At 36.6% G+C, this 72,089-nt stretch overlaps 1 protein-coding gene across 1 annotated transcript; it reads right to left on the bottom strand.

The window, feature by feature from the left end:
* Positions 1-29,841: 29,841 nt before the first annotated feature.
* Positions 29,842-43,198, bottom strand: LOC149200700 (uncharacterized). The gene is made up of 7 exons (XM_089401037.1): positions 41,367-43,198; positions 41,161-41,225; positions 31,734-31,872; positions 30,719-31,159; positions 30,489-30,590; positions 29,952-30,155; positions 29,842-29,850 (listed from the first exon to the last, which is right to left on the bottom strand). The coding sequence occupies exons 1-7, from the start codon at positions 43,059-43,061 to the stop codon at positions 29,842-29,844; spliced, it is 2,655 nt and encodes an 884-aa protein (XP_089257163.1). The 5' UTR covers positions 43,062-43,198.
* Positions 43,199-72,089: the final 28,891 nt, after the last annotated feature.

Here is a 72,089-nt window from a genome sequence, read left to right on the forward strand (position 1 = left end):
ATAACCACACTTTAAATTTTTTATGGCTTCCTCCAATGATCTAGGCTCATCAATATCAACCTTGTCCTTGAATGTTATCGACAACCCAATGATGAATCTCTGAATCTTAAGTTTCTTCTCCTTAAGACAAGGTATATGTTACTGGGAAAAGTGTCTATACAGAACTGCTAGTCCCACTAAGGCTGGTGGCTTCCATAGAAACAAACAAACTAAAACCACTCTAATTTTCCTTTATAAGAAATAGATGAGAGAAGAATGAAGGAGACCAACCTCTGTCTTGCGCTTGGTTCCTTGTTTGGTCCCTCTCTCTTCTGATAGTCCTCTACTACTAGCTTTCTTGTGTACCCAGCTTCAAATAGCACCTGGAAAGTCACAGTAGCATAACACTATACGAGAACATAGATCTATTATCATAAACAATCTAGGATCAGATGTAAATTGACCATACAAATGCACAAAACATGAATAATACAAGAGTATGGAGGAAAACTTGAATAGCTTTATTGATAGTCAAGAAAAATCCAAGAGAATTACAACCAATTGTTCCGACCCAGCATCATCCTCTCAGCAAGAAGCCCTTCTTTACCTCATGAAAAGCTTAGATCACCCAACACTATGATATTGCACCAAGAAACCAATAGCACTTCCTTACAAGATACAAAATTCCAGCCTCTGGATCTTTGGGATGAGGGATCCATATATAGATGTTTGCAAGGGGGGTAAGTTAGCTTTTGAGATTTGACTAGTGTCTTCCCTCTGATAGTTCTTGATTCCACTTGGAGAAGGATGATCTCTTACTCATCCCTAGTTGAATTCAGAGAGGCAAGTGTCATAGGAGAAGTTTCTGGAAGATTTCATGCTCCTCTGCCTTGCGGATTGACCCTACCATTTGTCCCTTATTGCCCATTGCACCCCATAGAAGGGATTTTTGACATGAATCGCACCTACTATGTGTATTTAGGTGGGATGCAGTGCACTTAGCCTATGGAGCAGGTGAAATGGTCCAGTTTTGACCAGTTCTGAGTAGATTTTCATGGAGAGCTTCTAGGAGAAGATGTAATCAGTTGACCTTGTTCTTTTAGGGGTCGGAACAACACTTTTAGGGACTTAAGAGCCCTTGGTTTATTGACATTTATGATTGGGGTTGCAGTGCCCAAAAATGTTTATAACAGTTGCCCCCTAAAGCATGAGGTCGTTAATTTGTGGATGTCGGGTGAAATGCTTTATCATGAGGATCTGAAGTTCTTTCAAGCTGGAAGGAGACCTGTAATAAGATACAATACAATACATTATCTTCATAATATTTTCATAACCTAGTTGAGGCGGGCATTCCCATGCTCAGCTTTATAAATTCTTTTTCATGTACATAGGACAGACAATCATCTGAGTGTAGACTGATGATTCTGGAAGAGCCATCATCCCTTAGATTGGATGATTAACTGTGCAACAACGATGTACATTTGATGTCTTTATTTTCCTGAACATATATTGCAGCATGGATGGATGAAACTAGATCCGGGGTCTTCAATCTCGTTCGATCTTCACTCAAAGTACAAGTCAATCCATGTGAGAGATGTTCTGGAGTCGAACATGGAAAGACATCGCCTAATTACTAGCTAATGATGTAGGCTGTTAACAGGCGCGAGAGGAATCACCGATAATGATGATGACCCTCAAGGTACTACAGTACAATTTACGTGGTGTGAATAAAGGACTGGGCGTCGAACACCATGCAAAATCTTTCGGCCGAAGTCCATTAATATAAACCTGTCGCCGGAAGTGAGAAAATTGCCATTGAGGCATGCAAGCTTCAAAGTACTGAAAGGGTTGTTCCTAGATCAACTTCTTGGATAATGAGCTGATGTCGACAAGAAGCGACCCGTCATAGGAGGGCCTTAATGAATCCCACATCAATGACACAGAAGGGAGCAAATGATTTTAATGGAGGTGAAAACGATCTGGTGATATAAGGTTCAGGGTGGCGGTCATGAAAGAATGGAGCGTAAATGTATTGCAGTGGGCGAGACATAGGTGAATTCTCTGAGTGACTTCTCTTGAACATATCGGCGACACTGACATGATGGATTGGTAGCATTAACCCCAAATGTGGATGGCGTGATGGAACCATGGTGATGTGACCAGTGAATGGAACAACTCAACCCGACTTGGATGCGGAGTGAAAGTGTCATGTTCAAGAGCGACTTGCTACCAACAAAGTTTCTTCAAGTTTTCTTCCCAATTTTCCCCAGTCATTGCTGACCAGTACCTCTTTATTTTTGTCAAGCTTGAGGTGGATAACATATGCTTGTTCTATAATTTTCCCTTCGAGCAAACCCATCGCTATGTTTTAACGATCCTAGCGATAGTGAAACTCGTTCTTGTCTGTTACGGACAAGTTTGTCGCTATTGGATTTTAACGAGTTTAACGACAAAGATAACTCGGTCCTTTTTAATTTTTAGAGAGTCTGAAAAGGGACGTAAAAGACAACTCCAAAAATCCATTTTTCGTCATCTAATCCCTTAAGTCCGAAAAAGTATAAAATAATATAGAAGGGATGAATTTTCGGTACTTTTAACGAGCCGAACAAAACAAGCGCTCGATCTTTTTGTGTAATAATCCCTCAGGTCCAAAAATATTAAAATCTAAAGGAGGGATAACACTTTCGGTCACTTTTGTAGGTTTTAACCCTTTACAGAAATTACCTGCATATGAATTCTTAAACAAAGAAAATTAACAATGCGAGAACATAACACATAAAACACATATACACAGAGATTTTCCCCTGGATCCCAAAACCAAGACTACCAGCTTGATTTTTCATTATGTTCCTTTCAGCGTTACGATACATATTTATACATGTCGAAGCATCCAATACCATGGACCGAAAACCATCGCGTCCAAAAAATCATGTGCGAAAATCATGCACAGAACCATAGGTGGGTTCGCCCAACCTAACATAGGGTCCAAAACCAAAATTTTCCAGGGCACTGCCCCGGACCCCATAAAGTGGGGTTACGGGTGCCCTTCAAACCCCCTATTAACTATGTGGAAAGAATATAACACAACCCAACAATCTCCCACTTGTTGTTTTCTTTCCACAGGGGGCCGCAGGAGAGCTTAGTCATTTTTCCAGCCCTGAGATGCCCATTGCTTCTCTACACCAAGAGAACTTCTCAAAGCTCACAGATTTTGTTAATGCATCTGCAGTATTCTTCAAAGTGTCCACCTTTACCAGCAACACCTTTCTGTATTCTATCATATCCCTCAAAAAGTGATACTGAACATCAATGTGCTTTGTCTTTGAATGATAAGCAGGGTTCTTTGCCAAGAAAATTGCGCTTTGGCTGTCACAGTCTATTCTTATAGCTACCTGTACTAACCCCATACTTGAACACAATCTCTGCAACCAAACTGCTTCCTTTCTTGCATGAGTGGCTGCCATGTATTCTGCCTCTGCAGTTGATAGTGCCACTACAGATTGTTTCTTACTCATCCAACTGACTGCACCTCCAAATAGGTTAAACACATACCCACTTGTAGATCTTCTCTGATCCAGATCTCCAGCCCAGTCTGCATCAACAAAGCCATGAATATCCAACACTCTTTCCAATCCTGGTCTTCCTTGGTAGCACAAACCATAATCACTAGAGCCACACAAATACCTGAAAACCTGCTTCGCTACTGTCTAGTGCTCCTTCCCTGGTTTTGACATAAACCTGCTCAATACTCCCATTGCATGTGCAATGTCTGGTCTAGTACAAACCATTGCATACATCAGGCTACCCACTGCACTTGCATATGGAACACGAGACATGTCCTCTACCTCTTCTTGTGTCTTGGGACATTGTTCAGCAGATAACCTCACACCTACAGGAATAAGAACCTTCACCGGTTTACTATCCTGCATATTAAACCTCTGCAGTATTGTCTCGACATACTTCCTCTGGTTTAACCAAAGCTTCCTCTTTGCCCGATCTCTTTTAATTTCCATGCCCAAAATATAGTTTGCAGCACCAAGATCTTTCATGTCGAATTTGGAGGACAATTGGGTCTTCAAATCCTGGATAATTTCTTTGTCATTTCCAACCAGCAACATATCATCCACATACAAGACCAGATAAATAACACAGTCACCAATTAATTTAAAATACACACAATGATCTGCTTTGCTTCTGGTGAAGCCAAGTTCCCGTATAAATGTATCAAATTTCTGACACCACATCCTTGGTGACTGTTTTAACCCATACAAAGACTTCTTTAACTTGCATACCAATTCTTGCTTACCCTTCACCGCAAAGCCTTCAGGTTGCTTCATGTAGATTTCCTCTTCCAAATCCCGGTGAAGAAATGTTGTCTTCACATCCATCTGTTCTACCTCAAAATCAAAAGCAGCAGCAACAGATAAAAGTAATATAATAGAAGTTACCTTGGCAACAGGAGAAAAAATATCACCAAAATCAATTCCTGGCACCTGGGAATAACCTTTTGCTACTAACCGAGCTTTATATTTCTCCACCTTTCCTTCTGCATTTGCCTTCTTCTTGAACACCCATTTGCTGCCAATGGGTTTCCTTCCAGCCGGCAACTCCACCAGATCCCAAGCCTCATTTTTGTGCAAAGATGCCATTTCATCAACCATGGCCTCTTTCCAGAGATTTCCATCCTCTGAATCCACAGCTTCCTTCACAGTTCTGGGATCATCATCAGTAACAGACAAAGCAAAATTTGAACAGAAAGCAGATGGACTATACCTTTCTGGCTACCTTCTTTCTCGAACTGATCTTCTCATATCAGGAGTTTGTTGCTCTTCATCTTCTGATTCCTCCTCTGCTACAGAGTCTAATTCTTCCTCCTTTAGTTCAAACTCTATCTTTACAGGTTCCTTTGTTTGGACTTCATGTTTAATAACATATTTCACCTCTCTGAACACCACATCTCGACTGTACACAACCTTCCGTGTGACTGGGTTCCAAAGCTTATAACCCTTTAAACCATCTTTATACCCAATAAAGATGCACTTTTCAGATTTACTATCCAACTTGGTTCATTTCTCCTTTGGAACATGTACATATGCATCACATCCAAAGACCCTCAGATGTGAAAGAGAGGGTTTCTTACTAGTCCATACTTCTTGTGGAGTCTTATCCTCCAACACTGATGAAGGTGACCTGTTGACCAGGTAACATGCAGTATCCACCGCCTCTGCCCAAAATTCCTGTCCTAACTCGGCACCACTGAGCATGCTTCTTGCCCTTTCCATCAATGTCTTGTTCATTCTTTCTGCGACTCCATTTTGCTGAGGTGTATATGGAGTAATCTTCTGTCGTGCTATACCACACTTCTTACAGAAATCTTCAAATTCCTTTCTACAAAACTCTCCACCATTATCTATCCTAAGCACCTTTATCTTCTTCTCTGTCAGATTTTCCACCAAAGCCTTAAATTCTTTAAGCCTGTCAAAGACTTCAGATTTCTTCTTAAGGAAATATATCCATGTATTCCTTGAGAAGTCATATATAAATGATACATAGTACACAGACTTACCCAGTGATGGAACCTTCACATGTCCAAACACATCACTGTGCACAAGCTCTAATATATGTTTCGTACTCTTACTACCAGAGGGGAAACTCACCCGATTCTGCTTCCCATATACACAATTTTCACAGAAATCAAAATCCAAAGAGCTATTATTCATACCTTCTACCATACCTTTACCATGAAGTATTTGAAGGCCCTTCTCTCCAATATGTCCAAGCCTTTGATGCCACAACATGGTCTTCTCTCCAGAGACCACTAGATTTTCTACTCCATTTTCAGGAACCATAGAACTATTGCACCCATCAACAACAGTGCTACCTTACAGCTTGTACAGAGTTCCAATCTGAACTCCCTGCATCAATATTAATGCTCCTCGAACCATCTTGCAGGTATCTTTCTCGAACACTGTCTTTACACCTGCATCATCCAACTTGCTTACAGAAATCAGATTTCTGGCCAATGCAGGAATATGCAGAACACCCGGAAGTGTTCTAACCCTTCCACCTTGCAACTTCAACTTTACTTTTCCGCAACCAATGATTCTAGCCTTCCTATCATCTCCTAAGAAGACATCACCACCATCGTATTTCTCATACTTGCAAAACCACTCTCTATGGGGAGTGAAGTGAAAGGATGCACCTTTGTCAATCAACCATGCCTCATGATCTACATGTGTACTTGAAGAAGCCAAGTACACATCCCCACCTTCATCTAAGGTGGTTTTCGCCTCTGCAGAAGGAGCATCATCAGATCCATTTCCTTTATCAGGAGCTTTAGATTTACAGTCCCTTCTTAAGTGCCCTTCCTTTCTGCATTTCCAACACACCACCTTTGTAGGTTTTCCTGGAGATTTAGATCTCCCTCTAGATTTAGATCTCCCACTCGATGACTTATTTTTGTTTCTGTTCAGGGACCATCCTCGTATAGAAAAGGCATCACCATTATGGCTCTCCATATTTTTTTGTCTCATCTCCTCCGTCAGCAAGGCTGACACTATTTCATCAAACTGCAAAGCAGTTGCATTGCTACCTATTGCAATAACTAGACTATCCCACGAATCTGGTAGAGAACACAAAAAACTAATGCACTTATCTTCTTCTGAAATTTTAATCTCAACAGATGATAACTGACTTACCACAGTATTAAACGCATTCATATGCTCTGTCACCAAGTCTCCATCTTTCATCCTCGGGTTATACAACTTTTTCTGCAGGAACAGTTTATTCACCAGAGACTTAGATTGGTACAAAGTCCCTAACTTGTCCCACAAAGCCTTCGCCATAGCTTCCCCTGATACATTCAAAAATACTGAATCTGAGACACACAATCGTATTGTGCTCTTTGCCTTCCGATCCAACTTCTTCCATTCTTCATCGGTCACTCCCATTGGTTTAGTACTCAGATCTACCGCGATCCACTGATCTTTATCCACCAACAGATCGTCCATCTTGAGTTTCCACAACTCAAAACTCTGACCATTGAACTTCTCAATCTCTATCTTTCCACTGCTCGCCATCTTCTTTCACCACCAGAATCGATCTCGCAGATCTCCCACTGAACAGGGTCTACCACAGGCCCGAGCAAAAAAAAACCCCTCAGCAACAAAGGCATCTCCTTGAAGCCAAAACAGCTCTGATACCAAATGTAGGTTTTAACCCTGTACAGAAATTACCTGCATACGAATTCTTAAACAAAGAAAATTAACAATGCGAGAACATAACACATAAAACACATATGCACAGATATTTTCCCCTAGATCCCAAAACCAGGACTACCAGCTTGATTTTTCATTATGTTCCTTTCAATGGTACAATACATATTTATACATGCCGAAGAATCCAATACCATGGACCGAAAACCATCGCGTCCAAAAAATCATGTGCGAAAATCATGCACAGAACCATAGGTGGGTCCGCCCAACCTAACATAGGGTCCAAAACCAAACTTTTCTGGGGCGCTGCCCCAGACCCCATAAAGTGGGGTTATGGGTGCCCTTCAAACCCCCTATTAACTATGTGGAAAGAATATAACACAACCCAACAACTTTATCGAGCTGGAGAGGCCAATGGCTCGGTAATCTTTTCATATTTTACGAGTCAGCTAAAAAGAGCTTAAAGGAGACTCGTCTTTGAGGAACGAGTGATAAATACAGGTAGCAGCTGATTCCAGGTAAGGTTTGGAATTTTCTAATCACGGCAGTGTTACAAGGATGGCTAACAGGATCACTCTTCGCAGCTGTTCCTCAAAAGGGGTAAACAATCAAATGGAGGTGAATGATTGGCCAATACAGAGTGGAGGTGATGATGAGAACACGACCAAGGCTTTAAAGGCTGAAGTACTACATTCATGATGGTTATTTACCTGTTCATTTTTTAATGAGCTTAAATGCAGGGAAAAACATTTTCTCATGACTTATGTTTATTTTTTAACGAGCTTGAACTATGTGCTAAAACTGCTCGAGGCGGGTTTATTTTTTAACGAGCTTGAACCCTGTGCTAACATTGCTCGTGATAAGTTTGCATGCCCCAGCATAGTAATGCAAATCGAGGTGCATGCCCCCCAAGCTTCATTGCATTCAACATGGTGGTTGGAATGAAGGTTTACCTTCGAGATTTTTGAAAATCTCGATTTGGAATTTACGAGACCATAACCAAAGACTCGATTTGGAAAGGGAGTTGTTTCATTTTTTAATGAGGTTGATTCAGTAAAAGAACTATCCTCGTGACTCGTTGTTTCATTTTTTTAACGAGGTCGACACGAGATAAGAATTGTCCTCGGAATTCACCGTCTTTACAGTATTTGATAGAAAATCAAAAAACTGAAGGATGGTTAAGGTCGCTGGAATAATCTTCATGGTAATTCGGAAGATGGGAACGATGGTAGTGATCTTCCCGAATGCTGTGTTCAGTGCATTGCGATTGATAGGGCGTCTAACACGGCTTCCTATGTATAAAGGATAAAGCCTATTGTGGTCTCCCAATATATACTCGACGATACATGGGAGTACAGGTCCGTATTGGCACTTGTCATCTCAAAGTGGAGGAATCACCCAACCAACAATGAAAGCAATAGTTACCACGTTTTACAACGCCAGAACATGTCTCTAGCCTAGACTTCTAGATGTTGTGCGTTAGGTTCCAAAGCGTTGTTAGATTCATTAAATTTATTTTATAGTTGATCTTGCTTAAGAAATTTTCCTTTCAGGTTCACCGTGTAATGTAGATGTACAATTCCTAAAATTCAATCTAAGATGATAAACAGTCGTTTAATCTTCTTTTGGCAAATGAAAATCCTAGCTACTAAGGAAAGAAAAATGGCATTCTTTCGACAAAGAGCAAAGAGCACACACTATATGCACTGTCCTAAATCAAACCAATCAAACAGTCTAAATGCAAATGCACATGCATGTATTTATTTTCAGCTTTCTTAATATGTAAATGATAAAAAGAAAGCTATTGCGCAAAACCTGAATTATTTTTCAAAGCGACAATTACTAACAAGCTTCTTTTCAAGGAAAAATGAGGATAATGACAACACTTTGCGATTTGGAATTGAAAACTTGCTTTCGACACTAGGAAAAACTACTAATTCAGATCGAATACAAGAGTAACAATGTAATCGACTATCAAGAACAATCAGATTCTCTTCTATGATTGAAAACGACACTTGCGACACTTTCAAATAAAGAAACGATAGTACAATTACGCTACTTTTTTGTAAAGGAGAACTGATAATGACTCAAAAAATGCATAAAAACATTTACAGTTCTTTACACAATGGAGGCATAATAACAGCAAGGAAGGGGGTTTCAAACAGAGGTGTACTAATTACAGGCAGCAAAACTCCTGAATAGATCTGAAAAGAGTGAACACAGAAACTAAAATTCAGGGACAAGGCCTAGTCTGATCAGCACACCTGTAACAAAGTGAAACTGAGATGCAGCGCACCTGCTACACTCGGGAAGTGTGCTGCATTTGAAGTTGACAGAACAGACAGTGCGCTGGACCAGGGACGAGACTTTGAACGGGTTCCGGGTCACAGTTTGCAATTCAGTTCAGGGATTTAGTCTGAGCAAGTGGTAATCAGTAAATCAATCATAGGGGTAGATCTAAAGAGGTTACTAGAGCCACCACAAGGGCAATTAGAGAGCTTGTAGATCAAATGTTTAATTCATAAACAAAACCCAGAGATTGACTGAAGCAACATTGATCTACTTTGCATTCGTAAAACAAATGCAGTTCGAAGGCTAGCTAGCTTGGCTTCAGGCTTCATCTGTAAGCTTATAAAGTAAACAAATGCAGGTAAACAAACAATATATTTTCTCCCCAGCAGAGTCGCCATTTTGTTACCGGGAAAAGTGTCTATACAGAACTGCTAATCCCACTAAGGCTGGTGGCTGCCTTAGAAACAAACAAACTAAAACCACTCTAATTTTCCTTTATGAGAAATAGATGAGAGAAGAATGAAGGAGACCAACCTCTCTCTTGTGCTTGGTTCCTTGTTTGGTCCCTCTCTCTTCTGATAATCCTATACTACTAGCTTTCTTGTGTACCCAGCTTCAAATAGCACTTGGAAAGTCACAACAGCATAACACTATATGAGAACATAGATCTATTATCATAAAAAATCTAGGATCAGATGTAAATTGTCCATACAAATGCATAAAACATGAATAATACAAGAGTATGGAGGAAAACTTGAATAGCTTTATTGATAATCAAGAAAGAGCCAAGAGAATTACAACCAATTGTTCCGACCCAGCATCATCCTCTCAGCAAGAAGCCCTTCTTCACCTCATGAAAAGCTTAGATCACCCAACACTATGATATTGCACCAAGAAACCAACAACACTTCCTTACAAGATACAAAATTCCAGCCTCTGGATCTCTGGGATGAGGGATCCATATATAGATGTTTGCAAGGGGGGTGAGTCAGCTTTTGAGATTTGACTAGTGTCTTCCCTCTGATAGTTCTTGATTCCACTTGGAGAGTGATGATCTCTTACTCATCCCTGGTCGAATTCAGAGAGGTAAGTGTCATAGGAGAAGTTTCTGGAAGATTCCATGCTCCTCCACCTTGTGGATTGACCCTGCCATTTGTCCCTTCTCGCCCATCGCACCCCATATAAAGGATTTTTGACATGCATCGCACCTACTATGTGTATTTAGGTAGGATGCAGCGCACTTTTCCTATGGAGCAGGTGAAATGGTCTAGTTTTGACTAGTTCTTAGTAGATTTTCATGGAGAGCTTTTGGGAGAAGATGTAATCAGTTGACCTTGTTCTTTTAGGGGTTGAAACAAAACTTTTAGGGACTTAAGAGCCCTTGGTTTATTGACATTTATGATTGGGGTTGCAGTGCCCAAAAATGTGTATAACAGTATATACCTCAATAAATCAAAGAACCTGCTAGTATACTCCTCATTATTCATAGATCTTGTAACAAATCTGGTGAAAATTGAATGTAATAAAAGTAAATAAAGGAAAAATAATAACCACAGATGATGGGACACTTATTCCAAGTTGAATGTTGGGAAAAATCCTAGTGATGGGGATCACTTGTGATTGTTATGGCTAAGGAAATTGACAAAGGAAATGGCGAAGGCTTTGGAAAGGAAAAATGGCATTTTTGGCACATTTAATTATGAAAATAATGGAAATTGGGAGAAAGGGAGGAAAAAGGTCACAAGTTGCATGTGAGGATAAGATTGAAGGAAAATAATGGAAAATGAAGAAAATAGAGGCCTCATTAATAAAAAGGCTTCTAAGGATTAGTTGGCGACCTTTTGTCAGTTCAGTTTTGGAACTCTCTCATTATTCTCTCTCTCATACTATTGGAGACTTGGAGTTTTCTTGGAGCACTCTTGGTGAGTGTGGTATACTTGGATTCTTGGATCAAGAAGGTAAAGGAAGAGTGGGAAATGCAAGAGGGCATTAGGATCAATAGTTACATCATATTTTATTGCAGGTAGTGAGTTTCTATATTTCCTTCACTAGTTATGGCATGCATTGTATATAAATGTGGATTTTTTGTTGTGATTTTTCATTGGCATGGAGGATGGCTAGGATTGATAGTGGACTCCCTAACATTTCCATTTTGTGGATAGCCATGGTCATTGTGGGTTTACTTTCATTGTTTGTTTTTGGTTGGTTCTCATGTTTCCTTAGCTTGGGTTGAGTTACTAGTCCTGGAAACCTTAGTTGGACAAATGCTCTAGAATCCCTAGGTGGGTTGAGTTACTAGTCTTGGAAGCCTTGGTTGGAAAAATGCTCTGGAAGGATTTGATGGAGACCAATTTGATTATGGTTTTGTGATGTCTGACATTGAGGTGGAATCATTATTTGATGGGTTGAGGTGGATGGACATTGGAAGAACTGTATGGTTTTGATTGATGTGTTCTCAGAGATCCCACATTCATGCTTGGAATATGTCACAGTAGTGAATGAATGAAGAGAGATTTTGCTTAGCCATTCTAGGACTGGGTGGAACATGGAACTCACATCCCAAGTTTGGATTTTGTATCATTAATGAAAGGTTATTTCTCCTTTTATTTATATGAGTATTATGATGGATTATATGTGGTATCTATGACTATGATTTCATTGATATTTATGTCCCTATTATGTTAGTTATGTATGTGTTTTATGACATGAGCCTTGTGTGGCTCTCATCATGTTTTTACTTGTAATTGAATGATCAATGTATCTATGACCTAATGGATGGAATGGAAGTTGATGTGTTGAGGCATCAATGGTTCTTAGCGATTCTCAACTAAGTATGAGACCCCTATGCTCAGAACTATTATTTACACCTATAGATTACATATTCGCAATATGTTTGACGAAATGCATATCATGGCTAGTATGGGTCTAGTGAAGGTCTTGAACAAGTATTTGCTTTAGTACTCTCATTTCCATGTTAATTTACTAATATGAAGAGATGGTTCAATTCTTGGTAGTGACCTGGGATATGGGCATGAAAAAGTGGCTCAAATCCCAGAGTCGTTGGCATATCACTGACAAATTTAGTTTTTGGTCACTAGCAGGTAATCTTGTGAGAGTGACTTTAGGTTTCTTGATGTTGTCATGCCTACAACATGAGAGCGACCAAGGCTTAAGTTATCCAAACGTTCAGTGGGACCTAAGGGCAAGTTATATAGTGTATTGGATTGGTTCCTAAGAGTCTTGTAGTTGATGTTAAATGTTTTTATGGTGTGTTTCCATTAGTTGAAATTCCTTAACGTGACTTAGGAGGTCGAGTCATATCTTAGTGGCCTCTCGTTGCATGTTTACCTAGACTGGACAGTTGCTTGGGTAGATGTGGGAGGAGGGTGTTACAAAGTTATATCCAAGCATGGTTCACCCCTCGAACTTGATGGGCTATGTGTTGTTCATGCATGCATGTTAATTTCATGTGTGTCTCTCACACTTTCATTCAATGTGTTTGTCGCATTTGCATGATATTTTTCATGGTTGAAGTGATCTCGTCATTTGAAACTTGATGTTTTGTTGTGGAATGTATTGTCGTGAGTGTGTGACTGGTTACATGTATCATTGTAGTGTGATTGGTTACACTCTTTTATGTTTGGTTACATTATTATATGCTTGGTTGCATGTATCATTCTTGTAGTTTTGATTTCAGGTATCGTTCATCGATGCTTGATCAAACGTTTTTAGGCATATGTGTGGATGGTTATGCATCACTTTTTCATGTTCATTTTTGCCTATGGTCAAGTGTATAGTGGTTCAATGATGGTGGTTGTCATGGACGAGGTAGCGGTGTGTGTTGTTATTGAGATCATGCATTGACGACTGGACCCTAGCTAGAATATTGATGGTGGCATGGTCATGTGCTTGCATTTTAGGTTTCTATATGCTCTCATGATTATGTTATACATGTATCATATTGATTTCTTGATCTTGCAGACTTACAATCAAAATAATACTTACAATTAAAAAGAATTTTAACCATGGATACTACCAACCATACCATACCATGGGTCATCAATACCACATGCCCAAAATCCATTCACATTTCACACTCAAAATATTTTATAATTTTTTTTTTTAAAATCTAATTCTATTACAGTTTTGGGCCAAGAGACACTCTCCACCCCAATATGGAAGAGTTATTGTAATGTCTAGTTATATTATGTTATCTAAACATTTTGACCAGGTCAAATTACATAAAAATAAAAAACTATAGTTATTAATTAAACCATTTTGACTCAATAAAATTATATAAAAATAAAAATTAAACTAAAAAAATAAAATTAAGAAATAAACCAACCTAGATCCATATGAACTACGAATCTATAAAGCTCCCAGAGGGATCAAATCTCTTTAGGTGCAAACCTTTCTTCAATTTTTGCACTCAGAAAAGAGGTTTTCACCTTGAGGCATTTGATCTGTAACATGTACATCCCTTCTAATACTACTCATACGAATAAATTAGAACTTAGTAAAATAAAACAATTTATTTATTCCTTATTTATCGCTTTATTGCTTAATCAACCATAAATGTTTATAAATTGAATTCCACCATGATAAACATCAATAGGAGTCTAGTATTTAGGTTATCTGTAAAGTTTCCAAAAATATGCAATTGATTAAATTCCCCTCATTATTTTTTAGGTTTTCATATGCCTCGCACCTAACAAATCTATAGGTATAAGATTTGTGAATATTTAATGGTTGGTATTCACACGTTTTACCTATAATGTGTATATGTTATAATTGTTTTGGCGACAAATATTAATCTAGCCCATACCAAAACATCATGTCGATCTATAGATCATTGACACACTGTGAGGAGTACCTACTATATTAATAATGATCCATCTCAATCTCGTTGCTAGGGTTGCTTGCCATAATCTAGGCCATATATCTCGAAGGAGTGAATCTAATGGTGGAGTTCACTCCAAGATGGTTGAGGTAATTGACTGCCTCCCTTGCTCCGACTGAAATTCCCCATTCTCATCAAAACCGCTTGGAGCTTTGCAACCTATCTCCTGTAGGGTTTTGATAATGCTTGAGAATTGTTCACCACAGGTACACAATTTTCCTCTTTGAGTTTTGCTAAGCCATGACCATCAACACCATAGCTTGTTTAGCATGATTTTTTTTACATCCCTTGCTCACCATACATTGGTGATTGCAGGCTCAATGCCCAAAATCCATAACAGGTTGTTCACTAGAGTCTTGGTTGGTCTTGCAGCACAGGTACTCACAACAGAGTTCTTCGATTATCCTTATTGAAGATTTCAATGATTTTCACCAACGTCCTTACCTATTCTCCTGTAGCTTTTTCCTATGCCGCTACACCAAGGGTAGCTAACCTTGGTAGATGAGAACCAACACCAATTTTTTGTTGTGTTTTACATTCTTCCTTATTACCAGGTTTGAAGCAAAGAGTTCAATTAACTTGCACCTTTATTTATTTGCAGGTAAATGGTTACAGGTACTAATTTTTGTTGGCTATCAAGGAATTTTCACAGTGACCACATTATCCCCCCCACTCTTTATTGTATCAACTTATCCTAGATGACAATGTTAACTTACCCAAATGTTCTTCCTCATTGGCTTGTATAAGGTTCACAACTAGGGTTTCATTGTTTGTTTTATCAATCCATCGAATTTACGAACAAAGTTTTGATTAGCTAGCCATAGTGTTTGATAGTGATATAGCTTGTCCAATCTGAGTTAGAAGTTAGGCCCTATCCCAATAATAAGATTTTCAAATGTGTTTCTGTTATATCCAGTTCTCTAAATTATGAGGTCTCATTTTCTGCTATAATTACCCAACAATATTTTGTGTACAAAGATCTTTCTGTTACATTTTCCTCGGGCAGTAATATGATCTAGGAGAAGATATAGTTCTCACTATCTACATTGGTTTGATTTTTCTTAAAAAGGTTAATTATGCAACAATAACCTATAATGCATGAATGATAATTTCCTCTCTGCAAGATATGGCAAGGGAATATGAATTCTTGTACAAAACTATATAAAAGTTTTACTTTGTTGTTTCTTTTTCATTGGGCAGCTGTGATAAATCTTCTTCCCTTTTATGTCCTACAGGTTCTTGAAATAAGCTAGTTTCTTGACATATTGACACATAAATTATTCTATTAAAAGTTCCATTAGTTTTTAAAATATTCTGTTAACAAACTTATTCAACTGTAAAAAGAACCCTCTTCGTCTGATTACTAAGGTCCAACGCTTCTATAGCAGACGAGAAAGATGATAGAATTTTCTATAGCAAATATGATATTTCTTTTTAGGCGTTCAATTGGATATATAAATTTATTGTCTTGTTGGTAATTAACTTCTAGTGATTTAATGAAGTTCATTTGTTTACTGTCTTGAATTGAAAGTTGCATGTTTTAAATAATTACAACTATTTGTAGTAGTGTATCAAATGGTTATATGTTGCATATTTCAAGACTTTTCTATGGTACTGTTTGCAATTTCAGTTCATCTATTTGTATATCTTGACTATTTACCCTTTTAAAGGTCTTGGGGTTGTTCCTAGCAGTCGGTGAACTGTCTAACTTTAGGAGCTAACCTGATTCCTTAATCAAAGTCATAATTTACCGAAACTTGGTCACCTAGTCACCACTCTAGGTTACCCAATGCTTCAACTATACATATTACTTTCCGTTTTGATGTTTAATACTCGAAAATTACTTTTTCAATTGTTTCTTTGTCCTATTATTACTTAATTCTATAGGTTGACCACCTAACCCTGACTATAATTCTAGGCAAGACATTCTACATATGTTTAATCATTTTCTTTTTCTATAACTGTCTCAATCACATATTTCTTTTTTGAAAACATTATGTACAAATAATCAATCAGTTCTCGGGAACATTTTTCCTAAAAACCATTCTTTCATCAGTTTGTTACTGAACGTTGACAAATAAAAATTTCCAAGAGAGTCTACCAAACCTTTTCCATATCCATAATTATTTAGTCAGAAACCTCCTTTTACATAGACATATAAAAATAAATAGAGGGCCGTTTTAGTACTTATCTACATCTTGATAAGCCATTATGGAAAACTCATTCAGGAAGACCACTCCTCCCTATCAATAAGAATAACTATTAAATTCAGTTCCCCCCCTAACTCTCCCAATTTCCAGAGAGTTTGTTCGACTGAGAGTCCTTTTGGTAAATTAATTTGCATCAAAGCTTCACTTAGCATAGCTAGAACTTACAGTCTTCTATTCGACTTAGAGCCTTCCACTTGTCCTAACCAGCTCAGGAATTCACTCTAAGGGAAATGTCTTGCCTCAAATGAGTAGCCTTCTCTAAACTTCTTCTAGCCAAAAAGAATAAGAGAAACCTCCTCCTCTCCGAGATTTTCATTTAAATCTCTAAGTGGTAGGAGAATAACTATCATTCCCAATCGTCTGGATATTGGGAAATCATGTGGGTCTTCCTATGAGTTTTCCTTTCTAGATTAAAACATTAATCATAAAAATAATAATAAACTTCTTTTAAGAGTGTATCAAAATTTCATTAGATTCTTAACCAACCTAAAAAGTTACTAGATTGAAAGTAAAGTAATTAACAATAATTCTAACTACTTTTTTTTTTCTAATGCAACTTGGGGTGTTACATCTCCCCCCCTTTATGCGTAACACCATCCTCGGTGTTGACCTAGTCTTGAAGGAAACCAGGATAAGCTTGTCGCACAAAGATTTCATATTCCCAAGTAGCTTCCTCTACGCTAAACTACTTCAACTACACTTTAAATTGGGTGGTAGCTCACCTCCATAGCATTATTTCTCTCTGAAACTCTTCATGTGGCTTGACCTATAACATCAGCTATGTATAAGTCATTAATTATGCAGTGCTAGGTCAAGTAAATAAAGAAATATATATACATATGTTGTTAATACCCCCTTTACCTACACATCTTTCCAATTAATGATGTGTCTCGTGTCATATACATATCTTTTTAACAATGAGACATGAAATACATTGTGGACTCATATCTAACAGCATAATGCAAGGTGATAAGCTACTAGAACTATTCTTACCAAAATTTTAAAAGGTCCACAGTAGCGAGGGCCTAACTTCGTACAACCCCCCTTCTTAAGGAACTGTTTTTGGGCTTGACTCTCAGATATACATGATCACCAACATGAAATTCTCTATATGTTCGCTTTTTATCAGCATAAGCCTTTTTTCTATCCTGGGCAACTTTTAAATTTTGTCGTACCTTTCTCACTGTCTCCTCCATTTCTATCAATGTATCTGACCACGTATTAACTTATCCTCATGATTTCTCTAGTTAGTTGATATTCTACACCTTTCTCCATATAGTACTGCAAATGGGCCCATCTTTAGAAATTCATGATAGTTGTTGTTGTATGAAAATTCAACTAAGTGAAGGTACTCTTCCCACTTAGTTAGTTGTTGCATTGCATACATCCTTAACATGTCTTCCAAGACTTGATTTACTCGTTCAATTTTCTCGTTAGTTTGTGTGTGATATGTAGTGCTAAACTAAATTTCAGTTCCCAAACCATAAAATAAGGCTTTCCAAAATGCAGAGATGAATTTAATATCTATGTCGGATATCACTACTTTAGGAAGTCCATGTAATCTAAAAATTTATTTCATGAATATATCAACAATTTCTACAATTTTATAAGTGGATTTGAGAAGAATAAAATGAGTTGTTTGTCTTAACTTTTCCACCACCACCATGATGGAATTGTTTTGTTTCTTGAATCTAGGAAAACCTGTTATAAAATCCAACGTAATTGTATCCCATTTCCACTCGGGAATAGGAAGTGGGTGAAGCAGACCAATTGGATGTTGATGTTCCGCCTTAACCAACTGAAACTCTAAGGATTTAGCTAGGTATTCTATAATATATCTTCTCATACCTAGCCAAAAATAGCCCTTTTTAATTGTAGAAAATAACTTTTGGTAGCCCAGATGTGCCATATATGGACTCCTTTGAAATTCATCTAACATATACTGCTTAATATTTTTTTGATTTGGCACATAAATCCTCCCTGTAAAAGTCAACAACTAGCCTTTATTTATTCCATAATTAGTTTGTTCTCCATAATCATGTATTTGCTTAGCTTACTGCCACAAGAATTCATATTTGGGGTCTTTCATAACAACTTCTCTAATTTGATTTGAGAAATTAATTTATATCTAGCTAAATGATATTTCATATACATGATGCAATTTCCTACTTAAGGCATCAACCACCCGGTTTTCCTTTCCTTTCAAATGTTTGATGTTGAAATCAAATTCGCCTAGGAAGGTAGTCCACCTTGCTTGTCATGCATTTAAATTGGGTTTCTTAAAGAAACTTGTTAAACTGCTATGGTCTATCATTAAAAGAAACATTTTTCCTAATAAATAATGCCACCACATTTTCAAGGCATGCACCACTACTATCAACTCTAGACCATATGTCGAATACCTCTGTTCATGATCCTTCAACTTACACAATTCATAAGTTATCACCTTTCTTTACTACATCATCACACCACCAACTCCCTCTTGACAAACATCCATGCATATAATAAATTCCCTCTCAAGTTCCACTACCTTCAGTACAGGGGTTGTGGTTAATAATTGCTTCAAGAGTTTAAAGTTGTGTTGACATTCAGTTGTCCAACAAAGGGCTCTTCCCTTTTTCTGCAAAGAGGTAATAGGATAAGCAATTTTGGAGGATCCCTTTATAAATCTTCAGTAGTAACCTACCAAACCCATGAAAGGTCTAATATCTTCCATAGTTTTGGGTACAAACCATTCCATGATGGTTCTAATCTTCTCAAGGTCTACGACTACACCCTCTGAAGAGATAATATGTCCTAGATATTGGATTTGCTCTTTATAAAAATCACATTTGCTGTATTTAGCATACAACTGATTCTCCTGCAAAACTTGCAATACTATACGGAGGTGTTCTTTGTGTTCCTCCAAATTCTTGGAGTAAATCAGAATATCATCACTAAATATTAAAACAAATTTGTCTAGATAAGGGTGAAAGATACCATTCATCAGACTGATAAAGGTTGCTAGAGCATTAGTGAGTCTGAATGATAACACAATAAATTTGTAATGCCCATAACATGTTATAAACGTTGTTTTGCAAATATATTCTTCTCTTATTCTAATCTGATGGTAACCTAATCGAAGGTTACCATTATAGGAGTAGATACCATTCTTTCTATTTACAATGGTTTTTGTTTTAAAGGTTAATTATGCAACATTATCATGTAATACATTAATTATAATTTCCTCTCTATAAGATATGACATGGGAATATAAATTCTTGTACAAAAATGTTTGAAATTTTTACTTTGTTCTTTCTTTTTTGTTGCGCAGCTATGATAAATTTTCTTCCCTTAAATGTCCTACATGTTCCTGCAATAAGCCAGTTTCTCAACATCTTGCCACCGAAATCATTCTATTAAAAGTTCCATTAGTTTTTAATAGATTTTATTAACAAATTCCTTTAACTGTAAAAAGAACCCTTGTCGTCTGGTTACTAAGGTCCAACTCTTCCACAACAAAAGTGAAAGATGATAGATGTTGCTATAGTAAATATGGTATTTCTCTTTAGCCGTTCAATAGAATATACACATTTCTTGTCCTGTTGGTAATTAATCTCCAGCCATTGAATGGAGTTCATTTGTTTACTATCTTGAATTTAAAAGTGCAATAGTAGTTTCAGTTCATATATGTGTATGTCTTGATTGTTTACCCTTTTCAAGGTCTCGGGACTGTTACTAGAAGTTGATGAATTGCCTAGCTTCAGGAACTAACATGATTCGTTAATCAAAGTCACAATTTACAAAAACCTAGTCACCTAATCACCACTCTAGGGTACCCAGTGCTTCAACTATACAAATTATTTACCAGTTTGGTGTTTAATTCTAGAACATTACTTGTTGAATTGTTTATTTTTCCTCTTCTTACTTACTTCTACAGGGTGACCACCTAACCCTGATTGTAATTCCAGAAAAGAGATTCTACATATATTTAATCATTTTCGTTTTCTATAACTATCCTAAACACAATTTTCTTTATGAAAACATTATGTACAAATAAACAATCAGTTCTCCAAATCATTGTTGCACAACCATTCTTTCATCATTTCTTTACTGAATGTTGAAAAATAAAAATTTATAATAGAGTCTACTAAACCTTTTCCTTATCCATAATTATTTAGTCATAAACCTCCTCTTACATAGACATATAAAAATAAATAGTAGGGCAATTTCAGAACTTATCTGCATCTTGATAATCCATTCTGGAAAACCCGTTCATGAAGACAACTCCTCCCTACCAATGAGAATGCCTATTACATTCAATCCCTCTAAGCTCTCTCAATTTCTAGACAGTGAGTTCATTTAAGAGTCTTTTTGGTCAATTTAATTACATCAGGGTTCACTTAGCCTAGCCAGAAATTATACTCTTCTATTCGACTTAGAGCCTTCCACTTGTCCTAACTAAATAAGGAATTCACTCTTAGGGGAGTGTCCTGCCTCCAATGAGTATCCTCCTCTAAACTTCTTCCAACCAAAAAGAGCAAGAGAAACCTCCTCCTCTTTGAGATTTTCCTTTAAATCTCTAAGTGGTAGGAGAATAACTGTCCTTCCCAACTGTTTGGAAATTGGGAAATCTTGAGGGTCTCCCCATGAGTGGGAAATCTTGAGGGTCTCCCCATGAGTTTTCATTTCCAGATTAGAACATTAATCATAAAAAAAATAATAAACTTTGTATCAAAATTTCATTAGGTTCTTAAGCAGCCTAAAAAATTACCAGATTCAAAGTAAAGTAATTAATAGTAATTCTAAGTGTTTTTTTTTTCTAATGGAATTTGGGGTGTTACATGATCCCTCTCGAGCTCTTGATAGATCTAGAGTTAAGATGGATCTACACTGGTAAGGAAAGATAAATGGGAGAAATGGTAACTGTAAAGATAATAATTAGGAAACATAAATGGGTCATGAACAATAAGAGGGGAAGATACATGGGGTTGTGGTTCGGAAATGACCTATGCTCTTCTAGTGGTGCTAGTTTTTGCATCTCTTTTATTTACTGTGGTATTTGGCCCCAAGGCTTGATATATAATTAGATATTGATTTATAATCATATTTAATATATTTTTATTTATTTATGATACCTCTTTTATATTTATTTATTTACCATACTTCTTTATACCTATTTTATCTTTATTTATTTACCATACCTCTTTTATAAATATGGTATTTAGCCCATGCTCTTAATAATTGTTTGTCCGATGATATTTGACCCATAGGCTTCACCTAAATAAAACCTCTTTTTTGCCTGTTAGTAAGTATAAAGAAGTTTATGGAGTAAATATAAAAAGAGGTTTTATTTATTTACCATACATGGTAAAAATAAAAAGAAGTTTTATTTATTTACCATACTTTTAGTTTATCTGTATTTTTATTTATTTACCATACCTCTTTTTTGAGTGTTCCTAAACCCCTTTATATTTTAAATTTATATTGAGTGGTTACTTTTTTATGTGAGATCTATCTCTATACTACTATGGGGAAGCTTGATGTAATTATGATGATAGTAATGTTTATTTTAGAATAAGACTTTAATATTTTAATTTAGTTATCTATAATTATAAAGTGAGTGATATATTTTAATTGCCACGAATATTTTAAAATAGTTGTAAAATAAAAATTGAATTTTATCTCAAAAAAATTGTGCTCTTTCTACTCTTTTAATTAAATTAATTAATAAAATATATATAAACCTGAATTATTGTTTTTTAAACCTATGATATGAGTAAACCATAGTATTGACTCTAATATCTATGTACATATCAAGAAAACTAATTTTATAGCAGCAATAACACGGAAAGAAGAGCTAGAGATAGAGGGGTGAAGGAAGAAGTTGCGGTATTGACTGCTGGTCTTACACCAATAAACACGAAAATTGCCATACAAACGCGGAAACTGCCGTATAGAGCGGAAGATAGAAAGATAAAGTAACTCAACCTATTGACTCCTAGTAACTACTCTAAACACGAAAATTGCCATACAAACGCGGAAACTGCCGTATAGAGCGGAAGATAGAACTAGCATTTGCACCAAATGTTGCAAAGGAAACGCCGTAAGGCATAAAGTGCGGAAATCCATTATCCATGTAGTGTGTGAATTACATCAATGACCTAAATATCAACATCTCTATTCACTTTTTCTAAATGTTGTAAACAACCAGAATTATGGAAATATTCTTAAATGTGTACCAATATTTATAGGCACACTCCCTATACCTTCAGATTTTTGGTTGCAGCTTCAGCTTTGGAAGTCTTAAGATTTACCAAAGCTTCAATTCTTGCTTCTTCTCGCTGATCTCTGAAATTTACAGACAACTTGAATGCTCACAGATTTTGTTGTGAAAATTATAGATAACAAATGTTAGCAATCTATTAATTTATAAAAAGCTTTGTCAAAGATAAAGGTCTTATTGTAAATAAACTTGTTTATGAATACATAGCATTGTAGGCTAGAGCTCATTTCAACTTTAAAAACTGGAAATTGAAACCAAAACAAAGAAGGGGAAAACATAAAGGAAATTTCACAGAATTGTAATACGATCTTTTAAATGCATTAACACTAAGCTAATGATATGTTCTTTAAAAATGCAATGATGAAAATCGTTCTCTTATTAATGATTAATGGAAAAATATACCAAATAACTTCAACTCTTTTCATCAAAATAAAGTTATACCTTTTTATTATTTTTTATGATGTACATCTTTCCCAATATATATTATGATAAACCTCTTTTATTTTATGTTTTTATATTTAAATTTTTTAAAATTATTTAATTATCTATTTTATTTTAATAAAGTTAATAACTACAAATATTCTTTTATGTAGTATTTTAAACTTATTTCATTAAAAAAATATATAAACTCTATTATAATTAATAAAATTTTTATTTAATTAAAAAAAAACACACAATATAATAAATAATAATCTTTTCACAACTCATTTTTAAATTAAAATATATATCAATACTTCCAACAAAATATAATATTTTAACAAAAATATTAAAAAAATTAAATTCCTACATTTATTTTATTTTAAATCAATACGATACCATATAATCAATAATAATCATTTAGAAATTCACTCTAAATTAAATATATCAGTTATCATTGATTATATAAAATAAACTTCTACACCTATTTTATTTTTAAATTTTAAACTAATACACTACAATATAATCAATAATAATCATTTAGAAATTCACTTTAAATTACATATACACATTATCATTGAGTATATAGTACACCATTAAGAACTCAAAAATATAAAATGACCCTCATGCTCTATCTTAGCTTTCTAAAAATAAAATATACACATTATCATTTATAACCAAATGTGACATTTCAATATTTTTAATAATATAAAATGACGCTCATGCTCTATCTTAGCATTCTAAAAATAAAATATACACATTATCATCTATAACCAAATGTGATATTTCAATATTTTTAATAAAAAAATATTGAAGTGATGTTTTTTTTGGCCTTATCCTCTTAGCATGTTACAAAGAAATTCATTGATAAAAAGCAAAGATGACAAAGGGCTAAAAATAAAATAAAAGAAATTATATCCCCAAAAACACATTTATGGGTCACATTTATTACTCCATTCCCCAGTATATTGATGAACATGAAATAGGACGGACAAACGGTGCCAACATATTTATTCTAATCCAAATGTGGGCTATGGTGCCATAGTAAATTCAACAATGAAAACGACAAATGGGCTCTTCTCAACCTAGTACTCTTTAAAACTTGGCCACAGGACAAGTGGTTGTCACTGATTCTAATTTCATAAGTTTTTTCAATTACATAATTTCAATATATATAGTTTAGTTAGATTATATTTTGGAATTGAAATCACAAGTTTGATGGTAATCCTGTGCAATCGAAGTTCCCAAGGGGTTTTCCAGCGTACTGAATTCATATATACAGTGAAAAAACTAGCTTAAATAACACAAATCAAGATTTCACCTCAAATTTTTCCACCAGATTCCAGCACCGGAAAGTCCAAAAAGTCGTGATAAAGACAACTCCTTACATTTTTATCAAGTTTAATATATCACTTGACTGGGAATTAAACCAACTTAGTACTCTTTCAAATGTGGCCACAAGACAAGTGGTCGTTCCCGATTCTAGAACTAGGAATTGAACCAACTTATTGCTCTTTCAAATTTGGCCACAGAACAAGGGGTCGTTCCCGATTCTAGAACCGGGCACAGCGATTTGACTGCTAAGTCCGATCCTAGAACCGGGTGCAGCAATTTAACTACTAAGTCTACCATGCTAAGTCTACCAAAACATTGATTCTAGAACTGGGCGCAACAATTTTACTGCTAAGTCTAAGTCTACCAAAACATCAATTCTAGAACCAGGCGCAACGATTTGACTGCTAAGTCTACCAAAACATACATGCTCACTCTGCCCCTCTGGTTTTGAACACGTGACCTTTTGTAAAGAAATACATACTCTTAACCATTAACCATTAAGTCCACTCAGAGAAATTCATAATAAAATCATTAAATTTAATTTATTTAAATTATTTATTTAACAATTTAAATCTCCAAAACTTTTCTTCATAAGTAAAATTCTTTTAAATAAAATATAAATTTTAATTCTATAAACCATATATATATTATATATTTCCATTATTCCCTTTTTGATATATTGACTGGAGTACATCTCCCCCTGGGCATAAGTAAAACCAAATACCAAATACCATCTGAATCAAATTTCATTTTTGACCTTTTATCAAGTGAGTCATGCATCCTTTCATAATCCACATAAAATTTTAATTCATAAATAAAACATTCCAAAGTATGAAAATTTAAATAAAACATTCACAACTGCTTCACTGGACATAAAGCAAATAACATCAAAATTCTCATAGATATTAGAAGGCATGATACACCATGATCACAACCCAGCCAACTATACATACTGCCATACCAGGCTACCTTTAGCAGTTAAACCAGAGCTATAGCACAGTGAACAATCAGTAAAACCTCCACATTATTCCAACCGAGTAAATAAACAATAACAATACTACAATTGAATAAAGCATCAACAAGAACAATAAACCCTGAATCCACCCATGCTACTCCAATTGAATAAAAGCATCAGCAATAACAATAAACCCTAAATCCATCCCATTATGGTTGGTTTATATGTCAATAAACCCTGAATCCATCCATTCCTTTATGGTTTATATGTCCCTTTAACTACTGTCATTGGGCAAGATGCATTGGACACAACATAATTGCTCACGCTCCCAAGTAAAACTCTGCAGAAAATGAAAGCCAAACCATCAGAAGAAGACGATACCAAAGTGACTTAGGTGATCACACGGAGAGAGAATATCTTTTGATGAGTACGAGGCCTCTGCTGCCCATGACTAAGCAGTCCACCTTAAGATCTTCAATTGCATCACAGATTTTTTCCCTTGGATCACCCCAGTAAACCTTAGTTACAACAGTTGCCTATATAAAACATACATAATTTGTTAGTCTGGCTATTGTCATGAAGAAAAGTCCAGCTTCTGTCTCAAATCTCATTGAGGTATGCATCCCTTTAACCTTTTAGCCCCTCTTCGGGTATGAATGAGGACAAGTATGGTACAAAACATTGTTCCTATTTATTCAAGCTATGTACTTTACTTCAATAATGCAGATTCATAAGGTTGTTTAACTTCACTTCAATAATGCAGATTCATATAAGGATGGTATAAGAAACACGTCTCTTAATCAAGTTGTCGGTTCTATTGCAACCATGAGAGTTGGGGTTACGGTTCATGAGCTCCATACCACTAGGTGTCAAGTTTGAATCTAAGTCTGAATCTCACTTGAGAAATCTGAATCCCCTTAGAGGTGAGGTAAGGTGCACTAGTCTATTGCCTATGCCAATGCCAATGGGTCTAGCATGTCTAAAGGTTAAATATACCATCCATGAATGTGGGAAACCATCCTTCCGAAGGGTTTCCTAGCACCATTAAGTTAATGAATTCAAACAAATCAAAGCTAGTGAATTCCAACAAACCTAAATTGATGGAATGAAACAAAACAAAGCTACTGAATTCCAACAAAGCTAGATTGATGGAACGAAATGGAGTGATTCCATGCTTACCTGCGTATTCAGGGGCCAGATAACCAAAAGTGCCGACCAACCTGGTTTCAACAAAAAACTTTCCATTAGGGGCCAGCTTGACCAACTCGAAATCCGAGACCTTGGCCCTCATGTCGTCGCCCAGAAGAATATTAGAGGGCTTCAGATCTCTGTGAATGAAGCTCGTCTGTGCAAGGCTGTGCAGGTACTCAACTCCGTGGGCGACATCGAGGGCAATGGAATGAAATGGAGTGATTCCATGCGTACCTGCGTATTCAGGGGCCAGATAACCAAAAGTGTCGGCCAACCTAGTTTCAACAGAAAACTTTCCATCAGGGGCCAGCTTGACCAACTCGAAATCCGAGACCTTGGCCCTCATGTCGTCGCCCAAAAGGATATTAGAGGGCTTCAGATCTCTGTGAATGAACCTCGTCTGTGCAAGGCTGTGCATTAGTGACATTATTTCGTCAAAGCTCTACTCGTTGGAGCCAATGCACAATATATTCGTTCACAAATTCCAAATACAATCAAAGGACACACAATAAACAGACCAAACGCAGAAGATAGTCTTCCACAATTTTCAAGTATTGATATCATTATCTGATTGGATATTCAAAGTAGAAAAATAGACAGATACATTCAAACTATTCACGTTTAGTGAAAATATGTAAAATGCAAAAGGGCAACCCTTACACTACAAGGTGGGTCAGTGCATCTCAAGAACTAAACCAATAAGAAGCAACCCTCGTAGCCACAATAATGACCCACAATAATGACCCACATTCAAACCCTGGAGGCATAAAGCCTTGATCTTGTGTATTATTTAGTTGAGTTTGATGACCATGACCACATGTTAAATGACAATGGTGGTGTAAGAAACAGTCTCTTATTCAGTTTGTGAACCCTACCGAGATCATGTGGAGTTGGGTTTCATAAATCTAAAAATGAGAGAAATGAAGACATAAATGGTACAAGAAACAGGTGTCTTATTAAGTTATTCAGGCTGTGGGCTTTATTGCAATAATGCAGAGTTGAGGTTTACAACTCACCATGCATCAAAAAACAAGAGAGAATTAAGGAGGAATGGTACAAGAAGCAGGTCTTTTATTCAAGTTGTGGGCTTTACTGCAGTAATGTGGAGTTGGGGTTCCTTTTTACTTACAGATCCAACAATAAAATAAAAAGGAATGAGGGCACAGATGGTACAAGAAATATGCACTTTTTTCAAGTTGTGGGCTTTACTGCAATAATGCAGATTTATGAAAGAACGATACAAGAAACAGGTCTTTTATTCAGGTTGTGGGCTTTACTGTGATCATGCGAAGTTGGGATTTTTTTTTCTCTCACAGAGATATACAAAGGGCAGGAATGAGGACAAGTATGGTACAAAACATTGTTCCTATTTATTCAAGCTATGTACTTTACTTCAATAATGCAGATTCATAAGGTTGTTTAACTTCACTTCAATAATGCAAATTCATATAAGGATGGTATAAGAAACACGTCTCTTAATCAGGTTGTCGGTTCTATTGCAACCATGAGAGTTGGGGTTACGGTTCATGAGCTCCATACCACTAGGTGTCAAGTTTGAATCTAAGTCTGAATCTCACTTGAGAAATCTGAATCCCCTTAGAGGTGAGGTAAGGTGCACTAGTCTATTGCCTATGCCAATGCCAATGGATCTAGCATGTCTAAAGGTTAAATATACCATCCATGAATGTGGGAAACCATCCTTCCGAAGGGTTTCCTAGCACCATTAAGTTAATGAATTCAAACAAATCAAAGCTAGTGAATTCCAACAAACCTAAATTGATGGAATGAAACAAAACAAAGCTACTGAATTCCAACAAAGCTAGATTGATGGAACGAAATGGAGTGATTCCATGCTTACCTGCGTATTCAGGGGCCAGATAACCAAAAGTTCCGACCAGCCTGGTTTCAACAAAAAACTTTCCATTAGGGGCCAGCTTGACCAACTCGAAATCCGAGACCTTGGCCCTCATGTCGTCGCCCAGAAGAATATTAGAGGGCTTCAGATCTCTGTGAATGAAGCTCGTCTGTGCAAGGCTGTGCAGGTACTCAACTCCGTGGGCGACATCGAGGGCAATGGAATGAAATGGAGTGATTCCATGCGTACCTGCATATTCAGGGGCCAGATAACCAAAAGTGTCGGCCAGCCTAGTTTCAACAGAAAACTTTCCATCAGGGGCCAGCTTGACCAACTCGAAATCCGAGACCTTGGCCCTCATGTCGTCGCCCAAAAGGATATTAGAGGGCTTCAGATCTCTGTGAATGAAGCTCGTCTGTGCAAGGCTGTGCAGGTACTCAACTCCGCGTGCGACATCGAGGGCAATGGAATGAAATGGAGTGATTCCATGAGTACCTACGTATTCAGGGGCAGATAACCAAAAGTGCCGGCTAGCATGGTTTCAACAGAAAACTTTCCATCGGGGGCCAGCTTGACCAACTCGAAATCTAAGACCTTGGCCCTCATGTCGTCGCCCAGAAGGATATTAGAGGGCTTCAGATCTCTGTGAATGAAGCTCATTTGTGCAAGGCTGTGCATGTACTCAACTCTGCGGGCGACATCGAGGGCAATGCTAAGCCTCTGTTTCCATTCTAGCGGCCTCAGCCCGGCCGCCGCCCATTCAAACAGATGCAGACTCAGCAGCCCCTGGGGCATATACTCGTACACGAGCATCTTCTCCACGCCGTCGATACAGTACCCAAGGAGACGAAGCCGATGCGCTGCTCAGGCAGTTAAGGTGTTGCAGCGACCTCAACATAATCCAACGACTCAAGATGGCTCAATCGTCTAACATATCATCTAATGGTGCAAAGTAATGACACGTAGGCAGAGAGAAAAGTTGATTTTAGAGGGGAACGCCTTACGGCGTAAATATTTTTGGATGAAAATAGATTCATAGTAATAGAATATAAGGTTGATAGGTAACAAGGTTTACCAGTCGTATCTGCATTTACTTCCATGAGAGCTAGACGTTGGCATTGGTGCTGCAGTGCTGAGAGCCAATGCTAGATCCAAACGCCAATCCGGAGCTGACCACAGAATGATACACGGAGTCCACACCTCTATGGTCATAATCGATGTGCTCTACTTAGGTAACCTGTTATAAACAGTTAATGAGTCAGTCAGCAATGAAAACCTGTAGGCAAGGAACCATGGATATTAATTCGATAACATGGAATAATTGTTATGAGCAATTACATTTGAACAATTGCCAGGGAGGTCTTGAATTATTAATCTTGATGGCTGCCTCTTGCAATTCGCCGGAATTGAGTTCTCCACTAAACTGTCTGCAGAAACATCTACGACGGTCCATACTCCTGCACCAAGCTGCTGGCAGAACCTTAAGAAATACAATTCTCTAAGCGGACCAAGCGGTGAGAGAGCATGGAGCTCCATATACATCTGTTATGACATTCAGTATATCTAATGAGATTCTACCTTCTGAATCGATAAAGAAATATGTATAATTCGCTTCACAAATAAACTATTCTAGAGACCATTACTAAGCTTTAGAAAAGTAAAAATATTTAAATTTCTAATTCAAAGCTAAAGCTTTTTTAATCTAAAATCCTGGACTTAAATAATGAGAAAATACTTGATTTTCCAATTCAAAGTTAAAATGTTTTTAATCTAATATCCTTGAATTAAATAATGAGGCCTAATCTGATTAGGTATTTTAGAGCATTTCACTTCCCTCTGTAACAATACTCAGATCTGAATAAAAGATTAACATACCAGTTGGAGTTTGCCGTTCATGGTATCCCCTACACCATCGCATAAGACCTCCAAGGTCGTGGCTCTGGAAACAATTGATGCGAACATTTCCGAATAACGGTTCTGAATTGTATACGAAAGTTCAGTTAGTTAGTTCAACCGTGTATAGAGTAGCAGTAGTTAGAAATCGATCAAGTAGGCAAGAAGATGAAATGGTGGTGGTACAATTCAGTGGTTGTTTGCTTACATACCGAATTCATAAGTATCTCCACCAGATCCATGCTATTCATAAGCACGGTGGCAACACCTCTGCTTCCCTCAGTTCGGTATCCCAGCGGTTTCGGACCATTGGCCGTCGGGAATTGGCGAAAATATTCATCATGTTTGAGCGTTTCCTTTATCCCATCGTGAGGAATTTTGATCCAGAAAGGTTGTTGCATTCCAGCCATTCTGATGAGTTCATTCATGGATGCCACGGCAAGTTCTTTTGCGGATGATTTGTCGATCCCACTTGGACTTGATCCGTGTCGGCCTGCAACATCGACAGTGGAAAGCCCGTCCAGGGAATTGAAAGCAGGATTTACACGATTGATGACACCAGCACTACCAGTTGCCAGGCTCAGAGAAGTATCGTGTACAGGGGAAAGTGATGCTCCAGGCAGATTTTCTACAATCGCAGCAACTCTCTGCAACTGCACAATCGGGAAAAGAAACATACGATTATTTCTGTCAGAAAATAATATTCTATAACCCACCAACACAGTATAATTATTTTAAGAATTTAATGTTTGATAGAACGCTTCCATGAATGTCAAATTGGGCCACTTACAAACCAAAAATCAACACCACGGTCTTTCAATCATATAGTTAGTAATTACAAATCGTTAAAAACGGTCATAAACATATAGCCCACTTCCCACAAGAAAAATCACAATTCCAAAACCAGTTGGGAGAAGGCGGTTTTCCACAATCTCTGAGTTTTCTGCTTACCAATTCGTGCATTAGCAGGATTAATTTCATTTCAGTAGAAAGAAAAACAAATAATTACTACTGAAAGGAAGAACTAAATGACAAATATAAGTTTAAAAATCCTAGCTTAACTTCAAACCAATACCCTGAAACAAAAAATAAGAGTTTGCTTAGTTTTAATAAATGTATGAAACCGTTTCGAACATGAAATGCACCGATTTCATTTGGAAAATTCCCTTCAATATTAATTTCTCAGAGTTAAAGCTAAACTTTGTTTAAATGGCAGTGGAAGCAAACCTCATGTTTTAATCTGATGTTCTCCAACCGCAGTTCTTGGTCTTCCAAAGACATCTCCGTGAGCATCGCAGGTCCTCCACAATGGCAACAGCTACAGTTCGTCATTGCTTCTTTAATTAAACGATTTTCCATTAGAAGTCTTGCATCGGGCAACATCCAGGGAAATGCTAAGCCTCTGTTTCCATTCTAGCGGCCTCAGCCCGGCCGCCGCCCATTCAAACAGATGCAGACTCAGCAGCCCACGAGCATCTTCTCCCCGCCGTCGATACAGTACCCAAGGAGACGAAGCGGATGCACTGCTCATGCAGTTAAGGTGTTGCAGCTACCTCAACATAATCCAACGAATCAAGATGGCTCAATCGTCTAACATATCATCCAAGGGTGCAAAGTAATGACACGTAGGCAGAGATCAAAGTTGATTTCAGAGGGGAACGGCGTAAAGATAAAGTAACTCAACGTATTGACTCCTAGTAACTACTCTACCAGAAATGGCGTGACAGGGTGGGAAAAGACAATGGCATGTGGGTAAAAATTTGAGTGTGATTCCATAAAATAACGTTGTTTAATGTTTTATAGTTTACCATTTAGATTTAAGTTTAGGTGGTCCATTTAGTTTACAATGGTATAGTTTAATGAGGTATAATTTTTGATAGAAAATAAATAGAAATTTCAGTATGATTTTGATTATAAATTTCATGAATATTTTTGGAAATTTAAGTTATAGTTGTTAAGCTTTAAGATTTGGGTGTTTAACTATTTTTGTTGGCGTTGAATCTATTTCTACTTCAAAAACAAGATTCAAGCCCTCCTCACGTCAATTTTTTGAAAGAAAATGGCCACATTCCATACTACCATGACACATCATTTACATTCTCATGCTTACATTATAAATAATGTCATAGTTTAAATGTTCTTATCAATTTTAAATTTATTATTGGTATTTGACTATTTTTTTATATAATTATGGCACATTGTTTACATTCTCATTCTTAAGTTATGAATAATGTCATAGTTTAAATGTTTTTATCAATTTTAATTTTTTTATTGGTATTTGATTATTTTTTTTATGTAATTATGGTGATAACATTCAAAATAAGACTTTAAAATTTTCATTTAATTATCAATAATTATTAAGTGAGTGATATAGTTTTAACTTCCACAAATATTTTGAAATAGCCATAAAACAAAGACTGAGATTTATCTCAAAAGTAGTTATATTCTATTTACTCTTTTAATTAAAATGATTAATAAAAAAAGGCATATTAAGATGTTTCATATCAATCTCAGCTATGGCTTTTTGGGCAATGTGGTATTAGTGAGCCATGGTATTGGCCCATGGTATTGTAACAAACTCAATTTACAAGTTAAGTTAAGAATCTCCATAGTAAAGTGGGGGACAATATCCATAGTTAAGGATTTTGTTACCTACTTTTTAAATGTAAATTTTTTTAATTCATATATCAATTATTTTTATAATTAATAGTAATAATTTTAAATAAAGTTATAATTTAGTTATTTTTTATGAATTTTTTTAACTTTGGAAATTTGCGATATCATGATGTAAGTGTTTCGATGGCTATCAATGTGTACCAACCATTTTATATATATGGTCAGGTTAGTAGTAATATTTTTTATGTCATCATAAATTGGGTATAGATGTGAGAAAATTGTAAAAAACTAAAAAAATTATTACTATAATTTTTTTTTGAAATGAGTTGAAAAATTCAAAGGCAATAATAAAGAAACGCAAATAATGTCATTAAATTAAGTACAAATATGAGAAATTCAAGGAAAATCAACCATTACTTCAATAAAATCTATGAAATAACTTGAACATTTCAAATGTAATTTAATATAAAACTTTTAAGGAAATTGTAGTACTAATTATCAGTAGGTGTGAGAAACTGATAGAAGAGAAACCATTTTCTACAATGTCAATTCTTTATAATGAACCACTTCTACATGGTCTTCATGAATCCCATGATTATACAAAACCCCAACAACTTGTATGACCTATATCATTTAATGATGTTAATTAAGTATGCACAACGAATTGTCTTCATGAATCCCATGATTATACAAAACCCCAACAACATGTATGACCTATATCATTTAATGATGTTAATTAACTATGCACAACAAATCTATAGATCATTTGCTGCAATAAATGATGATATCATCATATAAACATGATAAATTATACAAAACCCCAACAACATGTACGACCTATATCATTTAATGATGTTAATTAAGTATGCACAACAAAAATTGATAGATCGTTGGTTGTAATGAATAATGACATCATCGTATAAATACAATAAATTAAATGTGGAGACTCAAAGGAAAAAACACTAACAATGTGCTTAGTCTCTTTTCTTTCTTTATTAATCATTTTCTATATAAATATTACAAACTAGCCTTAATTCCCTCTTCCTCTAAATTTCAAATGAGACAACAAAGACCCAATCCCTAGACGAAGTCCTCCTCCAAGTACCAAGTCAACACTTCTAGTCAAGTCTTTCCCTGATCCAGCTTCACACTGAAACTTCGACTTTCCAGTTTCAGTACTACTACTTCAACCTAGAACTTTAGCCCCGTAGATGTTGTAGAAACTCTAACTCAACCATTCAAGAATTCTTCCAAGATCAACCAAGTTAAAACAAAATATCTTACTCTCACAACTAGTCGATACTACAACTTACACATACGATTTCAACCTTTTTGGAAGTTGCAGAAACCCTAAATCCTTCACATGTGTGTGAAAGATTGAGCCCAAAAAAAAGATTTCCTTCCTTCCTTTCTTTTTTTAGACCTTTTCTATCTTTTTCTCTTGCTTCCCAGCTATAGGTCGAACTTCCTTCTTGAAATTGAACTTTTGAGTGAGTGAGACACAAATGAGGTCGAAGTGCTTGTATTTATAGCTTTTCTAAAGGGTTGAATTGCCTCCTTTAGGCTGACCTGAAGTTGCCAGGTCCGAATTATACTTTTGGAGTTTCCTGGATTTTCTAGGCTCAAAATAATTCTTTATCCAATTACATTTTTCCTAGAAAGATCTTATAAACATAATGTCGACTTTCTTGACTCATGACAATAACTCATATGACCTAAAAAACCCTAGAAGCATGACGAACATGCTTTTACGTACAATACCATCAATAATGAGCATGAAACCCATGCCTTAAAATAATAACCTTTTCTTTTATTCTCTTATTTGTTACATAGAATACATATTGAAATGAGTACAAAAACAATTATGAAGACTGGAACTAGTTATATTTCCAACAAGTTTAGCAAAAAAATTTCTTTATGCAACACCATCTTATCCTCTACTAACATAATATTGTCCTCCTCATTTTTATTTTGTTCTTCCCATTTCATAGTCTTAAATTGATGCCACTTTATGCAAGAGTTAGCACCCCGCTACAATAGAAAAGTCTCACAATGGACCATCCCATCTATATAGTCATCATGAATCATATGATTACATAAAAACCCAACATTTATGATCTGTGTAATTTACTGACATTAATCAGCTATCCAACAATAATAAATTGGTCATTTACTATCTACAGATGGGGCGACTTAGGTGGAAAAATGGGGGCAGAATTCCTCTTTCCCTTGCCCCACAAACCCATGATTCAATTGGATGTGTCAATGCCCCAACCCCCTCAGAACATTCATGTAATGCATAACATGACAACCAATGTTACAAGGAAACCCATGCAAACAAACAATTTAAGAGATATTCCAAAGTATGTACTGGGTCACAGTACTGCACCCATGCATCAAATGGCTCGCTGCAATCTTGTCAATCCATCCACATTCAATGATGAGCCATTAATTGATGCCTCATTGGGATTCTACATGCTATCTAATGCTTTTCTTAGCAAAGATAGAGATGACGCTCATTATCTTGAGGTGGCTTCCATAGTTCCTTTAATGTATTAATGTCAATTATATAAAGCAATTATTTAAAAACCATGTGTTGCATCTTCAAATAATTATATACTATTAAAGTGAAATATTGGAACATTGCCACCAAAACATGTTAGTCCTGGAGCATCATGAATTGTTCATACAAGTATTCCATGGAATTGAAATTTCCTCTACCTTATTGGTTAACAGATGTCATACATAGTGATGTTGACCCATAACTTTAGTAACTCGTTGATAAGAGGCTTCATATATACATTCATATCTTTAACTTGGTAGTTACCTAATTGTTTGAAATTACACAAAGTTACTACCATGATATGTATATATATAAGAAAATAAACAAATATAACACATTACGAAACACACAAGAGAAATGAAAAATGTTGCAATTGAAAAATTACTATAAATAAATACCTATAACAATCATTGTCAACATTATGTGTTCCCCCTTTATTGAAATATAAGGAGGAAGGTTATTTTTTTATAACAAAAATTGGCCACATTGAGTAAATAGACTTGAGATCACCAAATAGATTAAAACCATCAACTGCAAATGAAATCTTAACATTATGAGCTTCATCTTTATACAATGAGCATTTTCCCTAAATTTCCCTAAATCATAACCATCTGTAGGCATTTGAATAACACCCTCTCCACTTCTCTTATGTGCATGGTAATCCATAAACTGTGTTATGCTTTCGTACATGAACAATCACTGCAAACGTGGAATTATTGGAAAAATGGCAAAGAACCTTTTCATGCACCTTTTTTGTTATTTGATCGGGTTCGATATCTACTACTCTAACATTATGGGAAACTTTTTTTGATGCATGTTTTCCATAATATAAAATATGATCATTAGAAAATGCATCTATAGCTTGATAATCCGCTCAAATTTATTTCATAGTGGCATATAAATCTTAGTAAGGTAAAATATTTGGGGGTAGTAACATAATTTCACCTAGCAATCTATACCATGAAAAACCACTAGTTAGTGTAAGTAATATTAATCGTAAATATTTCATTCTTATTTTACACATTAATTAACACAAACAAAGGGAAAAAATCAACCTTTATGTAAAATATGTGATAAAACATATTACATACCTTAGGATATGTGTCATACAAGTGTTTGAGAAACTATTAGTTAACCCTTTTAAGCTCACCAACAATCATGTAGAAGAGAGAAGATTTTGTCTTGAGCCTTCGTAAAGTGGCATCATTGCCTTTCTAACATAGTTTCGTCAAGAATATTATCATCATTTTCCTCATCTTGATCATTGACTAGTTGAGCGAATAAATCTTGGATCAATTCATTTGTCCCATCATCTTGAACTATGTTATTATTGTCAATTTCTTCCATAGGATCATTAACTTGATCTTCAATATTTTCTCCATGTTCCTCAGCTTGTACAACATCATTTCTACTACTACTTGGGGCATTCGAACACCGACTAGGGGGGTAGCATGATTTTATAATTACATAGTGTCATACAAAATTAGTATGCATAAAAAATGTTATAACAATATAAACTTTTACAAATGCAATTAATATAAACACAATAAATAATGAATACATAGCTAACCAAGGAATGATATTCCTTCAATCCCCCTTCAATGTGCCCATGTTTCCCTACAATGTATTTTAGTTGTTTCTTTTTAAAACTCTTACGTGATGTAAGCCCACACATTTAGAATAAGGGAAATAACATCTCCCATCATTCCTTTGACTTTTTGCCCTAATAATTTTTTTGACATTTTTCCCCACTAAAATGTTATGCGATGATTATGTTATAAAATTGAGTGGTGTACTAGATCTATTATATTTTGTAATGAAATTCATATATCTAAAAAGAAATATATTTCCTTCTCGAAAAAAAGACCTTATAAATTGTCGCAACGTCTCTTAAGAGAAACATATTTATAAATTTACATACCATCAAAATTTTGACGATAGTTGACAAAGTCAAAATTGACTAGTCAAAAAGTGACCGACCGTTCAATTAGTAGCTCAATGAATAGAAATGATTGGTCAAAAAGGGGATTTTTGTTTATAATGTGATAATTGTCGAATACCGTCGTCTTTACTATGATATGGAGAATATCATCATAATTATGACAATGTGGAGATATCTCATTGCAATACCGACAAACATGGGCCGGATTTAAAATTAATTATATAAATGAATTAATTCTTATAATTTCCTATTGTATAACGAATTTAGCCAAATTGTCATTATATTTCATCGAAATTTATTACTATATGTAATAGTGGGATGATCTAGACACTGTTTCCTATTACTAAGCTTGGTACAATAAAGCATGTATGCTCTTGTGAACCTAGCTACCTATTTTTGCATCTTGGACCAATACATGTACCTATGCAAGTTGGTCATTGTTTTCCCTACACCAAAGTTCCTACTATAACAGCCTTGGTGAAAAGTTCATGTAATAACATTTAATAAAGAAAAATAAGACTCCTATATAAATTAATTATATAAATGAATTAATTATTGACTCCTAGTCGCGTTCAATGAATTAATTATTGACTCCTAGTCGTCTTGGAACGCGGAAAGTGCCGTATAGATAAACTAACTCGACCTATTGAGTCCTAGGCGTCTTGGGTGGGTGGTGAGTGACAAGTCACGAGAAATGGCGTGACAGAGTGGGAAAAGACAATGGCGTGTGGCTAAAAATTTGACCGAAACAATGAGAGATGCCATTCGAGAAAATGCGATGAGTAAGTTCCAAGAAAGTGGAAAGATAAATGCGCGTAAGCTTCCGGTCTTTTCATGAGTTGGAAAAATTAGGGAAAGCTGAATGGGTGTGGGACACAATCATTTTCTAACATCTCTAATCATATACTCTTTCGTTTATAATAACAATTTTTTTACAATAATACTTATATTAGCTGGGCAGTTACCGAATCACCTTTTGGTGTGTATTTTCTTTTGATGATCTTCATGTTTTGGTATTTGTTTGATGATGAACATCATAATAATAAGCAAAAGAAGAATTTAATCAATTAAGTAAAAGAATGACACAAGCAACTATCAACATAAGAGAAATCAACATCATTGACCATCCTAATTGCAAAATCTCATTGTTATGCACGTGTTTGTCTCTATACATAATTTGTTCAAATGTTGTTTTTCCAAAACGAAAAAAAAAATATTGTTAACATTTTTCTTATTTGTTATATATATATAGAAAAAGAGTTGTTCCAAAAAGAAAAGAAAAACTATTATTTTTTTTTCTTATTTGTGTTATATATATATATATGAATGATTGTGATGAACATGAAAATCCCAAGTTATATTCATTAGAGGGTATTTAAACTCAAGTTATTTTTAATAATATTTCTCTTCAATCGCTCTAAAATATTCTGAAATATGTTAAAAATGAGTCATATATTCTCAACAATGTGATTAACATCTTTTACAGAAGGTCATTACATGGAACTCAATTAGGAAGATATCAAGCAAATCCTTCTCATATTGCACTATTGATCTGTCTCTATGCAGAGATCATGTGTATCTGAAAATCAAAACAAATCACTGTAATTAGGATATTCCTTTCCATCTTGTTTTTCATCATACCAATATTTTTAAAATTGTTCCATTGCTTTGTTAATCCCTATGCAAGGGTAAAGGCTGGGTTGTAGAGAAATGAATACACATTTACCTAAAACCTACTTTTTTGTTTCTACTCACATTTTCTTCTTCCTTCTGTGTTGTATTTTTTATCTTTTGTAAAAAAAATTAATGTGCAAGATTTTAATTAAGATTTTGTTATTATTTGTGAGCTTCTTTATAAATAAAGACCATATGTTTATTTTTTTTGTGCGGTTTGTTATCAATAATTTGATTTTGATGGCAGTTAATCAGACATTTGTTTATGGAATCGATATGTGAATGGGATTGAATTATTAATTTTTTTTCAAGTGAAAAACATCTTGTAAGTAAATACAAAAAGTGGAATCCTGGGAGCCACTGTGGAGCTCAGCATATATTGGGCTTGAAAATGGCCTTTAGAGCCAGAAAACAATGGCGTTGTAAAGCCGTACAGTAGTGGGTGTCGCGTGGTAAGCCGTGCAGTAATAAGTGTGTTGTAAAAGTCAAGTGAACGTACAAAGACAGATGGCGTGAGTGGTAAAGAATGGATGGAAACTGCGCATGATGTAGGGTGAATAAAGTGGTGCTCGAGTCACTGAGTTGGACGATAATAGGGAAACATAAATATATACTTCCAAGTATAATTCATTTCTTATCCAAAAGAAATTAGACCATATTATATTTAATAATATAAACATTTATATATTTATATATAACATCAACCTGATAACGATTTTGTGTTTTATAAGTATTATTTTGTATTATGAAATGATAATTATTTTTCTTTTAAATTGGAAAAATTTAAATATCTAATTTTATATGTATTATGATTTGCACAATAATTTAATTGTGGAAGATTTTTTTCTTGCTTATTAGTTACAATTTTGTCTTTTTTATTTTCTATTTTAACAGACACGCATATAAATCTCATAATAGCACATAACAACACATGGTACTAGTTCCTTTTATTCATGTTTTGATGTAATGATATACAATGTCTTACTTACTATGTAGGGAGTCTATACACTCCATAAAAGACTTGTGGCTTTTTTGGGGTTAAAGCTAACACCCAAAACCTAGCTTTCTCCCACAATATGAACATAGCAACAACTCCCCCAAATCCAATCCCTGTTCCTATACTCAATGCTAACAATGACATATTTTCATTTACACGACTCCACCATCCCACTTTAACATGAGGATTATTGCTAGTATTATTACCCTCTATCATAGGGTTTTCCTTTTGATTACTACATCGATCTATAGGACACCCCCATAAGCATTTATTACTTTGAAATGAAGCCACATCAAAAGTTGAAAATTGTGTCCCTGTTGGAATTGGCCCGCATAAGCTGTTACATGAAACATCTAGTACCCGCAAAAAATGTAAGTTAGAGAGTTCTTGAGGAATTTTTCCACTCAAATTATTTTTGGCCAAGTCCAACACCTCCAAAGCAGATATGTTACTAAGAGATGTAGGTATTGACCCTTCAAATTGGTTCCCAGACAGATTTAGCCATCGGATGCTGCTCATACTCCCTATGCTTGCAGGTATTTCTCCTACAAGATTGTTGTTAGACAAATCAAAGAAAGTGTTTTCCACATAAAGGGATAATGAATATCGAGATGGAAGAAAATCTGCGATAAATATTGCATATGTTCCTCCAAGTAAAGATACATTGGGTGCAAATCCCCTAAGTCTCTCAAGGTGAAATGGGATTCTTCCACTCAATTTATTATTAGATAAATCCAAATAACTCAACATTGTGAGATTTGTAATCCATTTAGGAATATCACCATGGATATTATTATAGCTAATATTTAGCATCACCAAGTTATGGAATAATGCATAGTGATTAGACAATTCCCCTGTCAACCTATTTGCACTTAAATCTAGCCATTGTAGAGAAGTGTAATTGTCAAAGCTCTTAGGAATTGGTCCCTCTATACTATTTTGAGATAGATCTAAAATGATCAATGAAACTAGACCAATAATAATATTAGGAATAGGGCAATAAATATTGTTATTGTTTATGTGCAAAGCCTTAAGAGAATTTAATTGACCTATACTATATGGGATGGCCGTTAAATTATTTGAATTTAAATTTAGGACTTGGATTGAATGAAGATTTCCTAAATCCTTTGGAATTTCACCACTAAAATTATTATTTTGCAATGTCATAACTCTAAGATTGCTCAAATTACCCAATTGAAATGGTATGCTCCCAAACAATTTGTTTTCTTCTAAACTAAGCTCCTCTAAGTTATGCAACAACCCCAATTCATTTGGTATTTTACCGTCCAAAATATTATCAAATAAATGCATGGACGTCAGTGCAGTGCAATTGCCCAAATGCATAGGGATGTGACCATTTAAATAATTGTTGTGGAGATGAAGAGAATGTAGGTTTCTTAAGTAACCCAAAGTCGAAGGTATTGGACCACTAACATGGTTAGATGAAAGGTCAAGAGAACCTAGGTTTCTTAAGTAACCCAAAGTCGAAGGTATTGGACCACTAAAATGGTTAGATGAAAGGTCAAGGCCAGACAGGTTCATGTAGCTTAAGGTGGAAAGGAGAGGACCACTGAAATTGTTATATGAGAGGTCAAGACAAGACAGGCTTCTCAGCGAACCCAAGGTGGAAGGGAGTGCACCACTGAAATTGTTCTCCCGCAGGTCAAGAGAAGACAGGTTTCTCATGTAGCTTAAGGTGGAAGGGAAAGGACCACTGAAATTGTTACCTGAAATAGACAACTCACTGAGAGATGTGCAGTTGCTCAAAGAAGTTGGAATACTTCCACCCAGTTGATTATCATCGATCATGAACAGTTCCAACTCGATCAGGCGAGCAAAGTCTGCTGGTATGGTCCCTCTGAGGTTGCTTCCTGAAAGGTCGATCAATTTGAGGCGTGTGCAATTACACAGTGCTTTTGGAATAGATCCAGATCCTCCCAGGTACTGATTGTAGCCAAGATCAAGCATCCTCAGCGCTTTAAGCTGCCCGAATTCAGCTGGAATTCCTCCTGTAAAATTGTTACCTGAAATGGATAATGTACGGAGAGATGTGCAGTTGCTCAAAGAAGTTGGAATACTTCCACCCAGCTGATTATAACCGATGCTGAGCTGTTCCAACTCGATCAGGCGACCAAAGTCTGCTGGTATGGTCCCTGTGAAGTTGTTTCCTGAAAGGTCGATCCTTTTGAGGCGTGTGCAATTACACAGTGCTTTTGGAATAGATCCTCCCAGGTACTGATTGTAGCTAAGATCAAGTATTCTCAGCGCTTTAAGCTGCCCGAATCCAGCTGGAATTCCTCCTGTAAAATAATTACAGGAGAGATCCAGCGTGTGCAATAAGGAGAGGTTGGCCAGAAATGGGGAAAGGGTACCATTCAATCCGTGATCCTCATCCAAGAATCTGGTATTAGGAAGTATTACAGCGACAACTCTTCTAGTGTGTTTCCTGCAGGTAATACCATGCCAGGAGCACACCTTCAGTGAGTTCTCCGCAGTCCAGCTGGACAGCTTTCCAGATGGATCCGATTTGATGTGTCTTTTAAAAGCCAGAAGAGCTTCAATATCCCTTTTCTCGTGACGGTCCATTGATGATCGGAATTTGTCACTTTTCTCGTCCAGCACAGCACGTCCATTAAAAGCAAATTCATCAGAAGAAGAAGCAGAATCATTACTCAAATTAACAGCTGCTGCACTTACAGTTAGAGTGGCCACCATGAATAGGAAGCAGGGTAGCATCACAATAACAACGCCTTTAGGATCCATTTCTCCGTCTCAGAAACTCAAAACGCCTTTAGGATGAATAGTGAGTTGTGTTGCTAGACATATGTACATATTTATAAGGAGAGGAGAGCGGCTCTCACAGCAATAACACGGAAGGAAGGGATAGAGAAATCGCCGTATTGAGCGGGAGAGGAGAGGGGAGGGGTGAAGGAAGTTGCGGTATTGACTGCTGGTCTTGCCGTATAGAGAGGGGTGAAGGAAGTTGCGGTATTGACGGCTGGTCTTGCAGCGATAAACGCGGAAATTGCCGTATAGAGCGGGCGGAATAGAAAGGGAGTTGTCTATAATGCGACTTTTTGGAGATTCCGGTGACGAAATCCGGTGGAAGAAATTGAGGTTAAATCTTGATGTATTGCAGTTAAAATGGTTTTTTAACTGCATATTTGGATTCAGCACCCTCGAAAACCCCTGGGACGCTTTCATTGTGCAGAAACTAGCTATCAAACTTGCCATTCTAATAAATTCCTGCCGGATTTCGACCAGAAAAATTCGCCAGAAAGACTTTCAAAAAGTCGCGTTATAGACAACTGCAATAGAAAGACCTATTGGGTGGGGCCGTAAAAAACGCGGAAAGTGCCGTATAGAGCGGGAAAAGACAATGGCGTGTGGCTAAAAAGTTGACTGAAACGATGAGAGATGCCATTCGAGAAAATGCAAAAGAAAGTGGAAAGGGAGAGGAGAGGGTTGAAGGAAGTTGCGGTATTGACTCGACGTATTGACTCCGTGGTGAGTGACCAATCACGAGAAAATGTCATTCGAGAAAATGCGATGAGTAAGTTCGAAGAAAGTGGACACTAAAACATTTTATAATAACAATCTTTTTACAATAAAACCATCCGTTTAATATGATAAATGGATGGATGAGCATGTATATATATTCAGTTCAGTTCAAAAAAATTACAAGAGTAAGTGGTGATGTGTCTTTATTTGTTCCTTTCAAAACAAAATGCTTTCAACTTTTATTTTAGTTGACTCTTATAATAACTTGTTCTATTTGAATTTTTAAATAAATGTTAATGTTTTAATTAATTTACTGTAGATAGCTTGAGACAATAATATTGGTTGAAAGAGGTAAGTTTGGATCTTTACGTGAATGAAGTTGTTTATGTTATATATTTCACAACTCAGGTTTAGGGTGTGTATTTAGTTTATAATAGCATAGTTTAATTATTAAGTGAATGATATGGTTTTAATTTCTACAATATTTTAAAATAGTCACAAAATAAAGATTGAGATTTATCTCAAATTTTTTTAATTAAAATAATTAATAAAAAAATTTCATATTAACATGTGTCATATCAACGTAAGTTATGATTTTTTAGGCAATGTGGTATTAGTGAGTAATGGTATTGGTCCATAGTATTGTAACAAAATCAATTTACAAGTTAAGAATCTCCATGATAAAGTGAAGTGGGGAACAATATCCATGATTAAGAATTTTGTTACCTATTTTTTAAAATGTATATATGTTTAACTCATATATCACATCTTTTTATAATGATTTTTTTTTAAATAAAATTATAATTTAATTATTTTTTATAAATTTTTTAAATTTAGCAATTTAAGATGTATCATAATATAAATGTTTTTAAAACTATCAATATGTACCAACCATTTTATATATAACGATTTTAGTAGTTTATACTTTTATATCATCAAAAATTTAGGTATAAATGTGAGAAAATTATTAAAAACGGAGTTGAAAAATTCAAAAGCAATAATAGAGAAACGAAATGTGAGAAAATTATTAAAAACGGAGTTGAAAAATTCAAAAGCAATAATAGAGAAACGAAAATGATCTCTTTAAATTAAGTACACATGTCATAAATTCAAGGAAATTCAACCACTACTTCAATAAAATTAATGAAGTGACTTCGAAAATTTCAAATATAATTTAATATAAAATGTAATCCTAGGCAATTGCCGTATAGAGCGGGAGATATAGCGTCATGGGTGGGGCCGTAAAAACGCGGAAAGTGGCGTATAGAGCGGGAGATATAAAGATAAAGTAACTCGACTGAAACGATGAGAGATGCGCGTAACTCATTAAAGTAACTCGACCTATTGATAGGTCTCCTAGGTGGGTGGTGAAGGAAGAAGTTGCAGCGATAAACACGGAAATTGCCGTATAGAGCGGGAGATATAAAGATAAAGTAACTCGACCTATTGACTTCTAGGATTCCTGGTCTTGCCGTGCAAATGCGGAAAATGCCGTATAGAGCGGGAGATATAAAGATAAGTAACTCGACCTTAGAGTGGGTGGTGAGTGACAAGTCACGAGAAATGGCGTGACAGAGTGGGAAAAGACAATGGCGTGTGGCTAAAAATTTGACTGAAACGATGAGAGATGCCATTCGAGAAAATGCGATGAGATAAATGCGCGTAAGCTTCCGGTCTTTACGTGAGTTGGAAAAATTAGGGAAAGGTGACACTAAATCATTTTCTAACATCTCTAATCGTATACTCTTTCGTTTATAATAACAATCTTTTTACAATAAAACCATCGGTTTAATATCATAAATGCAGGGATGAGTATGCATACATACCTCCTCACCACCTCAATTTTTTTTTTATAAGTGGTGATGTGTCTTTATTGGTTCCGTTCAAAACAAAATGCTTTCAACTTTTATTTTATTTTACTTTTATAATAACTTGTTCTATTTGAATTCTTAAATAAAGAAGTCTTCCTTAATCCAGCCATCTCCTTCCAAGATCAACGAAGTCAAACCAGAATATCTTTCTCTCCTAGCTAATTGATACTGCAACTCGAACCTGCAATTTTGGCCTTCTTGGAAGCTACAGAAACCCTAATCCTTTGCATGTGTGCGAGAAATAGAGCCCAAACACAAGATTTTCATCTTTCCTTTCTTCTTTTAGACCTTCGCTATCTTTTTCTCTTGCTTCCCACCTATAGATCCAACTTCCTTCCTCAAATCGAACTTGTGAGTGAGTGAGTCACAAATGCGGTCGAAGTACTTGTATTTATAGCCTTTACAAGGGGTTGAATTGACTTCTTTAGGCTGACTTGAAGCTGCCGGGACTGACTTGTACTTTTGGAGTTTACAGGACTTTCTAGACTTAAAAATAATTCCTTATTTAATTACATTTTTCCTAGAAGGGTCTTATAAACATGATGTTGACTTTCTTGACTCGTGACAGTAACTCCTACGACCTAACAAACCCTAGAAGCATGACGAACATGCTTTTACCTAGAATACCATCAATAATGAGCATGAAACCTATGCTTTAAAATAATAACTTTTTATTTTCTTCTCTTATTCGTTACATAGAATACATATTGAAATGAGTACAACAACAATTATGAAGACCGAAACTAGTTACATTTCCAATAAGTCTAGCAACAAATCTTCCTTACGCAACATCATATTATCCTCTATGAACATAACATTTGCTTCCTCATTTTTATTTTATTCTTCCCATTTCATAGGCTCTTCTTACTTTGATACCTTTTTATATCAAAGTTATCACCCCCTACGATATCAATGTATCACAATGGACCACCCATCTATATAGTCATCATGAATCACATGATTACATAGAAACCTAAGATTTATGATCTATGTAATTTACTAACATTAATCAACTATTCAATAATAATAAATAGGACATTTAATATCTGCATATGGGGTAACCAAGGTGGAAAAATGGGGGGGAGGGGGGAGGGCAATGTTGTGTTTTTATTTCCCCACCAACCGATGACTCGATGGGATGTGGCAACACCCCCTCCTCCCCCCCCACCCCTAGAGAACATTCATGTAACGAATAGCATGACAACCATTGTTACAAGGAAACCCATGCAAACAAACACTTCAAGAGATATACGGAGGTATGTAATCGGACACAGTATTGCACCCATGCATCGACTTGCTCACTGCAATCCTATCAATCCATCGACATTCAATCAGGATCCATTAATTGATGCCTCATTGGGATTCTACATGCTACCTACAGCTTTTCTCAGCAAACACATAGATGAAGATCATTATATTGAGGTGACCTCAACAATTATTTTAATGTATTCATGTAAATTATATAAAGCGATGTATTAATATCAATTATGGACAAAAACATGGAGCTGGGTTAATTTTCTTGGTGAAATAGGTTATTTTTTGGTGGAAAAAAAATGGCTCAATCGATCCATTCAAGCGCCATTGGGAGCTAAAAAAATAGCTCGATTGAGGGTTAAAAACTAGCCCTTAATATTTGAAAACAACGCTGCTCCCTTCAGTTGATCAAACAAGTCATCAATCCTCAACAAAGGGTACTTATTCTTAATCGTCACCTTGTTCAGCTACCCGTAATCGATGAATAACTTGAGGGTACCATCTTTCTTCTTCACAAACAACATTGGTGCACCCCAAGGCAACACACTTGACCTAATGTAACCCTTGTCAAGCATTTCCTTCAACTGCAACTTCAATTCCACTAACTCTAGAGTGCTCATCCTGTATGGTGCCTTTGAGGCGATAACTCTGAGATATTTGTTGGGAATACATCCTGAAACTGTTGTAAAACTGGGTACTTGTTCAAGACCTCAGCATCCTCAACATCCTTACCTTTGTCACTGAAAATATGCACTACAAATAAGACACACCCTTTCCTACAATTGTGCTTTGCCTACATACCTGTAACCATTCTAACCCGTGTCACCTTCTTCTTATCATGCAAGAATCTCTACTCTCCATTGTCATCAAAGCACTCAATATCCCTATCATAGCAGTCTACCTTAGTACTATGAAGATACAACCAATCCATACCTAGAAGCATATTGTACGAACCCAATGTAAGGACATTCTTATGCGTTGATGTAGACATACCATTCAACTCAAATGCACAAACTCTTACTCAATGATGAAAACATTTCTTAGTACCTGTAGCCAAATACACTAACCAAGAATATGCATGTACATCTTTATTCAAACCACGCTTATCCACCAGGTCATGACTGATATAACTATAGTTAGATCCAGGGTCAATCAAAATAGAAACAACTTGATCACAAATATTACCTTCCATCTCAATAATATATGCATGTTGATCAACCTGCTTATTATCCAAAGATACATAAATTCGAGGAATACTCTATCTAACATCCCCAACCGTCTGTGCTTCTTGAGCATTGTAAATCTGAATTATGCCACCCTAATGTTGCACACAATCTCTCTTGCGATGATCCTAGCTACAAGTCTAATATTGTAAAGGCTTCCTGTCATCACCCTTGTTCTACTCCTCATACTAAAATCCTTGTCCTTTGTCAGTTGTATTGAACCTCTTATGTGATACTACGTTCTCTTTGTTTCTTATATCTTGTAATCCTCCTCGCTTCTTATCCCACATTCCCTTTTTATTGTCATTACCATTGCACTCCTATTTGGATTCATACATATATTTCGATTGCTCATAACCACACTTTATATTTTTTATGGCTTCCTCCAATGATCTAGGCTCATCAATATCAATCTTGTCCTTCAATGTTACCGACAACCCAATGATGAATCTCTGAATATTAGGTTTCTCCTCCTTAAGACAAGGTATATACCTCAATAAATCCAAGAACCTACTAGTATACTCCTCGTTATTCATAGATCTTGTAATAGCACTGGTGAAAATTCAATGTAATAAAAGTAAATAAAGGAAAAATAATAACCACAGAAGATGGGACACTTATTCCAAGTTGAATGTTGGGCAAAATCCTAGTGATGGGGATCACTTGTGATTTTTTATGGCTAAGGAAATTGGCAAAGGCAATGGCTAATGCTTTGGAAAGGCAAATTGGCACTTTTGAAACATTTAATTATGAAAATAATGGAAATTGGGAGAAAAGGGATATGAAAGGTCATAGGTTGCATGTGAGGAGAAAATTGAAGGGAAATAATGGAAAATGAAGAAAATAGAGGCCTCATTCATAAAAAGGCTTCTAAGGATCAGTTGGTAACCTTTTGTCAATTTAGTTTTGGAACTCTCTCATTATTCTCTCTCTCTCTCATACTCTTGGAGACTTCGAGTTTTCTTAGACACTCTTGGTGGGTGTGGTATACTTGGATTCTTGGATCAAGAAGGTAAAGGAAGAGTAGGAAAGAACAAGATGGCATCGAGATCAATAGTTACATCATATTTTCTTGCAGGTACTGAGTTGCTATATTTCCTTCACTAGTTCTGGCATGCATCGCATATAAACGTGGATTTTCGGTTGTGATTTGTCGTTAACATGGAGGATGGCCAAGATTGACAGTGGACTCCCTAGCATTTTCATCTCCTGGATATCCATGGTGATTGTGGGTTTACTTTCATTGTTTGCTTTTGATTGGTTCTCATGTTTCCTTAGCTTGGGTTAAGTTACTAGTCCTAGAAGCCTTGGTTGGCCAAATTCTCTAAAATCCCTCGGTGGGTTGAGTTACTAGTCCTAGAAGCCTTGGTTGGACAAATACTCTAGAAACCATACATAATATGTGGGTTGAGTTACTAGTATCGGAAGCCTTAGTTGGAAAAATGCTCTCGAAGCCCTGGTAGGCTTGGATGGAGACGAATCTAATGATGGTTTTGTGATGTCTGATAGTGAGGTGGAATCACTATCTTATGGGTTGACGTGGATGGCCTCTGGAAGCCTTGGATGGTTTTGATTGATGTATTCTATGAGATCCCACATTCATGCTTGGAATATGGCACAAGGGTGAATGGATGAAGAGAGGTTTTTCTTAGCCATTCTAGGATTGGGTGGAATGTGGAAGTCCCATCCCGAGTTTGGATTTTGTATCATTAATGAAAGGTTATTTCTCTTTTTATTTCTATGAGTATTATGATGGATTATATGTGGTATATATGACTATGATTTCATTGATATTTTTGTCCCTATTATGTTGGTTATGTATGTGTTTTATAATAGCAGCCATGTGTGGCTCTCATCATGTTTTTACTTGTAATTAAATGATTAATGTATATATGACCTAATGGATGGAATGGCAGTTGAGGTGTTGAGGCATCAATGATTCTTAGTGATTCTTAGCTAGTTATGAGACCCCTATGCTCAGAACTCTTATTTACACTTGTAGATTACATATTCGCGATATGTTTGACGAAATGCATGTCATGGCTAGTAGGGGTCGAGTGAAGGTCTTGAACAAGTATTTTCTTTAGTATTGTCATTTCCATGTTATTTTATTGATATGAAGAGATGGTTCAATTCTTGGCAGTGACCTGGGCTCTGGGCCTGAAAAAGTGACTCAAATCATGGAGTCGTTGGCATATCATTGACAAATTTAGTTTCTAATCGCTAGCAGGTAATCTTGTGAGAGTGAATTTCGGTTTCTTGACACCGTCATGCCTACAACATGAGAGCGACTGAGGCTTAAGTTGTCCAAACTTTCAGTGGGACCCAAGGGCAAGATGTCTAGAGTATTGGATTGGTTCCTAAGAGTCCTATAGTTGATATTGAATGTTTGTATGGTGTGTTTCCACCGGTTGCACTTCCTTAATGTGACTTAGGAGGTCGAGTCATATCATAGTGGCCTCTTGTTGCATGTTTACCCTAGCTGGCCAGTTTCTTGGATAGATGTGGGAAGAGGGTGATACAGAGTGGTATCAGAGCATGGCTCACCCCTCGAAATCGATGGGCTATGTGTTGGTCATGCATGCATGTTAATTTCATGTGTTTCTCTCACACTTGAATTCGATGTGCTTGTTGCATTTGCATGATGTTGTTCATGGTTGAAGTGATCTTGTCATTTTGAAACTTGATGTTTTGTTGTGGAATGCATCGTCATGAGTATATGACTGGTTACATGTCGATTTATGTCACTTACATGTATCATTATAGTATGATTGGTTACATTCTTTTATGGTTGGTTACATTATTATATGCTCGGTTACATGTACCATTCTTGTAGGTTTGATTTCAAGTATCGTGCACCCATGCTTGATCAAACGTGTTTAGGAATATGTGTGGATGGTTATGCATCACTTATTCATGTTCATTTTTTCTATGGCCAAGTGTATAGTGACTCAATGATGGTGGTTTTCATGCATGAGGTTTTGGTGTGTGTTGTTATTGATATCGTGCATTGATGACTAGACCCTAGCTAGAATCATGGTTGCATGGTCATGTGCTTATGTGTTAGGTTCCTATAATACTAGTGATTCCCCCATTACTATTGTTGTTGTATCCCTTATTGTTATTGTTTTGCCCCTGTTGTCTCCATATTGTTATTATTGTGCCCCATATAATCCCTCTATTATTATTTTTGTGCCTTTATATTATTATTGTTAGGTTGGCTTGGTTATATTGTGACCCCTTAGACTCCTATATATAGAAAGGAGGTTTTCTCATTTGAATCATCCAAGAATTGTTCATTTATGTAATGTAAAGGAGGTTTCCCCCTCGAAGAGGTTGAATTCTAAGACGTTGATCTATCTTTTCTATCTTTTTGTGGGCTCGTCCCATAACATTTGGTATCAAAGCTTTGGATTCTATGGTTTCGCTGCTCCAAACAAGTCATCATGGAATTTTTGCTATAACTTTTTTTCTGTGATGTTTCAAAAGCTAAAAAAAAACCCATTTGAGACTAAATCTCACTGAACCTTTGGTTTGAATTTCAGATTTTGTCTCGCTATATTTTTGGAGATAAGATCTGAGGAGCTTAGGGTTTTCTGCAAGCTCCAGAATCTCATCTAAAACAGGTTATCGTGGAATGTTCACTATAACTCTTTCGCTATGAAGTTTCAGAAGCTAAAAAAAAATCTCATTTGAGAAGAAATCAGTCTAAACCTCAGCTTCGAATTTTAGATCCTGTCTTGCTATATTTGCGGAGATATAATATGAGGAAGTTAGGGTTTTTGTAAAATCCCGAATTACATTCCAAACAGGTCACCTTGGAAAAATCATCATAACTTTCTCTGTTAGCATCAGATTGAATTTCGTAAGAAGTTACAGAAAGAGGACGGAATGTAGTTTGTTTGGGTATCATTTTCAAAACCTAAGGTTGAAACAATGACCTGTAGCACATCGTACAAGTTTCTCTACTGAACGAGTCTATACTTAGGTCATCGTAGGAGATTTGGCATAACTCTTCATTGGAGAATCCAATATTGATCAGACTTGGGGGTTAGAAATATTACTCAGAGGGTCACTATAAGAAGCAATTTTAGACCTGGGAGATCCAAAATTATAGAGATACATCAAATTCAATATCGAGCTCCTACAAAGTGAAAAAAGGTGTGTAGTTTTTTATTTTTGTTTTTGCATAAACTTGGTTTGAAAAATTATTTTGAAGCAATTCAAAGGGCATAGTGAAGCATTATTAGTGGTAATTGATGCCCTGAAGAAAGAAAATGGAAACACCTTGTAAGCAACCTGAAAGCTCTAGCATGACTCTTGAAGAAGAGGAAGAAATGCAACATGATATATCAAAATTATGAGACCAAGTGCAACAAATTTCACTTGCACAAAAAGTAACAGAAAATAAGATGGATGGTTTAAAGAAAGATGTAGAATCTAAGATGGATGGTTTAAAGAAAGGCGTGGAAGCTAAGATGGATGGTTTAAAGAAAGGCGTAGAAGCTAAGATGAATAACATGGAAGCTAAGACGGACGGCGTGGAAGCTAAGATAGATGGCATGGAAGCTAAGATGGATGATTGAATTAAAGGCATGGAAGATTTGTAGACATATTTGACAAAGTTTCTACAAGAAATGCTTACTAATGGCGAAATGGTAGTAAAGGAAACTCATGATGAGAATAAAATAAATGTTAATCATGATTTCATAGACTCTGATATTGGATGAAGAACCACCATGTTCCAAAGATCGATATGAGAAAGTTTGATGGCAAGGATCTCAGAACATGGATACTATAGATGGAGCAATTTTTTGATCTCCATAATGTGCAAAACAGACAAAAGGTATGCATTGCAACTTTATATTTGGAACCATATCAGTTTGTATGGTATCGAAGGCTTTGCTCTCGTAAACAAATTGTCACTTGGGCTATTTTTGCAGATGAAATGATAGCACATTATGAGGATACAAAATGAAACACTTTTTTTAAACAAATGATAAGTCTCAAACAAAAGGGTTCAATGATGGATCACATTGAGGACTTCCAAAAATTGAATATAAGAGTAAAAGATATTTTAGAGGAGCTTAGGATTGATGTGTTCATAGGGACTTTAAAAGATAACATCCAACATGAGGTTCACCTTTGGGAACTATATTCATTGGAGAAGGCATTCAGGTTGGCAAGAAAATGAAAAGAAAAATTATGGCAATAAGGAAGCCTACCACTCACAATCATAAAGATGGAAGTGTTACTGCCCCTAGCCATCCACAACCTACAAGGTTGACACCACAACAATTGGCAAAAAGAAAAGCAAAAGGGCTTTGTTACAGTTGTGATAGCAAATACACTAAAGGTCATAAGTGTGCCGAGAAGAAATTATTTTACATAGACTGTGAAGAGGAGGAAGAAAAGGAACAAGAAACGTCAAAAGAAGTGGACATACACCAGGAACAAACCCTAGAAAAAGAAGAAATGAGTCCGACCATATCTTGTAATGCATTGGCTGGAATTACCACGCCTCAAACTATCAAGATAGAAGGGCATATGAAGAAGAAAAAGGTAATAGTGTTGATTGATTCGGGAAATACCCATAATTTTGTTCATTGTAAGATAGCCAAGGAATTGAATTGCTTCCTATATCCAACACCAAAGTGTCAAGTGATGGTTGCAAGTGGAGAAACTATAAATTTCTCAGGAAATTGCCATAATATAAGGTTATCCATGGGAGAATATGTATTGAATAGCCGAATGCTTTTCATTCCAATGGGTGGTGTTGATATTGTACTAGGAGTCTAATGGCTACAATCCTTGGGTACAATAACTTTTAATTTTCAAGAACTTTTCATGAAATTCTATTTAGAAGGAAAGGAAGTTGAATTAAGGTGTATCGCAGGGAAACCAAGAAAGATAATCAGCTCTAACGGAATGACAAAGCTTCTAAAGAAATAACAATGAGGCATAATTGCACAATTGTGTTCACTAGAGGTTCCCACATCAAAATCATCTATTTCTCTAGATCTCCAAAAAGTCTTGGACAATCATTCCAAGGTATTTGAGACTCCCAAAGGTCTCCCATCTATTCGTGATCATGATCATGCTATTAATCTAATTCCAGGAAGTGTTCTTCCAAACATCGGGCCTTACAGATATCCCTATGTCCAAAATAGTGAAACTGAATGTATGGTTGCAGAAATGCTAGAGGCTAGTATAATTCAACCTAGTCAAAGTTCTTTCTTTGCTCCAGTAGTATTGGTTCACAATAAGGATGGATCATGACACATGTGTCCAGATTATAAGGAGCTCAACAAGATCACTATTAAAGGTAAATTTCCCATTCCTGTCATTGATGAATTATTGGATGAATTGCATGGATCCACTTACTTCACCAAGTTGGATCTTCGTTCAAGATATCATCAAATCAAAATGAAAACTAAAGACATTCCAAAAACAACATTTAGAACTCATGAGGGTCATTATGAATTTTTGGTCATGCCTTTTGGCCTTATTAATGCACCTTCCATATTTCAAGGTTTGATGAATTCCATTTTCAAAACCTTCCTTAGAAAATTTGCGTTAGTACTTTTTGATGATATATTAATCTACAACAAGTCTTGGAAGGATCATGTCCAACATGTTGACAAACTATTGGAGGAGAAACAATTATATGCAAAAATCTCCAAATGTTTCTTTGGAGTACAAGAAGTGGAATATATGGGTCATATTGTATCTCATGAAGGTGTTAAGGTAGACCCTAGAAAAATTAAAACCTTTAAGGAATGGAAAGTCCCCACATCCATAAAGCATCTACGAGGATTTCTCGGGTTAACAGGGTATTATTGCAAGTTTGTTAAGAATTATGGGAGAATAGAAACACCTCTAACAACATTATTGAATAAAGATGCATTTTCATGGACTCCATAAGCAATGAAGGCCTTTGAACATCTTAAAGAGGCAATGTGCCAAGCACTAGCCTTAGCTACACCGGACTTCACAAAAACCTTTATTATGGAATGTGATGCCTCAGGAATGGAATTGGTGTTGTTTTAATGCAAGAAGAAAGACCCATTGTTTTCGAAAGTCGTCCAATCAAAGGAATGTATTTACACAAAGCTATTTATGAGAAGGAAATGTTGGCAATACTACATGCACTTAAGAAATGGTGACCCTACCTAATGGGAAGACACTTCAAGGTAAAAAAATATCATGATAATCTTAAGTACTTTTTAGAAAAAAGATTATCTTCAGAAGAGTATCAAAAATGGGTCACAAAGATGTTGGGTTATGAATTTGAAATCATCTACAAAAAAGGGAAGAAAAATGTTGTTGCAAATGCACTCTCAAGAAAGGATGAGGATGTGGAAGCATTTCTTTGTGCCATTTCTATTATCCAACCAGATTGGATAAATGAATCAAGGGATGAATGGAAGAATGACGAGGAAGTGTGGGCACTCATTCAAAAGATACAACAAGATCCCAGTACATCTGATACATTTAGCTGGAAAAATGATTCGTTATGGTACAAGGATCGATTATACCGATGTAAGAATTCCAAACTCAAACAAAATATTCTTAGGGAATTGCACACCTCTCCCTTAAGAGGGCACTCATGATTTCTAAAAACCTATCACAGGGTTAAGAAGGAATTTTTTGGGATGGACTTAAATCGGATATTCAAAATTTTGTGGCGGAATGTTTGGTTTGCCAACAAAATAAAGTTGAAACAATTAAGACCCCAGGACTATTACAACCTTTATCCATTCCAAGCCAATGTTGGGAGGAGGTTTCAATGGATTTTATCACAGGTTTACCCATGTCCGAAGGAAAGAGTGTTATCATGGTGGTAGTTGACAGACTTACCAAGTATGCACACTTTTGTGCATTATCTCATCCATTTAAAGCAAGTACAATTTCTACTGCATTTATGGAAACAATTCAAAAGCTACATGGAAACCTAAAGATTATTGTAAGTGACAAAGATCCCATTTTCACTATAAATTTTTGGACAAAATTATTTTCTTGTCTTGGTACTCAGTTAGCTCATAGCTCATCTTATCATCCTCAATCTGATGGGAAAACTGAGATAGTAAACAAATGTTTGGAAGAATATCTTCGTTGCGTTGTATCTGATAAATAGACACAATGGATCAAATGGTTGCCTTTGGTTGAATGTTGGTATAACACTTCCTTCCATACTGCAACAAAAATGACCCCATTTGTGGCACTTTATGTATATCATCCACCATCCATCACATCATATTTAAGAGAAAATTATAAGGTTCAAGTAGTGGAAGATCACATTGAGCATCAACAACAAGTTCTCCAACTCTTAAAGGATAACCTCACCTTGGCACAAAATAGAATGAAACAACAGGCAGAACAACATCACAATGAAAGAAGTTTTGATATAGGTGATTGGGTATTCCTACGACTACAAACATATAAACAAATGTCCCTCAAGCAAGCTAAGAAGGATAATAAATTATCACCAAAGTATTATGGTCTGTACAAGGTGTTGCAAAAGATAGGCACTATGGCATACAAATTGGAGCTTCCTGTAGCTTCCCAAGTGCACCCAGTGTTCCATGTTTCATGCTTAAATAAGGTTATAGGTGATAAGCTTCCAGTTCAAACAATATTGCTAGAACTTGATGAAGAAGGAAAAATCATATTGGAACCTGAAGTAGTTAAAGAAACAAGAACTCGACAACTACGAAATCGATCAATTTCAGAGTATCTCATCAAGTGGACGAACTTACCCATTGAAGATTCCACATGGGAGGATGAGAATATTATACAGAAGCATCCAGAACTACTCAAGCATTGAGGACAACACATTTTTGAAGGAGAGGGGCATGTTAAGTCCCTATAATACTAGTGATTCCCCCATTACTATTGTCGTTGTATCCCTTATTTTTATTGTTGTGCCCCTATTGTCCCCATATTGTTATTATTGTGCCCCATAGAATCCCTCTATTGTTATTTTTGTGCCTTTATACTATTATTATTAGGTTGGCTTGGTTATATTGTGACCCCTTAGACTCCTATATATAGAAAGGAGGTTTTGTCATTTGAATCATCCAAGAATTGTTCATTTGTGTAATGTAAAGGAGGTTTCCCCTTGAAGAGGCTGAATTCTAAGGTGTTGATCTATCTTTTCTATCTCTTTGTGAGCTGGTTTTATAACATTATGTTTTATGTTTCTATATGTTGTCATGATTGTTGTATACATGTATCACATTGATTTGTTGATCTTGCAGACTTACAATTAACAAGACTTTTAACCATGGATATTACCAACCATACCATGGGTCATCAATACCACATGCCCAAAATCCATTCACATTTCACAATAAAAATATTTTATAAATATTTCTTTTTAATTTAATTCTATTACAGTTTTGGGCCAAGAGACACTCTCCACCCCAATATGGAAGAGTTGTTGTAATGTCTAGTTATATTATGTTATCTAATCATTTTGACCAGGTCAAATTACATAAAAATAAAAAATAAGATTATTAATTAAACCATTTTGACTTAGTAAAATGATATAAAAATAAAAATTAAACTAAAAAATAAAATTAATAAATAAACCAACCTAGATCCATCTGAACTACGAATATATGAAGCTCCGACAGGGATCAAATCTATCAAGGTGCAAACCTTTCTTCAATTTTTTCACTCAGAAAAGAGGTTTTCACCTTGAGAGATTTGATTTGCAACATGTATATCCCTTCTAATACTACTCATATGGAGAAATTAAAACTTAATAAAATAAAACAATTTATTTATTCCTTATTTATCGCTTTATTGCTTAATCAACCATAAATGTTTATAAATTGAATTCCACCATGATAAACATCAATAGGAGTCTAGTATTTAGGTTATCTGTAAAGTTTCGAAAAATATGCAATTGATTAAATTTCCCTCATTAATTTTTAGGTTTTCATATGCTTCACACCTAACAAATCTACAGGTCTAAGGTTTGTGCATATTTAATGGTTGGTATTCACATGTTTTACCTATAATGTGTATATGTTATAATTGTTTTGGCAACAAATATTAATCTAGACCATACTGACACATCATGTCGATCTATAGATCATTGACACGCTGTGAGGAGTACCTACTATATTAATGACGATCCATCTCAATCTCATTGCTAGGGTTGCTTGCCCTAATATGGGCCATATATCTCGAAGGAGTGAATCTAACGGTGGAGGTTGCTCTGGGATGGTTGGGGCAACTGACTGCCTCCCTAGCCTTGACCGAAATTCCCCATTCTCATCGAAATCGCTTGGAGCTCTACAACCTATCTCTTGTAGGGTTTTGATAATGCTTGAGAACTGTTCACCACAGGTACAAAATTTTTCTCTCTAAGTTTTTCTAAGCCACAACCATCAACACCATAGCTCGTTTAGTAGGTTTTTTTTTATATCCCTTGCTTACCATACATTGGTGATTGCAGGCTCAGCACCCAACATCCTTGACAGGTTGTTCACTAGAGTCTTGGTTGCTCTTGTGACACAAGTACTCACAACAGAGTTCTTTGATTATCCTTATTGAAGATTTCAATGATTTTTACTAGCATCCTTACCTATTCTCCTACGGGATTTTCCTATCCCACTACACCAAGGCCAGCTACCCTTGATAGGTGAGAACCAACACCAATTCTTTGTTGTGTTTTACATTTTTCCTTATTACTAGGTTTAAAGCTAAGACTTCAATTAACTTGCACCTTTATTTATTTGCAAGTAAATGGTTACGAGTTCCAATTGTTGTTGGCTATCAAGGAATTTTCACAGCGATCACATTAGCTCCCCCGCTCTTTATTGTACCAAGTTATCCTACATGGCAATGTTAACTTACCCAAATTTTCTCCCTTATTGGCTTGTATAAAGCTCATGGCTAGGGTTTCATTGTTTGTTTTATGAATCCATCCAATTTATGAACAAAGTTTTGATTAGCCAACCCTAGGGTTTGATAGTGATATAGCTTGTACGGTCTGAGTTATAAGTTAGGGTCTATCTCGATAATAAGATTGTCAAATGTGTTTCTATTATATCTAGTTCTATAAATTATGAGGCCTCATTTTCTGCTATAATTACCCAACAATATTTTATGTGCAAAGATCTTTTTGTTACGTATTCCTTGGGTAGTAATATGATCTAGGAGAAGATATCATTCTCACTATTTACAATGGTTTGATTTTTCTTAAAAAAGTTAATTATGCAGCAATAACCTATAATGCATGAATGATAATTTCCTCTCTACAAGATATGGCAAGGGAATATGAATTCTTGTATGAAACTATCTAAAAGTTCTGCTTTGTTGTTTCTTTTTCATTGTGTAGTTGTGATAAATTGTCTTCCCTTTTATGTCCTACAGGTTCTTGAAATAAGCTAGTTTCTCGACATCTTGACACCTAAATTATTCTATTAAAAGTTCCATTAGTTTTTAATATATTCTGTTAACAAATTAATGTAACTATAAAAAGAAAACTCATCGTCTGGTTACTAAGGTCCAGCTCTTCTGCATCAGAAGAGAAAGGTGGTAGATTTTTCTATAGTAACTATGATATTTCTCTTTGGGTGTTCAAGTGAATATACACATTTATTGTCTTGTTGGTAATTAATTTCCAGCGATTTAATGAAATTCATTTGTTTACTATCTTGAATTGAAAGTTGCATGTTTTAAATAATTACAACTATTTGTAGTAGTGTATCAAATGGTTATATGTTGGATATTTCAAGACATTTCTACGTTATTGTCTGCAGTTTCAATTCATCTATTTGTATATCTTGATTGTTTACCCTTTTAAAAGTCCTGGAGCTGTTCCTAGCACCCAGTGAACTGTCTAGCTTCATGAACTAACCTGATTCCTTATTCAAAGTCATAATTTACAGAAACTTGGTCACTTAGTCACCCTTTAGGTTACCCAGTGCTTTAGCTATACATATTATTTTCCTTTTGATGTTTAATTCTGGAAAATTACTTTTTCAATTGTGTCTTTGCCCTCTTATTACTTACTTCTATATGGTGACCACCTAACCTTGACTGTAATTCCAGACAATACATTCTACATATATTTAATCATTTTCTTTTTCTATAACTGTCTTAATCACATATTTATTTTTTGAAAACATTATGTACAAATAATCAATCAGTCGTCTGGAACATTTTTCCTAAAAACCATTCTTTCATCAGTTCTTTACTAAATGTTGACAAACAAAAAATTCCAAGAGATTCTACCAAACCTTTTCCATATCCATAATTATTTAGTCAAAAACCTCCTCTTACACAGACATATAAAAATAAATAGTAGGGAAATTTCAGTACTTATCTGCATCCTGATAATCTGTTCCGAAAAACTCGTTCAGGAAGACCACTCCTCCCTATCAATGAGAATGACTATTACATCCATTTCTCCCCCCTAGCTCTCCCAATTTCTAGAGATTTTGTTCGACTGAGAGTCCTTTTGGTAAATTAATTTGCATCAGAGCTTCACTTAGCCTAGCAAGAACTTACAATCTTCTATTCGAATTAGAGCCTTCCACTTGTCCTAACCAGCTTAGGAATTCACTCTTAGGGCAACGTCATGCCTCCAATGAGTATCCTCCTCTAAACTCCTTTCAGCCAAAGAGAACAAGAGAAACATCCTTCTCTCTGAGATTTTCCTTTAAATCTATAAGTGGTAGGAGAATAACTGCCCTTCCCAACCGTCTAGAAATTGGGAAATCTTGTGGGTCTTCTTGTGAGTTTTCCTTTCTAGATTAAAACATTAATCATAAAAATAATAAAAAGCTTCTTTTAAGATTGTATCAAAATTTCATTAGGTTCTTAACCATCCTAAAAAATTACCAAATTCAAAGTAAAGTAATTAACAATAATTCTAACTATTTTTTCTCAAAAGCAACTTGGGGTGTTACATCTCCCCCCCTTTACGTGTAACACCATCCTCGGTGTTGACCCAATCTTGAAGAAAACCAAGATAATATTGTTGTACAAAGATTTCATATTCCCAAGTAGCTTCCTTTGAGCTAAACTGCTTCAACTGCACTTTAACTTGGGTGATAGCTCGCCTCCATAGCATTATTTCTCTCTAAAACTCTTCATGTGGCTCGACCTGTAACATCAATTATGTATGTCATTAATCATTCGGTACTAGGTCAAGGAAAGAAAGAAATACACACACACACATATATATAGATATAGATATGTTGTTAATACCCTCTTTACCTACACATCTTGCCAATTAATGATGTGTCTCATGTCATATACATATATTTTTAACAATGAGACATGAAATACATTGTGGACTCATATGTGACTGGGTAATGCAAGTTGATAAGCTACTGGACCAATTCTTTCCAAAATTTTAAAGGGTCCACAGTAGCAAGGAGCTAATTTCGTATAACCCCCCATCTTAAGGAACTCTTTTTGGGCTTCACTGTCACATATACATGATCACCAACATGAAATTCTCTATATGTTCTTTTTTTATCAGCATAAGTTGTTTTTATTTATTTATTTATTTTTTATTTATCCCGAGCAACTTTTAAATTTTGTCGTAGCTTTCTCACTATCTCCATTTCTATCAATGTATTTGGCCACGATATTATCTTATCCTCAGGATTGCTCTAGTTAGTTGGTGTTCCACACCTTTTTCCATACTGTACTCTAAATGGGCCCATCTTTAGAGATTCATGATAGTTGTTGTTGTATGCAAATTCAACTAAGTGAAGGTACTCTTCCCGCTTATTTGGTTGTTGCATTGCACACATCCTTAACATGTGTTCAAAGACTTTATTTGCTCATTCAATTTTCCAGTCAATTTGTGTGTGATGTGTAGTGTTAAACTAAATTTCAGTTCCCAAACCATAAAATAAGGCTTTCCAAAATGCAAAGATGAATTTAACATCTCTGTTGAATATCACTACTTTAGGAAGTCCATGTAATCTAAAATTTTATTTCATGAATATATCAACAATTTCTACAGTTTTATAAGTGGATTTGACAAGAATAAAATGAGTTGTTTTTCTTAACTTTTCCACCACCACCATGATGGAATTGTTTTGTTTCCTGAATATAGGAAAACCTACTATAAAATCCAATGTAATTATATCTCATTTCCACTCAGGAATAGGAAGCAGGTGAAGAAAAACAACTAGATGCTAATGTTCCGCCTTAACCAGCTGACACTCTAAGCATTTAGCTAGGTATTCTATAATATCTCTTCTCATAACCAGCTAAAAGTGGCCCTTTTTAATTGTAGAAAATTACTTTGATAGCTCAGATGTGCCATATATAGACTCGTATGAAATTCATCTAACATATATTGCCTAATAGTTTTTTGATTTGGCATATAAATCGTCCTTGTAAAAGTCAGCAACTAGTCTTTATTTATTCCATAATTAGTTTGTTCTCCAGAATCATGTATTTGCTTAGCTTACTCCCATAGGAATTCATATTCGGGGTCTTTCATAACAACTTCCCTAATTTGATTTGAGAAATTAATTTCTATATGGTTGAATGATATTTCATATACGTGATGCAATTTCCTACTTAAGGCATTCGCAACCCGATTTTCCTTTCCTTTAAAATGTTTGATGTCGAAATCAAATTCGGCTAGGAAGGTAGTCCACCTTGCTTATCGTGCATTTAAATTGGGTTTCTTAAAGAAACTTGTTAAACTACTATGGTCTATCATTAAGAGAAACATTTTTCCTAATGAATAATGCCACCACATTTTCAGGTTTATGCACCACTACTATCAACTCTAGATCATACGTTGGATACCTTTGTTCATGATCCTTCAACTTATGTGATTTATAAGCTATCACTTTTCCTTATTGCATCAACACACCACCAACTCCCTCTTGACAAACATCCATGCATACAACAAATTCCTTCTCAAGGTCCGATACCTTTAGTACAGGGGTTGTGGTTAATAACTGCTTCAAGAGTTTAAAGTTGTGCTGACATTCAGTTTTCCACCAAAAGGCTCTTCCCTCTTTCCGCAAAGAGGTAATAGGATAAGCAATTTTGGAGAATCCCTTGATAAATCGTCGGTAGTAAACTTCCAAACCCATGAAATGTCTAACATCTACCACATTTTTGGGTACAGACCATTACATGATGGTTCTAATCTTCTCAGGGTCTACGGCTACACCCTCTGAAGAGATAATATGTCATACATATTGGATCTGGTCTTTATAGAAATCACATTTGCGGTATTTAGCGTACAACTAATTCTCCCGCAAAAATTGCAATACTATACGGAGGTGTTCTTTATGTTCCTCCAAATTCTTGGAGTAGATCAGAATATCATCAATAAATATTAAAACAAATTTGTCTAGATAAGGGTGAAAGACACCATTCATCAGACTGATAAAAGTTTCTAGAGCATTGGTGAGTTTGAATGATAAACAGAATAAATTCATAATGTCCATAACATGTTCTAAATGTTGTTTTGCAAATATATTTTTCTCTTATTCTAATCTGATGGTAACCTGATCGAAGGTTACCGTTCTAGGAGAAGATATCATTCTCGCTATTTACATTAGTTTTTCTTTAAGGTTAATTATGCAACAATATCCTATAATGCATTAATGATAATTTCCTCTCTACAAGATATGACATGGGAATATAAATTCTTGTACAAAAATGTTTGAAACTTCTACTTTGTTGTTTGTTTTTCGTTGTGCAACTGTGATAAATTTTATTCCCTTACATGTCCTACAGGTTCCTGAAATAAGCCAGTTTCCCGACATCTTGCCACTAAAATCATTCTATTAAAAGTTTCATTAGTTTTTAATAGATTATGTTAACAAATTCCTATAATTATAGAAAGAACCCTCGTCGTCTGATTACTAAGGTCCAACTCTTCCACAACGAAAGAGAAAGATGATAGATGTTGCTATAGTAACTAAAATATTTCTCTTTAAGCATTCAATTGAATATACACCTTTCTTGTCCTGTTGGTAATTAATTTCCAGCGATTGAATGAAGTTCATTCGTTTATTGTCTTTAATTTAAAGTTGTATGTCTGAAATAATTACAACTATTTGTAGTAGTTTTAGTTCATATATTTGTATGTCTTGATTGTTTACCCTTTTAAAGGTCTCAGGGCTGTTACTAGCAGTCGGTGAACTGCCTAGCTTCGGTAACTGACACGATTCCTTAATCAAAGTCACAATTTATAGAAACCTAGTCACCTAATCACCACTCTAGGGTACCTAGTGCTTCAACTATACAGATTATTTTCCGTTTTGATGTTTAATTCTAGAAAATTACTTGTTCAATTATTTCTTTGTCCTCTTCTTACTTACTTCTACAGGGTGACCACCTAACCCTGATTGTAATTTCAGATAAGAAATTCTACATATATTTATGATACGGATTTAAACAGGAACGCAACAAATTACAGAGATAACCATATACACAAAGATGCAGCGGAAATAATACTTCATTTCATTAATGGAAAATACTCAAATATGCTTACAACAGAAATGGAAATAAACTAGCTAGGGCGATGGTAGCTTATCTCTGAGAAGAGATGTGATGGCTACATGCCTCTGAACTGTCTTACAATGAGGCTCGGAGGCCTATTTATTGTTGAGAAACAATAGAAAACCCTTCACATTCCAAAACCTAACCCTAGAAGATGAAACGCCAAATTGTGGGCCCCGTTTTTGGGTAAGTTGGTACATCAACTTCCCGGGGTCGCGAATTGGTCATACTATCTCCGTTTGACGTGCATGATAGCCCGTTGGAAAGATCTCTCCGAGGACTACGACGGAAAAGATGATTTTTATCAGAAAAATCGCTAGCGGGATTTCCCAAAAAACATCGTTTAGGGCCTCAAAATGGCTCCGGAAGTTCAGGACCCAAAAAACTGCTAAAAATAGTAAGTTGTGCTACAATTAAGGAAACTGAAAATGCTAAGAAAGACAATGGTGGGGGTCCAGGTGGACTTGGCAGGTGGCCACCAATATTCACCTGGATCATTCCTCCCCCCTTAGGAAGCAATGGTCCCCATTGCGTTGAGATCCTCCATGAGATGAGGAAACTTCTGCTGAACTTGTTCCCTGGTGAGCCACTTGCCCTGCTGAAGGAGTTGGCCTGCTTTGACAACTCGATACAGTTGGATATTCTGTTGGCGAGTGTTCTTGATCTGTGTGTCCATGATCCGATCAGTTGCAGCTTGTTCCATGCAATCTGGATTTAATTCTGTGGGTTTGAGCTGTTCTGCAATGTCGGATGTGTCTAGCAATGGTGGAAAGTATGGCCGAAGGCGGTCCACATTGAACACTGGGTGCAGGCCAAGGAATGGGGGAATGCTGAGCTCAAATGCATTGTCTCCCATAGCCTTAGTAATGGTGTAAGGACCATATCGGAGTGGTCTCAATTTCCGATAGGCTCCAGTAAGGCGTTCCTTTTGCAAATGCAACCAGACTTTGTCGCCCACCTGAAACTTGTGTGGCACCCGATGTTGATCATGTCGCTGCTTGTACTTGGCATTTGATTTCTCAAGAATTTCATGGACCTGCTGGCGAATATGTTGGATGCGCTCAATGAAGCTGGTGGCCTTATCTGTTTCGGACTGGACATGAGCTGAATTCATGTGAGTAGCTGCAAGTGGCATGGCCACATCAATGGGGCATAGTGGCTGGAATCCCAAACCCACCTGAAAAGGGCTATGGCCAGTGGAGCTGTGAAGAGCTCGGTTGTAGCTGTGCTGAACATAGGGGAGGCTCTCGTCCCATGTGCGTGGATGCTTTGAGTTATACATGCGCAGAATGTGCACAATCATCCTATTGACAACCTCTGTCTGGCCATCAGTTTGAGGATGGAAGGCTGTGGACTTCGTGAGTTTGGTGTCCAGCATTGACCAGAGACTGGACCAAAATGTGCTGAGAAACCGACTGTCCCGATCTGAGATGATAGACTGTGGGATCCCAAAGTGCACCCACACTCGTTCAAAGAAGAGTTTAGCAGTGGCTTCTGCTGTGATATTCTTCTTGCAGGCCATCATAATGGCCATCTTTGAGAACCTGTCGACGACCACAAAAACACAGTCATTTCCATGCTTAGTGGAAGGAAGGCCTGACATGTAATCCATGGAGATGGATTCCCAAGGTCGACTAGGGGTAGGCAACGGGGTATAGAGGCCTTGCTTCTTAATGGTCGGTTTGGCAATGGCACAGGCAGTACATGATCGGATGTACTTCCCAACATCCTGTCGAAGATTCGGCCAATAGAAATAATTTTGCAGTACTGCCACTGTTTTCTCGACCCCGAAATGCCCAGCAGCCCGACTGTAGTGTGCTTCCCAAATCATCTTGGCACGCTCGCTTGAAGGAACACAAAGGTGACCGAGGTGGCATAATAGGGCATCCTGGAGGTGAAAATCTGCAACCTGCCGACCCTCCAAGAGTGTCTGGTATGTGTGGCCGAATTCTGGGTCGCTTTTGTAGAGAAGTGGCCAATCAGAAGTCTCGTGCCCGCAAGAGTTGAGCACGGTGGTTAGCGCCATGATCGGTGGTCGACTGAGGCAATCTGCAACATTATTGGTGCTGCCCTTTTTATACTTGATATTCAAGTGAAACTGTTGCAGGTATGTAGACCACTTCTGATGGCGATCATTCTGCAATTTCCCTTGGGTCTGTATGAACTGCAGAGGTCGGTGGTCTGTGTGGATGACCGTTTCCTTCCCCAAAATGTAATGCTTCCATTGTCGGCAGGCCTGTACAATGGAATACATCTCTTTATCATAAGTGGGGTACTTCCGGACTGTGTCTGAAAGTGTTTCACTGTGATATGCCACTGGATGTCCATGTTGAGTAAGGACTGCCCCAATAGCATAGTCAGAGGCATCTGTCTCGACCTCAAATGGTTGTTGTAAATCTGGTAACGCGAGCACTGGTGCCGTGCAGAGGCGATCCTTCAACTCCCTGAATGCCTTCTGTTGAGATTCAGACAAAAAGAATTTTGCTTTCGCCCCGCCCTTGGTGACTTGACTCAAGGGCCAAGAAATATGAGAAAACCCCAACACAAACCTGCGGTAGAAGTTGGCAAGACCTAGAAAGCTGCGGAGCTCTGTTAGAGTGGTTGGAGAGGGCCAATCCCGAATGACTTGGACCTTGGCTGGATCGACATGCACCCCCTGTTCATCAATGATGTATCCCAGATACTGAACCTCGGTCATGCCAAAAGTGCATTTCTCCAAATTGGCACATAGCTTGTGTTGCCGCAGTGTTTGGAGAACCTGTCGGATGTGGTGGAGGTGCTCTTCCCAACTCTGGCTGAAGATCAGAATGTCATCCAAGTATACTACTACAAAGGAGTTGGTGAATGGCCGCAAGATGTCATCCATTAGCCTCATAAAGGTTGCAGGAGCATTCGTCAATCCGAAAGGCATGACCAACCATTCGAAGAGGCCCTCCTTGGATTTGAAGGCAGTCTTCCACACATCTGAGGGTTCGATTGGTACCTGGTGATATCCTGACTTCAGATCGATCTTGCTGAAATATTTCGCCCCCTTTAGTTGGTCTAGGAGGTCATCAATCCGTGGGATCGGGTACCTATTACGGACAGTGATCTTGTTCAGCGCCCGATAGTCAATACAGAGTCTCCACGTCCCATCCTTCTTCTGTACCAACACGATCGGGCTCCCACAGGGCGATGAACTCGGACGGATGTGACCTTTCTGCAGGAGCTCCTGAATCTGCCTCTTGATTTCATCGTTCTCCAGAACGGAGCGCCGATAAATTGGTCCATTGGGTAGCGGTGCACCTGGGGTCAGATCGATGGAGTGCTTGACTTGACAGTGCAGAGGAACCCCTGCCGGGGAGGTGAAGATGTCCTCGTACTCCTCCACAATCTTGTCCATTTGTAGTTGTCGTGCAGAGGGGCCCCGTTTGGAGGCCGCGGCCACTGTCTTCTTCTTTCCTTGAGGGCGTATCATCAGGAAAACAAATTTCCTGGTTTTGGAAATGATCTTACTGCATTGTTTTGCAGTAATCAAAGAGAGGGCGGCAGGTGGTGCTACCTCTGGTATCCTGAACAACTTATTTCCCAATGTAATAATAACAGCACGGGGCCTTGATTCATACACAGCATGTCGCTTCCACAAGTATGGTTGTCCTAGTAATACATCACAAACTTCAAGGGGAGCAATGTCACACAATACCTCATCCGTGAAGGGCTTGATGTTGTATGGAAGGCGACACTGCTGGCTCACGCGAAGATCTCGTCCTTGGTGAAGCCACCCAATGGTGTATGGTTGTGGATGTGATGTGGTCGGTAAGCCCAACCGCTTCACGACCTCTGTCGAAATGAGGTTCTTTTGACTCCCGCTATCAACAATGAACTGTATCGGGGAGCCCTTTACCCACATCTGGGAGTGGAAGAGACGCTCCTCCTCCTCTGGATCTTCGGGTTCATTTTTCTGGATCTTTGCGGTAGCAACAGTGGCGCTGGGGTCCGCATCAATGATCTGCTTCCCTTTTTCATACCCCTTATCGGGTTCTGACTCAGAGTCGGAACATGCATCTGATTCTGAAACCTTTAGCTCAGCCACCAGTGACTGCTTGGCCCGACACTCACTTGTGTTGTGAGTGGAGCTCTTATGGAACTCGCACCATTTTCCAGTGTCCTTTCTCGGCTTCGCGGCGCTGTTCTTTGCTTGCAGCTTCGGCTGGTTGTCTTGGGCTGTCCCGCCTTGGATTTGTCCTTTGTTCTGTGGTTTAGGGGCACCTTTCCCCTGCTTTGGATTCGCAGATCCAAAGTCTCGCTTCTTTTGTTTAAACTTGTGCTCGACCTTGACGACATACCGGTATGCTGCGCCGAGCGAGGGGATGTTTAGGAATTGTATTTCTTCCTGGATGTACTTGTGCAGGCAGCCACGGTATTTGAGTATCAAATGTTGCTCCGAATCCTTGATACCCAACTTTGTGCGAAGGGTATGGAAAAGATTGGTGAACTCCGGCACGTCTTGGTCCCTTCCCTGCCGCAACGTGGTCCACTTTATGTATTCATCCTCATAGCTCCCGACAGGGTAGTACTGCTCCTTGATAGCATCCCGGAACGAATCCCAGGTGGGTGCGGCTGAAAATAGTGAGCCAGTACTTTCATCCTTCTGCTCGCAGTAGGTTTCCCACCAGTCCTTGACGTGGGGGGCTGCTTTGAGGAGAGCAAAAACAATCTTTTCCCGACTCGAAAATTCATGAACAGAAAAATAACCCTCTAGCAGATTTAACCATTTATCTACGGCATCTGCGTCTATCTGACCTTCGAATATGGGGATTTCAAAATTAACTTGTACCTTAAAGGGTGTGGCGTTTCCAGAGTAGCTGCTGGAAGCCGATGCGTTGCTCCTCGGTAGCCGCTGAAGGATCTGGGCAAAACTGTCCATCATCGCGTTCCGTTGTCGCTCGAGGGCTTCTTCGAGCAAGATTTTGATGGGATCTCCTGCCCCCTCGTCTTTCTTCTTGTCCGCCATGGGAGGCCGTCGGGATTTGCGAGGCTGGTCTTGCAAAGGTTCAACCAGTTCAAGCCCTAACTCCTTATATCCCGACCTTGTTGGGGACATGCAAAGAAAAACAGAGAAAAAGCAGACCGCTCTGATACCACTGAACCGGATTTAAACAGGAACGCAACAAATTACAGAGATAACCATATACACAAAGATGCAGCGGAAATAATACTTCATTTCATTAATGGAAAATACTCAAATATGCTTACAACAGAAATGGAAATAAACTAGCTAAGGCGATGGTAGCTTATCTCTGAGAAGAGATGTGATGGCTACATGACTCTGAACTGTCTTACAATGAGGCTCGGAGGCCTATTTATTGTTGAGAAACAATAGAAAACCCTTCACATTCCAAAACCTAACCCTAGAAGATGAAACGCCAAATTGTGGGCCCCGTTTTTGGGTAAGTTGGTACATCAACTTCCCGGGGTCGCGAATTGGTCATACTATCTCCGTTTGACGTGCATGATAGCCCGTTGGAAAGATCTCTCCGAGGACTACGACGGAAAAGACGAATTTTATCAGAAAAATCGTTGGCGGTAGATTTCCCAAAAAACGTCGTTTAGGGCCTCAAAACGGCTCCGGAAGTTCAGGACCCAAAAAACTGCTAAAAATAGTAAGTTGTGCTACAATTAAGGAAACTGAAAATGCTAAGAAAGACAATGGTGGGGGTCTAGGTGGACTTGGCAGGTGGCCACCAATATCCACCTGGATCACTTTAATCATTTTTGTTTTCTGTAACTATCCTAATCAAAGATTTATTTTATGAAAACATTTTGTACAAATAAACAATCAATTCCCTGAATCATTATTCCTAACAACCATTCTTTCATCATTTCTTTACTAAATGTTGATAAATAAAAATTTCCAACAGAGTCTACCAAACCTTTTCCTTATTCATAATTATTTAGTTAGAAACCTCCTCTTACATAGACATATAAAAATAAATAGTAGGGCAATTTCAGAACTTATCTGCATCTTGATAATCCATTTGGAAAGCTGGTTCAACAAGACCACTCCTCCCTACCAATGAGAACGCCTATTATGCCCAGTCCCTCCCAAGCTCTCCCAATTTCGAGACAATGAGTTCGTCTGACAGTCTTTTTGGTCAATTCAATTGCATCAGGGCTTCACTTATCCTAACGAGGATTTACAGTCTTCTATTCGACATAGAGCCTTCCACTTGTCCTAACCAGCTCAGGAATTCACTCTTAGGGTAGCGTCCTACCTCCAATGAGTATCGTCCTCTAAACTTCTTCCAGCCAAAAAGAACAAGAGAAGCTTCCCCCTCTCCGAGATTTTCCTTTAAATCTCTAAGTGGTAGGAGAATAACTGTCCTTCCCAACCGTCTGGAAATTGGGAAATCTTGTGGGTCTTCCCGTGAGTTTTCCTTTCGAGATTAAAACATTAATCATAAAAATAATAATTTTTTTTAAGAGTGTATCAAAATTTCATTAGGTGCTTAATGAGCCTAAAAAATTATCAGATTCAAAGTAAAGTAATTAATAGTAATTCTAAGTGTTTTTTTTTTCTAATGGAATTTGGGGTGTTACATGATTGGAGTTAAGATGGATCTAAACTGGTAAGGAGAGATAAATTGGAGAAATGATAATTGTAAAGATAATAATAAGGAAACATAAATGGGGTCGTGGACAATAAGAGGGGAAGATAAATGGGGTCGTGGCCCAGAAATGACTCACTTGTCTAGTGGTAGTTGTTGGCAGTTGTTTTTGAAGTGAGAGAAACAGAAAAGGTGAAGCTCGTGGTGGTCTTGCAACAATAGGCACATAAATTATGTAATGAATTTTCCATGGTTAATTAAACTTATTTTTTGTTCTGAAAGTTATGGAAATTCTGGCGATATTTTGAAAAAACTTGGCAAGGATTTTTGTAAATCCAAGTTACAACACTGTGTAATGAATTTTTCATAATGTAACGAGATTGTTTTTTTGCTAAGTTATGGAAATTACGGCCATATTTTGAAAAAAATTGGCGAGGATTTTTGTAAATCCAAGTTACAACATTGTGTAATGAATTTGTCATAGTCTAACGAGACCGTTTTTTTGTTTTAACATATTTTGAAAAACATAGGCAAGGATTTTTGTAAATCCAAGTTACAACATTGTCTAATGAATTCATCATACTCTAACGAGACCATTTTTTTGTTTTAAAAGTTGTGGATTTCGGTCATATTTTGAAAAAAATTGGCAAGGATTTTTGTAAATTCAAGTTACAACATTGTGTAATGAATTTTTCATAGTCTAATGACACTGTGTTTTTGTGTAATGAATTTTCCATAGTCTAATGAGATTCAGGTCACTTTTGACCGTCTGGACAATTCCTCCACCTCGACTCCAATAAATTTTCCCTCTTCACTGTTGCTCGTCCTAGGCCGTGATTTTGA

The sequence above is a fragment of the Pinus tabuliformis genome, chromosome 2_1 (assembly GCF_031772625.1).
Source record: "Pinus tabuliformis cultivar Carrire ecotype Pingquan chromosome 2_1, CPIR1, whole genome shotgun sequence".
Lineage (NCBI taxonomy): Eukaryota > Viridiplantae > Streptophyta > Pinopsida > Pinales > Pinaceae > Pinus > Pinus tabuliformis.

Bases quoted from the DNA above. Each gene is read 5' to 3' on its own strand.
- LOC149200700 (XM_089401037.1), bottom strand. From the start codon at position 43,061: ATGGATCCTAAAGGCGTTGTTATTGTGATGCTACCCTGCTTCCTATTC. The intron at 41,226-41,366 runs GCCATCCCATAT...AATAGTATAGAG, and splicing joins TAAATTCAAATAATTTAACG to GGACCAATTCCTAAGAGCTT. The intron at 31,160-31,733 runs GTTTGCTTCCAC...CCGATTGTGCAG, and splicing joins ACATCAGATTAAAACATGAG to TTGCAGAGAGTTGCTGCGAT.